At 41.9% G+C, this 72,089-nt stretch overlaps 2 protein-coding genes across 4 annotated transcripts; one reads left to right on the plus strand and one right to left on the minus strand.

The window, feature by feature from the left end:
• The first annotated feature begins 27,247 nt into the window (after positions 1-27,247).
• On the plus strand, positions 27,248-55,276 carry LOC147434979 (SPFH/Band 7/PHB domain-containing membrane-associated protein family). The gene is made up of 9 exons (XM_086491345.1): positions 27,248-27,417; positions 27,596-27,707; positions 27,844-27,911; positions 27,994-28,053; positions 28,139-28,297; positions 54,089-54,235; positions 54,319-54,533; positions 54,631-54,739; positions 54,827-55,276. The coding sequence occupies exons 1-9, from the start codon at positions 27,316-27,318 to the stop codon at positions 54,887-54,889; spliced, it is 1,035 nt and encodes a 344-aa protein (XP_086347471.1). The 5' UTR covers positions 27,248-27,315; the 3' UTR covers positions 54,890-55,276.
• Positions 55,277-58,124: 2,848 nt separating this feature from the next.
• LOC147434980 (remorin-like) lies at positions 58,125-67,226 on the minus strand. Of its 3 annotated transcripts, none has more exons than XM_086491347.1 (7): positions 67,091-67,226; positions 66,682-66,906; positions 60,348-60,389; positions 60,180-60,266; positions 59,011-59,098; positions 58,625-58,706; positions 58,125-58,545 (listed from the first exon to the last, which is right to left on the minus strand). In XM_086491347.1, the coding sequence occupies exons 2-7, from the start codon at positions 66,875-66,877 to the stop codon at positions 58,354-58,356; spliced, it is 687 nt and encodes a 228-aa protein (XP_086347473.1). In that variant the 5' UTR covers positions 66,878-66,906; positions 67,091-67,226; the 3' UTR covers positions 58,125-58,353. The 3 variants fall into 3 exon arrangements, with proteins under 3 accessions (XP_086347473.1, XP_086347472.1, XP_086347475.1); XM_086491346.1 differs by having other exon boundaries at positions 66,983-67,098; XM_086491349.1 differs by lacking the exons at positions 60,180-60,266; positions 60,348-60,389 and having other exon boundaries at positions 66,983-67,098.
• Between the last annotated feature and the right edge of the window lie 4,863 nt (positions 67,227-72,089).

Here is a 72,089-nt window from a genome sequence, read left to right on the forward strand (position 1 = left end):
GTAACTCTTGGATGAGGGGGTTGCGGTCCTAGCACTGGAGGTGGCAACGGTGTGGTTTGGACCACATTTTGGGTTCTAGGGACCATGTGTTGTAATGGCAACTGTTGCTCCATGGGTGGGGTAGGCATCAATGCAGGAACTCGAGGTGAGTCTACCCAAGCTATAAGCAGTCTATTTTCCATGATGCGTTTAAGCATTAGGCAATCCTTTGCTTGATGGCCATACCTACCACACGCGTTACAAGTCCCGTTAAACTTTACTCTGAAAGTAGGGCATTCACTCGTAGTATGTGGGCCCAAGCAAATTGAGCACCATTGTTGCTCCCTTCTTGGATACATATGAGTGTTTTGTGGAGCACGATTACCCCTAAGGCTTTCTTGGATGGCCTTTGTGAGATCTGTCAAAGTCATCTCAGATATCGTTTGCTCTTTCACGATTGGCTTTATCTTCATTGGCTCATGCCCTGACGCTTGCGAGCTACTAGACTTCGGCTCGGCAGACACTCTTTCTCCTGCAATCATTAAATTATCCTCCAATTGGATTGCATTCATGGTGACTGCTTCCCAAGTAGTGATACCTCTAATGACTAGGCCATTATAAATACTTTCATGTCGTAGTCCCCTAATGAATCTATCGAGCAATTGGTTGTTGTTGAATCGCTTGTTTGGATTGCATCGAGAATTCAAATTCTTTAGGCGACTAATGAAGTCTCTCACGGATTCACCTTCTTCTCGTTGGGCTTTCTGGAGCTGAGAGGCTACACCCCAAAGTACTCCCTCTCGTATGTATTCTTTTAAGAACAGTCTCCTAAGAGTAGAGTAGATCGTTTTCTCTTCTACTCTTAAGGTTCTATACCAATCTCCAGCCTTTCCGCTTAGGGTCAAACTCAAATCCTTACACTTATGTAGCTCATTGTGCTCTTCCAAGGAATCGCACACATGTTCAAAGACTTCCATATGCTTTCTAGCATCTCCGTCTCCACTGAATTTCTATGTGAGCTTAGCTACTTGAACTGCCTTGCTCCTAGGCTCTCTATCAGGTGCACTACGCATGTTTTCCGCAATAGAGCGACCGATAGTTTGAGCAAATGCTGCCAAATCTCCTATTTGAGCAGGTATAATGGGTGTATGTGCTCCTGGAACCACATGTGAGATGGGAGTTGGCCTTGGCCTTGGCATACGCGCGGCTCTTGGGTCCCATATTTCGTATGGTGGTGTACGAGACGGTGGTCCAAAGTTTACAGGCGTGGCCCTAGGCATAGGGGGTGCCTGATATGGCATGTTATTATTAAATGGCATGGCTCCACTTGTATAAGAGCTTGGATAATTCCATTGTGGATTGTAAGCTCTTGGAATAATCGGAGGTGTAGGAGCTATATGAGGCTGAGGTACGACAGGTGCACATGATTGATACATACATGTAGGTATAGTTGGGGGCATTGTGCTACTATGCATCGGCGCAGTGTTAACAAATGAACTCCATGGTGTACTTCTTGTCATGCTCACCACTGGGATATGCATGGTAGCCGTAGTGTCATTAAGAGAAAGATGAGCTAGATCTGGGAAGGTAAAGCTGCCACTTGTGGGCTCAGATTGTACTGAGGCTCCTGGCGAAACAACATATGGAGGATCAATGGGGCTCACTGAGGGAGTCTCCATTTGTGATAGGGTTGGTTGGTTGGCCTTTCCCGTATCCAAGAATCTCATTAGGCCTGTTGAAGGCATGTTGATCCCTATGTTCTGTCTTTCTAACTCGACAATCCTATGGAGGACATCACAGACTTTCTGTCGTTGCTCATCTATGCTAGTAGCACCCGATGTGGATTGTAGAACATCTAACCAACCCACATGATAGGTGTGTCCTATGTACCGATCAGTTAAAGCTTCTGCTTGTAGGTCATACTCCCAATTTTCGTTTAGGAATATCCCATCTAGGCCTGGCGTGCTGGAGGTTTCCCTCGAAGTGGAAGCATTATTGCTCCCCATCGCTTGCCCCTCCGTGACTGCTACCTTGGGAGCACTCGGTTGCTCGGCTGGCATGATTTTTGTCATAGGATCCTTTGCTTTCAGGGCTCGACTTTGTTCTAGCCTTCGTAGGTTCTCAATTTCCCTCTCCCTTGTTGCTTGCATATAGCGTTCGATCTCTTGTACTTCGGCAAGACTCCTACCATCGGGTAGTAAAACCTCAGAGGGAGATAGTCCTAAAGGATCAGGAGGTGCAGTGGATGGAACATTCACATGCACACTCTCAAGAAGCATAGGGTCTATTTTAGGCATGAATGACGAATTTACTTCCCCACTCCCTTCATTTATTTCATTAACCGCATGTTCGGAGCGAGTAGCTCTACTAAGGGTCTCTTTTAAGCGGCTAAACACGTTGGACCCGGGCCGTGGGCCCATGGCATGCATGTTTTGACTTGAACTATCAGGGTTTGGTGTAGGATACCCTTCCATGACTTCATAGTCAGAGGAAGAATCACTAGACACAATATGAGGATCTTGGGTCGCGCTACCTTGAGTCCCGGTCGAAGGTCCAGAACCTAGGGTGGAGGAATAATGGGTGCCCGCGTAAATGGAGGCACTACCAATATGGTCGTGCTCTAACACTCGTCCAGAGCGTAGGTTCATATGACTTGGATCCCCTAGAAGTGTCAGTGAGTGCCCGTGAAGGCTACTCACCTAGTATTTTTGGGTGTTTTGCAACCCAAGTCTTTTCTTATTTATTTATTTTTTGATTTTTTGGTCCTTTTTTTCTGACCTAGCTATAGAATAGAATGTATGATAGCTCAAAACGAGCGTCTCAGTCAGAGGGACGTGTCGTGCTTTACAGCCCTCCGTTTGGTCACTTTATGCCCTCGGAATCCCTGAAACCGTCAATTTCTAGTAGGGAACTAGGCCCAAATTAGAAAGTCTAAGGGTGCAAGTGGGAAGAGAAGGGAGGAGAGTGGAGGACTTGCCCCACATGCTCTCATTCCCTCTTGAGGGGGTAGGGTATATATATAAGAGTGAGTCTAGTATATATCATAGGACTGAGGCCTAGGCCTGGGCCTGGGCCTGGGCCTGGGCCTGGGCCTGGGCTTGGGCTTGGGCTTGGGGAAATGATCCCGATCAAACTTTTAGTGTAGCCCCCCAGTCACTCACGCTTAAATATTTTCGGTTTTCGGTTTTTTTTTTTTAATTTTAATTTTTTTAAAAAATGTTTTATAAGTCACTGCGGCCGCGCCGCGCACGCGCGCGCACACACTTAACCTACACCTAGCTTATCTACTTACAACTAATAGAGATACTGCCACACACACTCTAACACTATTTACACAGTACTACAGTAGCTAACAGATCTACAAAACTAACCTTACAGAACTAACATTCCATAGCTAATACCTTAATTCTAACAGTACATTACAAAAAATTGTAACTCCTTCTTTACAGAAAACAAAAAAGATAGTACAGTGTAACAAAAATCTTCTCCACACAACCACACCTTCCTTCTTCACAAATGCTTCAATTGAAATTGCATCACAAGAAAGCGTAAAGTGCTTAACCGAGCTTAGTGTAGGGCATTTCCCCGGCAGCGGCGCCAAAAATGTGCGCTCCTTGCCGCACTGTCAAAGCAAGGGACTTGCCGATACACCGTGTGCGAGCCACAAATGGCTCTAAGCACACAACAAGCCTAAACTAGCAAGCTCAAGATAGCAAAGGGTGTGTCACTCACCGCTCTACGCTCGCCTTCGTGGTGGATTCCTCGCCGTGATGAACAGGAAGCTGCAGTCGTGCCGCGCTCAACCGCTTCGCCGCCGTCGTGCCTTCGTAATGATCGATCGCACACACACTCCCCCTCTCTCTCTCTCTCTCACATACACACACACACACAAGGAGGTGAAGAAGAAGAAGATGGAGATGGAGATGGAGATGGAGCAAGAGCACTCTTCTATTCCACAAATGAGAGAATGAGTGAATTTTAGGTTTAGTTGGCTTTTATATGAGCTCACCCCATTCACACTTGGGCGCCCATGCTTAGCCAACTAATCCCTTGAATGTCCCAGTTAGAGTGCGCCTCTCATCGGCGATCACTCTTACCCTTTTCCTATTGGTCCGACAAGCCCGGTACCTGACTCTACCAAATACATAATACACGTCCGTCGTAGGTGATGGGGTGTCTGTGAGCCGTGAGGGTTAACACATTCCTACCATTCTAGTATGCAACATGCATTAACCGAAGGGTCCTATTTCTTTTAGTAAGCTGGATCAGGCCACCAGCCATGTAATCTGCCAAAGTTTGTACATCGGCACGCAACCAAAAACACAAGTAATACCACTGACCTGCTAAGTGGTCAGGAAGCTAAACCTGACTCGCAGCTCACTAGCCATACCTTTACCCCTTATATCCACCTTGTTAGTTGTTACCCTACAACAAGTGACTGTCAAGCTAATACATTTACCACAAAATCATGTCTACCTACTCCAGCACACATTATTTAACCGAAACCCTCTGAAAAAACCTTGGTTAACAACGTATAGGAGACCCTGCAAAACATCCACCATACTCCAAAGAATGTTTGCCCTTATTAATGTCTAGTGAACCCTTCCAACAAGTCTATGTAGTTTCCAAGCTAGAGTAAGCAGGAACAAATGTAATCAGATACTAGATTATATATGCACTCATCCATACATGCTTTAGTAGGAAACCATCAAAAGCATACCATAGTGTACCATATCATAAACCAGGAGTCCTATTTCATTCAAAATGCCAGACTAGGCCGTTCATCGAGGGTCGTGCCAAGATTTGCACATTCAGTCTGTTCTAAGTTAGCCCTACCAGGTAAGGAAAGTATCTAGGAGAACAAGGAGGGTTACAAAATCATGTTAAGTGTAGGTAGCTAAATTAGAACTATAACCAACAGTCATACCATTATATTATCCAAAATTAGCCAGTTAATAGATTTGCAGCAATGATCCGTACCAAGAAGTCTAACCGTATAGCCCACCCTGTTTCACATTCATCACGAGGCTATCAAGTGCCCTGCCAATATATGTACAACCATTTAATCTCAACTGGGCTATACCAACAAAGTACATATATTCAAGATATCCCTAGCCAGATGAGGATCTGCCATCCTTTAGGTTTTAAAGGACAACAATGAACTTGTAATGCAAGCAAGCCCTTTTCCATTTTAAGTTAGAAAAAGTTAACATCCACTTGAGATTATACATGCAAAATGTGAGATTAAACTCTACATTCATTCTCTCATATTTACGTAAAAAAGCCAACCATGGCAAGTCCCCATTATACATTCAATAAACAAATTCATCTTTTTACATCAGGCTAGAATCGTCCACCTGAGAAGAAGCCAATGTTTGCACCTCCATTGATGTTTGCTTATCCTTCCCCTTTGCCATATCGTTACACACAAAGAGTATTGAAACCAACAATTCACTTGTTGCAACAAAGCACAAATGCCCACCAAAAACAAAAGAACGCACAAAAACCTGCTAAGTGAGGGTAGCCCTCACCTTTAAGTAGAGTGTAAGCACAACTCATAGACGTATCTCCGACAATCACATGCAACTCTTCGCAATCACGATCAAACACAAGTGGAGAGGTAATCATTGTTATAGCCTTTTAAGAGACCCATGCGACTTGCCTGATGCAACAATGTGTGTAGATTTGTTAGCTAGCACATATCGTCAATACACAAGAATGTTGTTAAAAGTAAGTAAGTCAGAGCAGCTCGTCAAAACACACATATATTAAGACTATCACTAAAATTGGGTAGGCAAAAAATGGCTTTAAACACAACCTCCCCAAATTACCATTTACAAAGATATTCATACTTTAAACCCATGGTTAAATCTCATTGGCCTTATAAAATCAAAACTAGACTATATTCAATATTGTGTCTTTCTGTGGTCAACACAATGGGGCACGGGCAAGCCGAAATCGCTAGCTTTTTGGCCAAGTGCAGGTGTGTGCAAAGTGAGAGTTGCATTGCACTCTATCATACTTAAATCAAGGATGGAGCCTCCTTTAAACGTCAGTCCAGCTAGAGATAGAAAATTGCCAAAACAAATGAGCAATATAGGTTAGGGATATGGATAGTGTTTCCATGCATTTTGGAGGTGTTGTGCCTTTTAAATCTCTAGCTTTTAAATATTTCTTTAGCATATTAGTGTATTTTTTGATTGGTAGCACACACTTTCATTTGTTAAAAAAGAGCCAAATACCCTAAAAATAAGTAAAATGTTAAGTAGCAACCTTGACTACGTAGGGGATAGATTGGATGTATTGGATTAGGATTCAAAGTTTGCATGAGAGAGAGAGAGAGAGAGAGAGAGAGAGAGAGAGAGAGAGAGAGAGAGAGAGAGAGAGAGAGAGAGGTTTTTGAAGAATATCAACGAGGGCTATATTGAGTAGATCAACAAGTAGAGTGAGAAGGTTTTTTAGATTCAAAAAAGAAAAGAATTAGAGAAGAATCTAATCTAAATTAAATTAAAAAAAGAGCACATGTAGAGAGAGGGAAACCTTTGTCAAAACCAAAAAAGGGATGAGGCTAGATAGATAGATAGAATAGAGAGATAAAAAGAATTGTGTCTGCCAAGTCTTGAACTCAATAGCAGCAGGCAACACAAAGTGGGCTTAAAGATCTATCTGTTGAGTCTTTAATTATTCCAAATTGGGTCTAGAGGCAACCACATTTATATGGGATTGGATAAATAGACATGCCTCTACTTCTTCTTTAACTTAGAGAATCAAAGAGGAACGGATAGATAGATAGCCGTATTTTCCTAAAGTTACCTTTAATCTACCAAACTCGGCTCTAGATAGGTATAGATTATAAGAAGAAGAAAGGGAAGTAGCAATAAGAAAATCAAAATAGGAATAAGCTTTCTACGATAGATAGAGAGATAGCCATAGCTTCAATTATGAGTTCATCAAAGACTTGCGCGATAAATCTACCAACATACTTGGGTGCCTTAACTAAGAAGCGGCTAAGATTAATGAGCTTGGTTGCCAAACTTGGGTGCCCTACTTAAGAACCGGCTAAGGTTAATCCAGTTTTCTTTCTTACTCGCACACACATACATGAGAGAGAGGAGGAGGAGGATCTATGACAAGTTGTTGGTGAACTCATAATTGTGTAGACCTATTGCAAAGACACACATACACACACTATCGTGATGTCGCCCTATCTACACACCAACTCCTTTTCCTTTTCAAATTTACAACATTTTTTTAATTCTTTGGCATTTTAGTATACTTTTGGAAGAGTAGCTGACACAAAATGTGGTATGGTGGTAAGGGGGGAGGGGGTGATCCATGGTACATGAGGGACAGGGGGATCAAACACACAAAAATAGATAAAATGCCCATCAAATAGACGTTGTTAGTTTGCCACATAGAGAGAGAGAGAGAGAGAGAGAGTCATGTAATGCTCATAGGCCCGCAAGTGGTGAATGGTGCGAGGTGTCAGAGGGTGGTGCTATCCACGTGTGTCATCGTCGATCAAGCAAGGAGTCCATGCGAGCCATTACAAAATTTACTTGAGTTGGGTTCAAAAAATAGATTTAAGAGAAGTGTGTTGAGCTCCATCTCAATACTTGATTGTATTGACATAGCACAACTTAGAGTGTTATATAGGTAGATTCCCAAGCCTTTTTGGTAGTAAAGTAATGTAGCCTTTAGGATTTTCATGTTGAAGAACTTTTTTTTTGAAAAATCTCTCCTTGGTGATGCCTGGTCACTAAGTGCCACGGGGTATTTGATGAAGTGGGAGAGATGTGATTGACGGTTAGGGCCAAGCTCGTGAATCTCGAGTCGAGTGGACGATTGAAAAAAAGCCACGGTCAACGCCGGCCATTTGAATTGAACCCCTGATTTGCCCATTGAGAGTGCATAGGTTTTGATGGCATCCAAGGCAAAACAAACCCTTATATGGTAGACACAAACGCGAAAAGGTAAACTTGGACCAGATATGACGGTGCATGTGAATTTTGAGCCTGCCTTCGCGTCGTTGATCCCACGGCTTGGTCTTCATTAAAGACCTCGTGGTCTTTAGTGTTGAGGTTGGTGATGTGCTCATTTGTACTCTCTCTTTCTCTCTCTCTCTCTCTCTCTCTCTCTCTCTCTCTCTCATATTGGAATATGTAGCCACCACCTTCCTCTCCCTCCCTCTCTCTCTCTCTCTCTCTCTCTCTCTCTCTCTCTCTCTCTCTCTCACTTTTTTCTCTCACCAATGTATCATGACATAAGAAGACTTTGGAAACTCTCACATTATGCATTGAACTTTTTTCTCTTCTTCTTGTTCTCTCTCTCTCTCTCTCTCTCTCTCTCTCTCTCTCTCTCTCTCAATTACTTTTTTGGACTACATAAGTAGTCCTTAGTAAAGGGTTGGATTTTGGGTGCATCTATGGACCATTGGATATAGCTTGCGAATTAATGCCACATGGCAAGCTAATGATAATAAACTTTTTTTAGCTTTCTAAAATAAGCCTTAGAGGAGAGTTGGGTTAGGCATGCTTTCAATGTTTTTAGTGATGGTTGAGACTTACCTTTAATGTTATTTTAGTTTTAAAATAGTGAATGGATCTTTTTATTTCATCTTTCATTTCACTATGTCAGGCTCTCAACAGGAGAAATCATCTTGGCTTATGTGCCAACACAAGACAACCTTGCATATCTTTTCACAAAGACATTGTCTCGTGAGAAGTTCAAAGCTTTCCGCAAAGCTTTGGGATTACTCCCCTTTGTGGACTACTCATGTCCCGAGGGCATGGCACTTCCCTTTACTCATGTGCTAGCTCTTATTCACCGCATCACTCTAGGGGGGATTTGTTACCATCATATACATGTGGTAGTGATGTGTGTGAACACACTTAGGATCGCCGGGGCATTTTTTTCCTCTTTAGGAGGTTTTTCCCCCGTGCATTGTATGTACGCCCATTCATTCTAGGGCTATCTATTTTTCCATTGCACACTAAGTAATACACTCTCTGTTGTGTGCCTTGAGCTTCCTTCGTCTTCACCAAGCTGTGTGCGTTTCCCTGCAACCCTGATTCCAACACCAATCCCATCAGTCAAACCTCTATTGATGTCATAAATTCAGCCCATCATTAGTTTTGTTGGAATTAGGGTTGCAGAGAAACACACACAGCTTGGAGAAGACGAAGGAAGCTCAAGGCACACAATAGAGAGTGTGTTACTTAGTATGCAATGGAAAGATAGGTAGCCCTAGAGTGAAGGGCGTATATACAATGCACGGGGGAAAAAACCTCCTAAAGAGGGAAAAAATGCCCCGGCGGTCCTAGTGTGTTCACACACATCACTACCGCATGTATATGGTAACAAATCCCCCCTGGAGTGATGCGGTGAACGAGAGTTGGCACATGAGTAAAGGGAAGTGCCATGCCCTGAGGACAGGATCAGTCCACAAAGGGGAGTAAGCCCAAAGCTTTGCGGAAAGCTTCAAGCTTCTCACGAGACAATGCCTTTGTGAAAAGATCTGCAAGGTTGTCCTGTGTTGGCACATAAGCCAAGCTGATCTCTCCTGCTGAGAGCCTCTCCCTGACATAGTGGTAATGCACCTCAATGTGCTTTGTGCGAGCATGAAAAACTGGGTTCCTCGCAACTGCCAATGCGCTCTGACTGTCAGTGTAGATAGTGTTGGCAGTGTCCTGTCCAACACCCAAGTCAGCCATAAGGCGTCTGAGCCATACACACTCAACCGTAGCTGTGAAGACTGCCCTGTACTCAGCCTCACAACTCGAAGTGGCCACAGTAGGTTGCTTCTTGCTCAACCATGATATACATGAACTGCCAAGCATGAAACAAAAACCACTTGTGGACACTCGCGTGTCAAAACAACCAGCCCAATCTGAGTCCGAAAAAGCATGTAAGTCTGGCGGCAATGATCCCCCCTTGGGATAAAACAAGCCAAGATGTAAAGTGCCACTAAGGTAGCGGAAAATCCTCTTGACAGCCTGCCAATGCTTAGACCCTGGGCTATGCATAAATCTGCTGACCTGCGAGATTGCAAACTGAATATCTAGCCTCGTGTTGCATACATAAATGAGGCAGCCAACATCAGTTTGGTAAAGAGTGACATCAGCAGGATCGCCAGCATCATGTAGACTCAACTTCAAACCTGTTTCCATGGGAGTGGCAATAGGTTTGCAATCCTCAAGTCCAAACTTACATAGCAATGTCTCTATGTAACTTTTCTGACACAAGGCAATACCACCATCACACTGCTTAAACTGTATACCCAAGTAATGATGCAACAGCCCCAAATCTTTCATCTTGAAAGTAGCATTCAAATCAGCCTTAAATTCAGCAATATGTCTCTCATTTGGTCCAGTGATCAGCAAATCATCAACATAAAGAACCACAATGAGAAATACATCATCCTCACGCTTTACATACAATGTGCTTTCTGTTGGACTGTTACGAAAGCCTCGTTTAACCAAATGAGTGTCAGCTTTCTCATACCAAGCACGAGGATATTGCTTCAACCCATACAAAGCCTTCTTACATTTGCACACTTTGTCCTCTTGTCCTTTTATGACAAAACCGCGAGGCTGCGTTACATAAACTTCCTCAAATATGTCACCATTCAAGAAAGCAGTAACAATGTCTGATTGATGTACATCCCAACCAAAATGAGCTGCCAATGCACATAGAAAACGCACAGTAGTCATACGACAAGTGGGAGCAAAAGTCTCTTCATAATCTATGCCTTTTTGTTGTGCATAACCCTTTGCAACAAGTCGAGCCTTATGGCGATCGATCTCACCATCCGGCTTGCGTTTCAACTTGTAAACCCACTTCGTACCAATGGCCTTTTTGCCAGGAGGCAAATCACATAAAGTCCATGTGTCATTCTCTATAAGTGCATCATATTCTGATTTCATGGCAGCAATCCAATTTTCTGAATTCTGTGCTTCATCAAAAGACAGAGGCTCCTCAACATCATGTAAACTAGACACAGCCAAAGCATAACAATCTGATGCATAAGATGCATGGCGAGAGCCTGAACGAGTACGACCAGATAAAGGTGCATCCAATTTACTGTCACGCAAAGTGTGCACCAGCCATTTTGGCATACCTCTAGCCTGCTCATTTTCAGCCCTTTCCTCATCATGTACATCTGCATCAGTAATAGGCTGTTCTAAAACATTTTCAGAAACCCCCATAGGCTGTACATTTGCCTCATTGGAACTTACATTCGTATTTCCACCACTGAAAAGAGGCAACAAAGTGTCATAAATGTCCTGTGAGCTTACATTACTTTCTCTAGTACATGACAGCAAGGGCTGAACAGAGTCTTCCACAAACACTACATCCCGTGAAACCAGAATACGTTTTGTTTGCGGATGATACAACCTGTAACCTTTGCTTTCAGCACTATAACCAACAAAAATACATTTGACAGCCTTATCATCCAATTTTCTGCGCTGCACTTGTGGCACCAAAGCATATGCCAAACAGCCAAAAACACGCATGTGCTCAATAGAAGGTTTTCTATCATGCCTTGCTTCATATGGAGTAATAGACTGCAAAGCTTTCGTAGGACACCTGTTAAGTACATAAGTGGCACACATGATGGCCTCAAGCCAAAAAGAATGCGGCAAAGCTTGACTTTTGACCATACATCGTGCCATTTCCGTTAGTGACCTGTTTTTCCTCTCAGCAACACCATTTTGCTGAGGTGTATAAGGCACTGTACATTGGTGTTTTATCCCACGACTAGCCAGAAATGCATTAAATTCAAGAGACGTATACTCCCCCCCTCGATCGGAACGGAGGGTGCCCATAGTACATTTTGAGACATTTTCAGCCATAGCCAAAAAAAAATTGAAGCACATAAAAACTTCGGACTTCGCTTTAAGCGGAAATACCCATGCATGCCTGGAGTAATCATCAATGAAAGTCACGAAGTACAGGTAATTGCCCAAGGACGGAGTTTGCATGGGCCCACAAACATCACTATGCACAAGCTGCAACCTGCATGTGGCCCTAACTGAACCATCCTTTGGAAACTTAGAACGCTGCATTTTACCCAGAATACAGCCTTCACAAACATGTTTGACAGGTGCTTCAAGAGGCGGCAAAGAAGCAACCATATCAGATTTCTGTAAACGCAGCAAACTGGCAAAATTCAGATGACCAAAACGTGCATGCCAAAGTTTTGCATATGAAATAGCCCTTGAATCTACAACAGCATTTGCAAAATTTTGTCCACACTTGTCATACAAAGTGAGCTTATACAGCCCACGGCACAAAATCCCAGATGCAACAATTTCATCACCAAAACTGAGATCATGAACTGTACATCTGTCATCCACAAATTTGACTACAAGTCCAAGTCTAGCAAGTGCGGATACAGACAAGAGATTCTTCTTGATCCCAGGTACATAAAGTGCATCAACAAGTGTGAAGGAACTGCCATTAGCAGCAGTGAGCACAATCTTTCCAACTCCCTGAACTGGATAAGAGGCGTTGTTGGCACAAGTGACTGAATTCCCATGAGGGACAGACTCGAGAGAGGTAAACAATTCACGATGTGAGGTAATGTGCTTTGTAGCACCACTGTCGAAATACCACACATGTGAATCTGCAGCAACTAACAAGCATGCATCATGGACAGCAGGATTGTAAGTGCACTCAGCGCTAAAAGCCCATTCTGCATCAACATCAGCATCACAATCTCCTTTCACAGAAGACTCAACAATGGCTGCATTTGTAGTGGAACCAGCATTTGCAGTGGAACCACCCTCTTTCTTCTTAGCCTCTTTGGCCTTCAACTTAGGACACGACTTGATCAAGTGATCATTGGCTTTACAATAATGGCAACGCATCTTCTTTTTGCCCTTATCACCAGAATTGCCAGACGAAGTGCTGCTAGCAAAAGCATTAGGAACAAAATTTTTGCCACTCGCAGCAGAACCATAAGAAGTGGCTGCATTACTGTTACCACCCTTTTTTTGAGAAGCAATAAAAGCATGTTCAACTGCACGTTGCCTAGTCCTGTTTTTTCTAGAAAGTGACTCTTGCAATAGCAATGTGCATAATGCATCAAACTTGACAACTTCAGGATTTCCTTGGGTTGTCAGTCTCCAAGTACTAGCAAAAGTCTGGTAGGAATCTGGTAAGGCATCAAGAACAGTCTGCACAAGGGAACTGTCCGAAATGACTTCACCTGCAGAAATGAGTTGCTCATTGATATCCTTGACACTAGCAAGGAAAGTGTCCATATCATCTTCCTCATGCATAATCTTCGACTCTAGCTCTTTACGCAGCAAAGCAATTTTAGCCTCATTGCGGCTTGCATAAAGACCTGCTAGAATATCCCAAGCCTGTTTTGCAGATTTTGCTGAACGGATGTGAGGAATAATGGTGCGCTTCACAGACAACGCAATCAATGCATGAGCCTGCGCATCCTTAACATCCCAACGAGCTTGTTCTGCCGTAGGCAAAACAACTCTAACAGCTGCAATCCTTGCAGCAAGACCTGCAACATCCTCAATATCGCCTACATCTTCAGAACCAGGACGTACATCAATGCCCTGCACAATGTTCCAGACACCTTTTGACACAAGAACATGTTGCATCATATAAGCCCACATAGGGTAGTTGTCCCCATCCAACCTGTCCTCAGCAGCAAACATCTTGAACATATCTGTGTTGTTGTTGTCAGCCATGGTAAATGCTGCACCTGATGTGAAAACTGCCCGAAAATAGGAGAAATGGAGCGGGAACAACTTGTGCTATATAGCACAAACCGTAGAAGACTATAAGGCACCTGTTATGCAGAAAACGGCACTGACAGAAAATCTGCACAAAATGACGAAATAGCCTGTGCAGTACTGCCCGTAGTGGAAACGGAGGCCGAAATGAGCCCAAATCAAAATTCTGAGCAGACCGAGCTCTTCGAGTTCGCCCAAAATATTTGTCGACCTGCGAACGCTCGCCAAAGCTCACTAAAATCGGAGAAAGTGAGCAGGCGTGTGCTGGAGCAGCTGGCGACTAAGCCCGGGAGGACGTGACCTGCTCTGATACCAATTGTTGGAATTAGGGTTGCAGAGAAACACACACAGCTTGGAGAAGACGAAGGAAGCTCAAGGCACACAATAGAGAGTGTGTTACTTAGTGTGCAATGGAAAGATAGGTAGCCCTAGAGTGATGGGCGTATATACAATGCACGGGGGAAAAAACCTCCTAAAGAGGGAAAAAATGCCCCGGCGGTCCTAGTGTGTTCACACACATCACTACCACATGTATATGGTAACAAGTTTTTCCATAGCTACCCCTATATACCAGAACCATACCTTATATCTAACCTTATTTGCAGTTATCAAATAGCAATCAAGTGTCAAGCTTATATATTCAATAAAACCATCTCAACCCACTCATGTAGGCCATGCATAAACACGGAACAGAATCCCTCTAAAGACCTTTGGTAAAAGAGTAACGGAGACCCAACAATAACTCATGCATACCCTCAGATATGATAGAACTTATCAATGTATAATGAAACCATTTACCATGACAACAAGCACATTCATACTCCATGTTTAGAGTAAAAAAGACCAACTTTGGGAGTACCATATCAGATGCGAGAATCCAGTCAACCATAGTACTTATAGTAGGAAACCATTCCTACCATTCTAGTATGCAACATGCATTAACCGAAGGGTCCTATTTCTTTTAGTAAGCTAGATCAAGCCACCAGCCATGTAATCTGCCAAAGATTGTACATCCGACAAGCAACCAGAAACACAAGTAATACCACTGAAACCTACTAAGTGGTCAGGAAGCTAAACCTGACCCGCAGCTCCACTAGCCATACGTTTACCCCTTATATCCACCTTGTTAGTTGTTACCCTACAACAACCAAGTGTCAAGCTGATACATTCACCACAAAATCATGTCTACCTACTCTGGCCCACATTATTTAACCGAAACCCTCTCAAAAAACCCTTGGTTAACAAAGTATAGGAGACCCTGCAAAACATCCACCATACTCCAAAGAATGTTTGCCCTTATTAATGTCTAGTGAACCCTTCCAGCAAGTCTATGTAGTTTCCAAGCTAGAGTAAGCAGGAACAAACGTAATCATCTACTAGATTATATATGCACTCATCCATACATGCTTTAGTAGGAAACCATCAAAGGCATACCATAGTGTACCATATCATAAACCAGGAGTCCTATTTCATTCAAAATGCCAGACTAGGCCGTTCATCGGGGGTCGTGCCAAGATTTGCACATTCAGTCTGTTCTAAGTCAGCCCTACCTGGTAAGGAAAGTATCTAGGAGAACAAGGAGGGTTACAAAATCATGTTAAGTGCAGGTAGCTAAATTAGAACTATAACCAACAATCATACCATTATATTATCCAAAATTAGCCAGTTAATAGATTTGCAGCAATGATCCGTACCAAGAAGTCTAACCGTATAGCCCACCCTGTTTCACATTCATCACGAGGCTATCAAGTGCCCTGCCAATATATGTACAACCATTTAATCTCAACTGGGCTATACCAACAAAGTACATATATTCAAGATATCCCTATCCAAATGAGGCTCTGCCATCCTTTAGGTTTTAAAGGACCCTTTTCCATTTTAAGTTAGAAAAGGTTCAGATCCACTTGAGATTATACATGCAAAATGTGAGATTAAACCCTACATTCATTCTCTCATATTTAAGTAAAAAATCCAACCATGGCAAGTCCCCATTATAAATTCAATAAACAAATTCATCTTTTTACATTAGACTAGAATCTCCCACCTGAGAAGAAGCCAATGTTTGCACCTCCATTGATGTTTGCTTATCCTTCCCCTTTGCCATATCATTACACACACAGAGTATTGAAACCAACAATTCACTTGTTGCAGCAAAGCATAAATGCCCACCAAAAACAAAAGAACGCACAAAAACCTGCTAAGTGAGGGTAGCCCTCACCTTTAAGTAGAGTGTAAGCACAACTCATAGACATATCTCCGCCAATCACATGCAACTCTTTGCAATCACGATCCAACATTGTGCACTCTCCACTTGTAGGTGGCTAGCCGATCATTGTTATAGCCTTTAAGAGACCCATGCGACATGCCTGATGCAACAATGTGCTTAGATTTGTTAGCTAGCACATGTCGTCCATACACAAGAATGTTGTTAAAAGTAGGTAAGTCAAAGCAGCTCGTCAAAACACGCATATATTAAGACTATCACTAAAATTGGGTAGGCAAAAAATGGCTTTAAACAAAACCTCCCCAAATTACCATTTACAAAGATATTCATAGTTTAAACCCATGGTTAAATCTCATTGGCCTTATAAAATCAAAACTAGACTATATTCAATAGTGTGTCTTTTTGTGGTCAACACCATGGGGCCTGGGCAAGCCGAAATCGCTAACTTTTTGGCCAAGTGTAGGTGCGTGCAAAGTGAGAGTTGCATTGCACTCAATCATACTTAAATCAAGGATGAAGCCTCCTTTAAACGTCAGTCCATCTAGGGATAGAAAATTGCCAAAACAAATGAGCAGTATAGGTTTAGGGATATGGATAGTGTTTCCATGCATTTTGGAGGTCTTGTGCCTTTTAAATTTCTAGCTTTTAAATATTTCTTTAGCATATTAGTGTATATTTTGATTGGTAGCACACACTTTCATTTGTTAAAAAAGAGCCAAATACCCTAAAAATGAGTAAATTGTTAAGTAGCAACCTTGACTACGTAAGGGATATATTGGATGTAGTGGATCAAAATTCAAAGCTTGCATGAGAGAGAGAGAGAGAGAGAGAGGTTTTTGAAGAATATCAATGAGGGCTATATTGAGTAGATCAACATGTAGAGTGAGAAGGTTTTTTAGATTCAAAAAAGAAAAGAATTAGAGAAGAATCTAATCTAAATTAAATAAAAAAAAGAGCACATGTAGAGAGAAAGAAACTTTTGTCAAAACCAAAAAAAAAAGCATGAGGCTAGATAGATAGATAGAATAGAGAGAGATAAAGAATCGTGTCTGCCAAGTCTTGAACTCAATAGCAGGCAACCCAAAGTGGGCTTAAAGATCTAGCTGTCGAGTCTTTAATTATTCCAAATTGGGTCTAGAGGTAACCACATTTATAAGGGATTTGATAAATAGACATGCCTCTACTTCTTCTTTAACTTAGGGAGTCAAAGAGTGATGGATAGATAGATAGCCATATTTTCCTAAAGTTTCCTTTAATCTACCAAACTCGGCACTAGATAGATATAGATTATAAGAAAAAGAAAGGGAAGTAGCAATGCCGATTCTATCTATAAGAAAATCAAACATAGGAATAACTTTCTATGATAGATAGAGAGATAGCCATAGCTTCAATTATGAGTTCATCAAAGAGTTGCCATAGATCTACCAACAGACTTAGGTGCCTTAACTAAGAAGCAGCTAAGATTAATGAGCTTGGTTGCCAAACTTGGGTGCCCTACTTAAGAACCGGCTAAGGTTAATCCAATTTTCTTTCTTACTCGCACACACATACATGAGAGAGAGGAGGAGGAGGATCTATGACAAGTTGTTGGTGAACTCATAATTGTGTAGACCTATTGCAAAGACACACACACACACACACTATCGTGATGTCGCCCTATCTACACGTCAACTCCTTTTCCTTTTCAAGTTTACAACATTTTATTAATTCTTTGGCATTTTAGTATACTTTTGGAAGAATACCTGACACAAAATGTGGTCTTGTGGTAAGGGGGGAGCAGGTGATTCATGGTACATGAGGGACAGGGGGATCAAACACACAAAAATAGATAAAATTTCCATCAAATAGACGTTGTTAGCTTGCCACATAAAGAGAGAGAGAGAGAGAGAGAGAGAGAGAGAGAGAGAGAGAGAGAGAGAGAGAGAGAGAGAGAGAGAGAGAGTCATTTAATGCTCATAGGCCTGCAAGTGGTGAATGGTGTGAGGTGTCAGAGGGTGGTGCTATCCACGTGTGTCATCAGAGAGAGAGGGTCATTTAATGCTCGTAGGCCTGCAAGTGGTGAATGGTGTGAGGTGTCAGAGGGTGGTGCTATCCACGTGTGTCATCATCGATCAAGCAAGGAGTCCATGCCCATTACAAAATTTACTTGAGTTGGGCTCAAAAAATATATTTAAGAGAAGTGTGTCGAGCTCCATCTCAATATCTTGATCCTATTGAAATAGCACTACTTAGAGTGTTATATAGGTAGATTCCAAAGCCTTTTTGGTACTAAAGTAATGTAGCCTTTAGGATTTTCATGTTGAAGAACATTTTATTTTTGAAAAATCTCTCCTTGGTGATGCCTAGTCACTAAGTGCCACGGGGTATTTAATGAAGTGGGAGAGATGTGATCGACGGTTTGGGCCAAGCGCGTGAATCTCGAGGCGAGTGGAGGATTGAAAAAAAGCCACGGCCAATGCTGGCCATTTGAATTGAACCCTTGATTTGCCCATTGAGAGGTGTATTCTCTAACCACGTGGGTGTGTAGGTTTTGATGGCATCCAAGGCAAAACAAACCCTTATATGGTAGATACAAACACAAAAATCTAAACTTGGACCAGATCTGGCGGTGCATGATGTTTTTGAATTTTGAGCCTGCCTGCGCGTCGTTGATCCCACGGCTTGGTGTTCATTAAAGACCTCCTGGTCTTTAGTGTTGAGGTTGGTGATGTGCTCATTTGTACTCTCTCTCTCTCTCTCTTATTGGAATATGTAGCCACCACCTTCCTCTCTCTCTCTCTCTCTCTCTCTCTCACACACACACACACACACACACACACACACACACAATTACTTTTTTCGCTCACCAATGTATCATGACATAAGAAGACTTTGGAAACTCACATATTATGCATTAAACTTTTTTCTCTTCTTCTTCTTCTTCTTCTTCTTCTTCTCTGTCTCTCTTTCAATTACTTTTTTGGACTACATAAGTAGTCCTTAATAAAGGGTTGGATTTTGGGTGCATCTATGGACCACTGGATATAGCTTGCGAATCAATGCCACATGGCAAGCTAATGATAATAACTTTTTCTAGCTTTCTAAAAGAAGCCTCATAGGAGAGTTGGGTTAGGCATACTTTCAATGTTTTTAGTGATGATAAAGACTTACCTTAAATGTTATTTTAGTTTTAAAATAGTAAATGGGTCTTTTTATTTCATCTTTCATTTCACATCTTGACATGTATTGACTTTTCTTGCATGCTATTGTTTTAGAATGTTAAAGTGAAACTTCACCTTGCATAATTCTAGTAAATTCTATAGATACACACACACACACACACACATATATCGACGAGTTCTTTTTATTGGCATTCAAAAGGCCATAGGAGAGTGGGTGGAGAATTGGTGCACTTTCTGGATCGTTGATTAAGAATCACGGATTGGCGACACATCTCAGATGAGCTTGTTCTATAATGTATATGGGTCTTTCCATCATTGTAACTCGATCCCTTCTTTTAATGCTCAATTGACTTCCTTGTTTTATAAAGGTTATATTTTCTTTTTATAATGTAAATGGGTCTTTCCATCATTGTAATTTGATCCCTTTATTTAATGCTCACTCGATTTTTTCTTTTTTAAATCTTTGTTTAGTTTATAAGTGTTATAAAGGTTTTATTTTCCTTTTATAATGTAAGTGTCTCTTTTCATCATTGTAATTTGGTCCCTTTATTTAATGTTTAGTTGACTTTAAAAATTTTATTTGTTTAGTTTATAAATGGGTGTCTTCATTTAAGGATCTAATGACTTTCTTGTCAACTTTTTGATTTAAAACATACTTTTTTCCTTGTAAATTTTATTTTCATTTACATACAATTTTTGAAAAATTATAAATTGTCTTTAAATGAAATAATTTTTTCACCACTAAGATTTTTTTTGTAACTTTTGTTTTGTTTTTTTTTTTGGCAAATGTCACCTTATTACTTTAGTGCATGTATTATTAATAGGGATTAGCTTTAGAATTTTTTCACAACTAAGAGATATGTAAATGTCACTTTGTTACTTTAGTGCATGTATTATTATTAGGGATTAGGTTTAGACATTTTCAATATTCATTTCTATCCTAAAGATATTATGGATTTCTTTCATTTAATAGCATGCCTCATTTTATTGTGTAATTTGTTTTATTGATATATTTATACAAGAATTAGATTAATTCCTAAACTCTCACCAATATTTTATATGCTTTATTTTTTCATGAGGTCAATTAATATAGCACTCATACATAAGGGCATAAGGAAAAGGGAAGGTTTTTGGTGCAATTTCTTTACCATTGAATTGAATCGTTGGATGTTCTCCTTGTGGCTTTTGAACGTTTTTGGATTTTATTGTGTGCATACCGGGAGTGCCCCCCCACTCTCTCACTTCGTTGGAGTCGAGGTAGCTCTCTCTCTCTCTCTCTCTCTCTCTCTCTCTCTCTCTCTCTCTCTCTATACGCCGTCGTAAATCTTTACCTTGTTTCACATTTCATTTCACAACCTCACATGGCTTGAATTTTTGTTGGAATCAAGGTTGCAGGAAAACACACACAGCTTGGAGAAGACGAAGGAAGCTCAAGGCACACAACAGAGAATGTATTACTTAGTGTGCAATGGAAAGATAGATAGCCCTAGAATGATAGGCGTATATACAATGCACAGGGGGAAAAAATACTCCTAGTGAGGGAAAAAATACCCCAGCGGTCCTAAGTGTGTTCACACACATCACTACCACATGTATATGGTAACAAATCCCTCCTGCAGTGATGCGATGAATGAGAGTTGGAACATCAGTAAAGGGAAGTGCCATGCCCTGAGGACATGATCAGTCCACAAAGGGGAGTAAGCCCAAAGCTTTGCAGAAAGCTTTGAACTTCTCATGAGACAATGCCTTTGTGAAAAGATCTGTAAGGTTGTCCTGTATTGGCACATAAGCCAAGCTGATCTCTCCTGTTGAGAGCCTCTCCCTGACATAGTGGTAATGCACCTCAATGTGCTTTGTGCGAGCATGAAAAATTGGGTTCCTCGCAACTGCCAATGCGCTTTGACTGTCAGTGTAGAGAGTGTTGGCAATGTCCTGTCCAACACCCAAATCATCCATAAGTCGTCTAAGCCATACACACTCGGCAATGTCCTGTCCAACACCCAAATCATCCATAAGTCGTCTAAGCCATACACACTCAACTGTAGCTATGAAGACTGCCTTGTACTCAGCCTCACAACTAGAAGAGGCCATAGTAGGTTGCTTCTTGCTCAACCATGATATACATGAACTGCCAAGCATGAAACAAAAACCACTTGTGGGCACTTGTACTCAGCCTCACAACTAGAAGAGGCCATAGTAGGTTGCTTCTTGCTCAACCATGATATACATGAACTGCCAAGCATGAAACAAAAACCACTTGTGGGCACTTGTACTCAGCCTCACAACTAGAAGAGGCCATAGTAGGTTGCTTCTTGCTCAACCATGATATACATGAACTGCCAAGCATGAAACAAAAACCACTTGTGGGCACTTGTACTCAGCCTCACAACTAGAAGAGGCCATAGTAGGTTGCTTCTTGCTCAACCATGATATACATGAACTGCCAAGCATGAAACAAAAACCACTTGTGGGCACTTGCATGTCAAAACAACCAGCCCAATCTGAGTCCAAAAAACCATGTAAGTCTGGCGACAATGATCCCCCCTTGGGATAGAACAAGCCAAGATGTAAAGTGCCACTCAAGTAGTGAAAAATCCTCTTGACTGCCTGCTAATGCTTAGACCCTGGGCTATGCATAAATCTGCTCACCTGTGAGACTGCAAACTGAATATCCGGCCTCGTGTTGCATACATAAATGAGGTAGTCAACAGTAGTATGGTAAAGAGTGACATTAGAAGGATCACCAGCATCATGTAGACTCAACTTCAAACCTGTTTCCATGGGAGTGGCAATAGATTTGCAATCCTCAAGTCCAAACTTACATAGCAATGTCTCTATGTAACTTTTTTGACACAAGGTAATACCACCATCACACTGCTTAAACTGTATGCCCAAGTAATGATGCATCATCTTGAAAGTAGCATTCAAATCAGCCTTAAATTCAGCAATATGTGCCTGATTGGGACCGGTGATCAACAAATCATCCACATAAAGAACAACAATGAGAAGTACATCGCCCCCACTCTTGACATACACTGTGCTTTCTGTTGGATTGTTACAAAAGGCTCGTTTGACCAAATGAGTGTCAGCTTTCTCATACCAAGCACGAGGAGATTACTTCAACCCATACAAAGCCTTCTTACATCTGCACACTTTGTCCCCTTGTCCTTTCTTGACAAAACCACGCGGCTGCGTTACATAAACGTCCTCAAATATGTCACCATTCAAGAAAGCAATAACAATGTCTCATTGATGTACATCCCAACCCAAATGAGCTGCCAATGCACATAGAAAACACACAGTAGTCATACGACAAGTGGGAGCAAAAGTCTTTTCATAATCTATGCCTTTTTGTTGTGCATAACCCTTTGCAACAAGTCAAGCCTTATAGCGATCACTCTCACCATCTGGCTTACGTTTCAACTTGTAAACCCACTTTGTACCAATGGCCTTTTTGCCAAGAGGCAAATCACATAAAGTCCATGTGTCATTGTCTATAAGTGCATCATATTCTGATTGCATGGCAGCCATCCAATTTTCTGAACTCTGTGCTTCATAAAAAGACAGGTTCCTCAACATCATGTAAGCTAAACACAACCAAAGCATAACAATCTAATGCATAAGATGCATGGAGAGAGCCTGAACGAGTACGACTAGACAAAGGTGCATCCAATTTACTATCACACAATGTATACACAAGCCATTTTGGCATACCTCTAGCCTGCTCATTTTCAACCCTTTCCTCATCAAGTATATCATGTACATCTACATCAGTAAACAGGCTAATCTGTAACATTTTCAAAAACCTCCATAGGTTGTACATTTGCCTCATTGGAATTTACATTCGAACTTCCACCACTGAAAAGAGGCAACAAAGTGTCATAAATGTCCTGTGAGTTGACATTATTGTCTCTAGTACATGATAGCAAGGGCTGAACAGAATCTTCCACAAACACAATATCCCGTGAGACCAAGATACGCTTTGTTTGCCGATGATACAACCTATAACCTTTGCTTTCAGCACTATAACCAACAAAAATACATTTGATAACCTTATCATCCAATTTTTTGCGCTATGTTTGTGGCGCCAAAGCATATGCCAAACAACCAAAAACACGCATGTGCTCAATAGAAGGCTTTCTATCACGCCATGCTTCATATGGAGTCATAGACTGCAAGCTTTTATAGGACAACTGTTGAGTACATAAGTGACACACATGATAGCCTCGAGCCAAAACGAATGTGGTAAAGCTTGACTCTTGACCATACATCTTGCCATTTCTGTAAGAGACCTATTTTTCCTCTCAGCAACACCATTTTGTTGAGGCGTATAAGGCACTGTACGTTGGTGTTTTATCCCACGACTAGCCATAAAAGCATTAAATTCATGAGACATATACTCCTCCCCTCGATTGGAACGAAGAGTGTCCATAGTACATTTCGAGACATTTTAAGCCATAGCCAAAAATTGTTTGAATCACATAAAAACTTCGGACTTCGCTTTAAGCAGAATGCATGCCTGGAATAATCATCAATGAAAGTCATAAAGTAAAGTAAATTTCCCAAGGATGTAGTTTGCATGGGCCCACAAACATCACTATGCACAAGCTGCAGTGTGCATGTGGCCCTAATTGAACCATCCTTTGGAAACTTAGAATGTTGCACCTTACCCAAAATACAGCCTTCACAAACATGTTTGACAAGTGCTTCAAGAGGCGGTAAAGAAGCAACCATATCAGATATCTGCAAACACAGCAAACTAGCAAAATTCAGATGACCAAAACATGCATGCCAAAGTTTTGCATATGAAATAGCCTTTGAATCCAAAATTGCATTTGCAAAATTCTGCCCACACTTGTCATACAAAGTGAGCTTATATAGCCCACGACATAAAATGCCAGATGCAACAATTTCATCACTGAAACTGAGATCATGTATTGTACATTTGTCATCCACAAATTTGACTACAAGACCAAGTCTAGCAAGTGCAGATACAAACAAAAGATTCTTCTTGATCCCAGGTACATAAAATGCATCAACAAGTGTGAAAGAACTGCCATTTACAGAAGTAAACACCCCGAACCGGATAAGAGGCATTGTTGGCACAAGTTATTGAATTCCCATGAGAGACAAACTCAAGAGATGTGAATAAATCACAATGTGAGGTAATGTGCTTTGTAGCACCACCCTCAAAATACCACACATGTGAATCTGCAGCAACAACTGACATGTGTGCATCATGGATAACAAGATTATAGTTACACTCAAGGCCCATTCTGCATCAACATCATGATCACAGTCTCCTTTCACAAAAGACTCAACAATAACTGCATTTGTAGTGGAACCCATATTTGCAGTGGAACCACCCTCTTTCTTCTTAGCCTCCTTGGCCTTCAACTTAGGACACTGCTTGATATTAAGTGATCATTAGCTTTACAATAATGGCAACGCATCTTCTTTTTGCCCTTATCACCAGAATTTCCAGACGAATTGCTGCCAGTAGAAGCATTAGGAATATGTGATTTTCCACTCGTAGAAGAACCATAAGAAGTGGTTGCATTATTGTTACCACCCTTTCTTTGAGCAGCAATAAAAGCCTATTCAATTGCACGTTGTCTAGTCTTGTTTTTTTTTGGAAAGTGACTCTTGCAACAACAATGTGCATAATGCATCAAACTTGAGAACTTCATGATTTCCTTGGGTCATGAGTCTCCAAGTACTAGCAAAAGTCTCGTAAGAGTCTGGCAAGGCATCAAGAACAGTCTGCACAAGGGAACTGTCTGAAATGACTTCACCTGCAGAAATAAGTTGCTCATTGATATCCTTGACACCATCAACGAAAGTGTCCATATCATCTTCCTCATGCATAATCTTTGACTCCAGCTCTTTACGTAGCAAAGCAATTTTTGCCTCATTGCGACTTGCATAAAGACCATCCAAAATATCACAAGCTTGTTTTGCAGATTTCGTTGAATGAATGTGGGGAGTAATGGTGCACTTCACAGACAACCCAATCAATGCATATACCTGCGCATCCTTTACACCCCAACGAGCTTGTTCTGCCATAGACAAAACAACTCTAAGAGCAACAATCCTTGCAACAAGACCTGCAACATCCTCAACATCACCTACATCCTCAGAACCAAGACGTACATCAATGCCCTGTACAATATTCCAGACGTCCTTTGACACAAGAACGTGTTGCATCATGTAAGCCCACATAGGGTAATTGTCCGCATCCAATCTATCCTCAGTAGCAAACATCTTGAACACATCTATGTTGTTGTCAGCCATGGTAAATGCTGCACTTGATTTGAAAACTGTCCAAAAAGAGGAGAAATGAAGCGGGAACAACATGCGCTATGAAGCACAAACCGTAGAAGACTGTAAGGACCTGTTATGCAGAAAACAACACTGACAAAAATTTTGCACAAAATGACAAAATAGCCCGTGCAGTACTACCTATAGTGGACATGGAGGCCAAAATGAGCCCGAATCAGAAATCTGAGCAGACTGCGCTCTACGAGCACACTCGAAATTTTTGTCGACCTACAGACACTCACCAAAGCTCATTGAAATCGGAGAAAGTGAGCAAGCGTGTGTTGGAGCTGCTGGCGACTAAGCCCGGGAGGATGCAACCTGCTCTGATACCAATTGTTGGAATTAGGATTGCAGGAAAACACACACATCTTGGAGAAGATGAAGGAAGCTCAAGGCACACAACAGAGAGTGTATTACTTAGTGTGCAATGGAAAGATAGATAGCCCTAGGATGATGGGCGTATATACAATGCACGGGGGAAAAAACCTCCTAGTGAGGGGAAAAATACCCCGACGGTCCTAAGTATGTTCACACATCACTACCACATGTATATGGTAACACTTTTCTTGCATTCTAGAAATTAGTTTTAGTCAATATTTGACAAAGTCTCTTTTATTAAGCGGCTATCAGTAGAATTTCCTCCTCACAAAGAAGCTAACCGGAAATACTAGCTTAAATTTGCAAGATTTTTGAACTATTTTCTCACATATTTCACTATTTTTCTTCCCTTTACTATGGTTGGCAACTGGCTAGTCTCAATTTTCAACCGGCTCAAGGCTAAGCTGAGGCAATCCTTTTCCGAACACTAATTCCAGTTAAACTCAACCTAATGACTTTATCACTTTCTTATTTTTTTTAGAAAGCCATCGTGACCCTTTCACTTGCTATTATTTCTTTTAGATCCTTGTGAAAGGGTGTTGACATCTGTGTACCTCTCTCTTTAAAGAGGGGCATTGAGTATTGTGTCAAACATTATTTTTTATGCTTTTGAAATATAATGTAACTAAATAGTTCATTGTTATATTTTTTTCCAAAAAACATATGGAAAAAAACATAATTTTTTATTGTAATACCACATGCTTTAAAATACTACTGTCACTTTCTATTTTTCTCTCTCACAAAGAAGCTTCTTGTTATGTAAGTCTTCTCAATAGCCTTATGTAGGCCATAGTTAATTTTTACCCCGTTCTCTCCCCATGTATCATGACATAAGAAGACTTTGGAACTCACACATTATGCATTAAACTTCCCACATCGCGCTACCAAACACAAAAGTCTGTTTGCCCCAATAAAGGAGACCATATTCGCCTATCAAAGGAGAGCCTCTTCCTTACGCACAATTTGCACCATAGTAACAATCCAACCGAAGCTTTAGTTCACGATCCCTTCCATGCAAGACATGGCATTAGAGAAGAGCCGCTTTGTTTATGCATAGTATGCCTTTTGCAAGTTCTAGCGTATAAACACCATACATTACTGGAGTGTTTGAGCTTAGAAGAGGAATAATTTTAGAAGTTTTAATGCCAGAAGACTCTGTCTATCAATCTCCATTTCTCACCGAAGCGGAGTGAGACAATCAGACCGGTAAGCCAATTTGGATAACTAGTAATCCTATATGTATGATGTACAAGGTATGCACTTAGTCTTATCTATATGCATTTGGATACATCATACACACGAAAGAACAAGTCAAGTAGTAATCCAATATGTATGTATGTATGTACAACTTAGTCTTATCTATTTGCATTTGCATACATCATACACACGAAAGAAGTCAAGTCAAGTAAGTAAAATTCGACGAAAAGACGACGCAGGTGGGAGAGGGAGACGCGGAAAGGAACACACACACGCGTACACCAACACCTTCATAATGCGCCCTCCTAACGAAGGACAAGGGCGTGCCCCTCCTGCTCCTCCCATGGCTGCTCCCATCGCTGCTTATCTGCCTATTATCCTCATTGTTGCTGTGGGGGTAAGCTCCTTTGCCTCAATTTGTGCATCAGCTCAACTGCATCCCAAAATTCTCGTGCGTCTAACACGAGCTATCAAGAAAATGCTTGGCTACAAATCGTCTGCTGGACATTGTCTGTTCTAGACCTGCGTCATTGCTCTGAACTCTCAGCCTGATTGCCAGTGCTTTTGGTTTGTAGATCATCATTCCTTTGGTGGTTGCTAATTTGAACGTGCTGCATCAAGTCCCAGAGGGCCACGTTGGCGTTTACTGGCGGGGTGGTGCCCTTTTGAAGACTATTTCAGATCCAGGTTTGCATGCACTCAGGCAATCAGAGACTTTTTTTTTTTTCAAGTATGCCATGCGTGCACACACACTCACTAAAGGAGTAAGAGAGCTGTTAACGCAGCTGCAAGTTGATCTTTCCTTGACATTTCTTATGACTAGGCTTTCATTTGATGCTACCTTATATAACACGGTTCGAGCCAATTCAAGTGACAATTCAGACTGATGAGGTATCTTGTGTTTTGCGTTTTTAATTTTGACTGTCATCAGAGATGGATATCTAATTGTGGTTATGATGACATGCTGGCACAGGTTAAAAACATTCCTTGTGGCACAAAAGGAGGTGTAATGATATATTTTGAGAAAATTGAGGTTGTGAACATATTATGGAGTCAAGGAAGACTTTGAATTTGTGTTTTTCATTAAGTTTTAAAACTTCTATGCTTGTTGAATACAGGTTGTCAATCGATTGAGGAAGGACTATGTGTATGATACGATTATAAACTACGGTGTGACTTATGACAAGACTTGGGTGTATGACAAGATTCATCATGAGATTAATCAGTTCTGTAGTGCGCATAGTTTGCAGGAAGTGTATATAGACAAGTTTGATCAGGTAAGAAAGTCTTTTTATTGAATTAGCTCGTGAATTTATTACTTGTTGAAGGCATTTAAATGTGGAACGATGGCAAGGAAAAGAGAAGCAAAGGATATGCATCATTAAGAGGGAGAATCACTGGAACCTAGAAATTGACTAAAAAGGAATATAACACAATTATAATCACATTCAGATCACTATCTCCATTGGGATCTTAGACGTGAACCGTGATCTATGATTGCTCACGGTAGCAGACGAGATCATCACCCAATTCACCTTTTCCTGCTGCACGTTTGACATGGTATCAGGTCCACGACGAGTTCTCCTGTCGGATTGGTTATCTGTGCGAGTCTTTCGTGCTGAAATTTTGCGATGAAAAGAGACGGTTTGCTGTTTTTCAGTTGTATGTTATCTATTTGGTTCATAGTTACTTAGAATGGGAAATCGGAACAGGAAACATGGAACAATAGTGGCCCATGGGCATGAAATGCCATTTCCTATTACGGATACTCACGTTTGAAACACGGAACGGGAAGTTGGAACGGGAACGGGGAATGAAGACCTAAAAATGACCATTCCTTGTAACTATGATTTAGGGCTGATTTTGGTGTAGTGGATTTGAGAATTCTCTTCACCCGTTCTGACCTAGCCTCGTCACATGCCCAAGTTCTCTGATGATTCTGATTTTAGCTTGGTCCAGGGTGAAGAAGTACAACGAGATGAGGTTCATGATGGAGTACATGTCCATGAGGAGCGGGGAGATTGGTCCAACTCTACTCTAGCGTAGGTGATCAACCAATCAAGATACCTACCCTTTCTACCTTTCCCTCCGATCTCGAGAACTATACCATTTGGAAAGCAACTAGTTCCACGGCTTCGGCTAAGGATCAGAGGGCTCGACACTCGTTATGGTTTTATAGATGTTGACAAGGTCAATGTCTGTTTTTGAGGTTTCGAGTTCACCATTGTTTGTCACATGGATTTGCATATTGTCACTTGGAATGTCAATGAATTGCATCACAGACAGAATTTGCTTTATAGAGATTTGCGCTCTTATGTAGATTGAGATGTGGATATACTTCTTATGTAGGAGCACAAGTTATGTATTAACAATATCATAGATGTGGCAAGTGGTTACTTGGGGATTCTCATACATTTTGGGAAAGCATGATTGGATAGCAGTATCCTAAGAGTGTATGCGTTTTTGTGGGACCCGGTTGGTGCCATTGTGTACGTGACCTTGGTACATTGGTCCATGGTGGACGATGTGGATTTTGCATACGTTGACAGCTCTAGGAGTTTCCAGGAGATGAGCTTGTGGATGAGCACAAGGTTGACACCGGAGAGACTTTTAGTCAGAAACTTATAAGTCTTATTGCAAATTGGATTTTATATTGCAATCTTTATTGTCACCAGAGAGATGGCTTATAAGTCATTATTCAGAGTAAGTCTCTTATTTCAAAAGTTTTTGTGTACAAGCTTGAGAAGGATAGGTACATGGCATTGCTAGTAGAAAAGTCAGCCTTGAACTTTGACTTCTTATGGTTAAAAAGTAAGAATTTAGATGTAGTCAAAGGAAGAAAGAGATTCACTAGCATTGTAGATGACATTGACATCATATCTTGGTTGGATTTTCTTTTGGACAATTTATATATAACCGTCGGTGACTCTCTTTTCAAGCAAACAATTGGTATCCCTATGGGCACCAATTGTGCAGTTTTTCTTGCTAATGGAGCGCCTTGTCCTTGCTAACACTTGCCCAATATTTTTGCACAAATTATGCAATGTAAGATGCTTTGTCCATGATCTTTTTGTTCCTGACGTTCTTTCTTTTCAAAATTTTATGTACTTGAATTCGACATCTGCAGGTGGAGGAATTTATCCTATCCTAAGGAGTTTTGTGAACTTAACTGTAACAGACTTGGACACTCCAAGTCGAGAATCTACCACGACACCACAAATAATCACTTCAAATAGTTCACAATTGATTCGACACTGGCCCGACATAGTTCCGTGCCTAGAGATATTGGCCCCAAAGACTGGGGCCCCTTTGGGTATTTCTTTTTTGTTTTAATCTGTGTTCAAAGTACAAGAGTATAGGCAGGCGCTCACACTCAGACTCTGCGTCAAGATGCCCTGAGTTATGAGGCCTTGCCTACATATTTAAAGAATTTACAAGGGATGCTAAAAGCAGCGCCCAAAAGCTGAAAATCAAAAGCCTTTAGAAATAAAGCAAAGGCTCTTTCTCTCTCTTGCTTGTAAAATAAATTAGGAGTTTCCCTCTCTCAAGCTCGCTTGAGTCCCAAAATAAAGTAAAAGCAAAAGCTTCTCTCTCTTTCTCATCTCTTGCGTAGAATAAAGCAATGCCAAAATTAGCGCCCAACCTTTCCGTAAAACGCGGGGGATCGTACGGTTGCCACGTGGCACATCCTCCACAATCCGCGGGCGTCCGCACTGCAGAGAGTATATGTGTGTGTTGTGGCACGCCACGTCACTAGTTTGTGACATACCCCCCTCTTGAAAGCATTGTAATGGCCCTCGATTACGCTTGCAAAACAGACAGAGGCCATAAACTGTCTTAGCAGACACTGACTGTTAGTACCGACGCACTAGGAACACACATCTAGCACATGTACCAATCGACAGTCACATCACACGACATCACATGACAAATCACATTCAACATTCATTCGGATCTTAGACCATGATTTTTCGGCAATCCAGTTAGCAATCGCATCTAGATCTACTCAAGACCTCATAGATGCCCGATTGACTAACCCCTATTGCAACCATCTCTATTCGAGATCATTCAGACCAAAATGTTGCAGTCATTTCGTCTGTCAGTTCCTGCACTTAAAAACAAGTCAAGAACAAATCAGTTCCATATTCCGGAATTTTATTTCATAAAGTCATACAGCAGAATAGTGTCAGCTCTCAGTATCCTTGAAGCTCAAAGAGACATTGGTGACTCTAGTATCAAAATCGAGTCATCTGTTGACAAAGGAGCGGAGTAACTCCCCTCTTGTGCAAACCCATTGCACCATATCTCCGGCCAAGTTGGATTCGGGGTTCCATTTGGGGTAGACTATGCTAAACCAAAAGCTTCAAGGTAAAGTTCACAATCTGAGGAGTATCTGCTAGGTCCTACTCCTCCATCCACTTCACATCCAATGCAGGATAGTTCTTGAATTTAACCAAGAACCGCCTTCTAACTTTACCCTTATTCTTTCTGTCCTTATGTGCCAAAATCTGTTCAGGAACAAGGATCTCCTCGTTTTCTTCCACTTCGGGTTGCTCAGCAGGCTCCCCATCTTCGGACACATCACCTTTAAAAGGCTTCAAGAGACTCACATGAAATGCATTGTGAATCCTCCAAGTGTCGGGCAGTTTCAATCGGAAGGAGACATCATTGGTCTTTTCGGAGATCCGGAAAGGTCCATAGTATCGCATACTAAGCTTTGGAAAAAGCCTCTTTCCCTTCTTCTTTCTTAGGCCTGCCTTGTCAAAATGTAAGAGCACCCAATCGTCCTCCTTGAATTTCAAATCACGACAATGGCGATCCGCTGTCTTTTTCTGTCTTTCCTGAGATTTTTGCAAAGCCTCGCGGACCTTGGCAAAAGCTGTGTCCAAGTCGCGCGTGTACTCATCGCCTTCAAAAATCTTATCTTTCGTGCTTAAGAAGGATGAAACCTTCGCAGCACCTTCAATAATCTCAAATGATGCCTTCTCCGTTGAAGAGTGTATCGTGTTATTGTAGGCAAATTCCACCAAAGGTAGATACTTTTCCCATTGAGTCTTCTGATCGAAGATATAAGACTTCAATAAGTCTAAAACCACTGAATTGGCAATCTTAGATTGCCCGTCAGTCTGCGGGTGGAAAGATGACGAGAACTGCAACCGCGTGCCAATGTTCTCCCAAATTGCCTTCCAAAACAAACTCGTAAATCTGGGGTCCCTATCGGAGACAATCGTCTAGGGCATGCCATGTAATCTATAGATCTGGGCCACAAACAGTCTCGCCAAGTGATCCGGCTTGACTGTTTTCTTCATTGGAATGAAATGAGCCTGCTTGCTAAATTTGTCAATAACAGTCTAGATACCATCGTGACCACTCTGTGTTCTCGGGAGATCAAAAATGAAATCCATTGCAATACTTTCCCAGGGGCGGGTGGGTATGGGCAAAGGTTGTAACAATCCCTGTGCTTTATGCCTGTCAAACTTGACCTTCTGGCATACCAAGCACCTGCGCACAAACTTGTTCACATCCTTCTTGAGTCTCAGTCAAAAGAAATCTCTCTCTACCCCTTTCATGTTGGTAGCAATGCCGCGGTGACCCGTAAAAGGCGAACAATGGCATTCAGTCATAACCTTTTCCCTCAACGGCTGTGTAATGCACAACATGGTTTTCCTCATCAAGTAGTAGCCATCCCGAATGGAATATCCCGCTACTGTCTCCCCATCCCGTATCCGTGTGAAACGTCTGCAAAATCCGTATCTGTGGCATACTGGTCGACCATATCCTCGAAGCTCTTGTGGTGTGTCGCGGAAATAGCCAGAACCAACGGCTTCTGAGACAAAGCATCTGCCACCAAATTCTTTTGTCCTTGCACATGGACAATCTGGAAGTGAAACTGTGACAAGATGTTCGCCCACCGCATCTGCTTTTCCAATAGCTGCTTCTGTGACAAGAAGTAGCGTAAACTCTGATGGTCTGTACAGTAAAATCCGCTCCAAGTAGGTAGTGTCGCCACTGAGTAAGAGCACGGATAACCGCCAAAAGCTCTTTCTCATAAATCTGTGCTCTCAATTCCGGCCTTGAGAACAATCGGCTCTCGTAAGCAATGACATGGCCTTCTTGGATTAAGACCGCACCCAGACTACGACCACAAGCATCACAATATACTTCAAATGACTTCCGCAAGTCCGGCAAAGTCAAAACTGGTCCCGTAGTCAATTTCTCTTTCAAAGTCTGAAGGGCAGTCACCATTGTGGGTCCCCACGAGAAAGGGACTCCTTTCTGTGTCAAGATATGCGAAGAGGAAGCAACCTCTGCAAACTTTCGAATGAATTGCCTGTAGTACGAACACAATCCCAAGAAGCTTCTAACTTCATGGACATTCTTCAAATCAGGCCAATCACAGATAGTCTTTATCGTGGCTGGATCCTTTCACTCCAGTCGTTGACACAATGTCTCCCAAAAAGTGTCTCTGGTAGGAAAAATTCACTTTTCTTTGCATTAATCACTAACTTGTGATCTCGTAATGCCTGAAAGACTTGAAGCAGATGTTCTCTATGTTCTGTCTCATTCTTGGAGAAAACAATGATGTCGTCAAAGAAAGTGCCAACAAATAGCCTGTACTCTCGAAAATTCCTGGCCATCATCCGGTTAAATGTTGCAGGACATTGGTTAGGCCAAAAGGCATCACAAAAAACTCAAATAACCCAAAAGTAGTCCGAAAGGCTGTCGTGTAGACGTCTCTTGGCGCGATTCGGATCTGATGATATCCACTTTTCAAGTCGATCCTGCTAAAGCACGAGGATCCGTGAAGTCCGTCAAGTATATCATCAATTCTAGGAATCGGAAATCTGTTCTTGATGGTGATTTTGTTGAGAGCTCTATAATTGATGCACATTCTCCAAGATCCGTCTTTCTTCAAAACCAACAACACTGGAGAGCAATACGGTGAAGTACTAGGCTTGATAAGAGCCTTTTCCAAGAGGTCTTTCACTCGGTTCATAATCTCCTCGTTCTGGGCTCGGCTCACACGGTAAGGTGGCCGGTTCGGTGGCGTGCTTCCAAGTATATGATCAGTAGTATGATCTTCAGAACGAGCAGGTGGTAACTCGCCTGGCAGGCCCTCTGAGAAGCAATCGGCATGAGCGTGGAGAAAATCTTGGCGTTCTTTATCAAGTTCAAACATATTTGTCCTATCCTCATCACTCAACTCTTTCAAAAAGATCGAGTAAACAAACAGACCGGATTTCATTAACTTTGAAATGGCCGAAGTCGATACAATAGGGAGAGACTCGCCCTTAAGTTTAATATCAAGTACATTGGTTTTGCACTTCTCTGTGGTCAATGTCGCTTTCCTCGCCCGATAGTCGATCACGGTGTTGTTCTTGTGGTACCAGGGAATTCCCAAGAGGACATCACAACCTTCCAAAGGCATTATGTAAAAGTCCTCATGCCCCAAATACCCCTGACAATGCAACCGAAGTTTGCCAATGACAGGTGTAATGGCTACGTCTCTGTCGGGTGCCGCTAGAACTGCCTCTGCATGTGGTCCCAGCCGATCGGGAGTGATGTCGAGCCACGCCGCCAATTCCGGTGAAATTAAGTTGGCCTTGGCTCCTCCATCAAAGAAGATTAGGGCTTCTTGGTCTTTCACTTTGCCCCAAGCTCGACAAAGTTCTGTACTCTCGTCCAACTTGCTGGGATCGGTACCCACGCAATCTGGAACCAATCCTGTTTTTATCTTGCCTTTTCTTCCACGTTCCTCAGCTGTTCTCGAACTCTCAGGCCTCTCATCGTCCTTGTCGGTCTGTGCCTTTTCAGGGCACTTTGCGGAGATATGTCCAGTTTCCCCGCTTCCAAAGCACTTCCCTTCCTTGATATAGCGAGCTCTCTCCTGAGGAGTGAGTTTAACATCTTTCTTTTTTGGATTGCTCTTCCTCTTTCTACTTTCATTTGTCGAAGTCTGTTCGGCTCTTTGTGTCATGATCTCATCGGTGGGGTAGGTCAAACTGCCAGAGTGAATGGCAAAACCCCGTTTCGCATGACTCATCAACTCCTGAATAGAAGCTGACTTTTGTTCTAAGCAGTGATCTCGGATCTCTGTAGGAAGACCCAAGGTAAACCGCTCAATCTGTTCCTTGAACGAGGTCTTCTTAAAGGAAGAGGTGGGTAGAAAAGAGCTCTAGAATCTCTCGCAATAAGCGTCCATTGTATCCTTCTTGGTCATTCGAAGATGGTTCCAAGCAGTTCGTATATCGCGTTCATACTCTCGAATCAACCAAGAAGAAATAAAAAGCCTCTTGAAGTTCAGCCATTTAACTGGCGCAGTCTTGTTTAATAGAAATGTGGACCACCAAGTTTGAGCATTCCCCTTAAAGTAAGAGGCAGCTCTCTGAATCTTAGAGTGCTCTGAGTAACACCCTCCCGCAAAGCGATGGCAAACTGCTGTACAAAAGACAAAGCCTTCGAAGCATCTCTATAACCAGAAAACGTGTCAAATTTAATTGACTGTCCACCTGCCTTAAACTCTCGGACTTTCTTGCTTTTGTCTTCCAGAAAGTCATACTGGTTGGCTTTATAAAAATTCTTCTTCTTTGCATAAAAGTTGTTGTCATCAGAGTCGGAACTGTGTGAAGACGAGTCCTCTGTAGAACTGTCACTGATGGGGCGAGATTTAGACTTCTTTGCCTTTTTCTTGCCCTTTTCGAAGCGTTGCTTTTTGCTTCGCTTTTTGCATTTTCTGTCTTCTTCGCTCGAGTCAGATGAGCTAGAAGAACTGTTAGAAGAAGAAGAAGAAGAAGAAGAAGAAGAAGAAGAACTGGGTACTTCTTCAAATCGAACACGCTTCTTTTGCTTTCTTGCCTTTTCAAAAGTAGACTAACGAACCAAATAACCGGGGAAGTCAGTGCCTTTCTTTTGCTTTCTGTCGTGCTTTTTAGCTTTGTTCTACGCGTCAAAAAGCTGAGCCATTTGTGCATCAACCACCTCTCTAATTCTTTCTCTGTATACTTCCTGGGGGTAGGAGGTTTCTTGAGAGCGGGTTTGGGGGGTGGTTTTGTGGTCTGCATGTGCACCTCATCGAAAGAGGTCTCGCTCATATATTTTGTAATTTTTGGATTCTTCGCAAAATTGAGCATCATCTTTGTTGCGTCGCAGATCAATCGTTGACGCTCCATCTCTCGTTGCTCCGTCGGAGTAGGCCGAGGCGGGCCGTACTCCTTCTGTGAATCCTCGTTTTGATCCCTACCCGTATCTCCGGATGTAGAGGGAGTTGACTGATCTTTGCCCGAAGCCATAGGTATCGAGGAAAAAAAAAGATCGGATTTCCCGTAGAAGAGAAATCGGTTGTGCTCTGATACCAATGTAACGGACTTGGACACTTCAAGTCGAGAATCTACCACGACACCACAAATAATCACTTCAAACAGTTCACAGTTCACAATTGATTCGACACTGGCTTGGTGGAGTTCCGTGCCTAGAGATATTGGTCCCATAGATTGGCGCCCCTTTCAATATTTTTTTTTTGTATTAATCTGTGTTCAAAGTACAAGAGTGCAAGGAGGCGCTCACACTCAGACTCTGCATCTAGATGCCCTGCGTTATGAGGCCCTGCCTACATATTTAAGGATTTACAAGGGATGCTAAAAGCAGAGTTCAAAAGTTGAAAATCAAAAGCCTTTAGAAATAAAGCAAAGGCTCTTTCTCTCTCTTGCTTGTAAAATAAAGCAGAAGGAGTTTCCCTCTCTCAAGCTCTCTTGAGCCCCAAAATAAAGCAAAAGCAAAAGCTTCTCTCTCTTTCTCATCTCTTGCCTAGAATAAAGCAACGTCAAAATCAGCGCCCAGCTTTTCCGTAAAACGCGGGGGACCGTACGGCTGCCACGTGGCACATCCTCCGCAAATCGCGGGCGTCCGTATTGCAGCCAGCCACGTCACCATTTGTGTATTGGGCAGCCACGTCATTATTGGCGAGCAGAGTGTATGTGTGTGTGTTGTGGCATGCCACGTCACCAGTTTGTAACATAACTGTACCACAAATAGTGATTGTTGTGTCTTTTTAGACCTTAAGATTTTTCAGACTCCCTTGGGATTAGAAGTAGATATCTATGATAAGCGCCTTGAACGAGAATATGCCAATTTAAATATCATCCGTATGCCTCACATTTCTTCAAACATTTCTCTTTTAGGTAAGGACGATGTCATTTGCTCTCAATTATTTAGATTTTCTTATCTTTGTTCTTGTAAATCTGCTTTTGTTGTTCGATCATGCCATCTTATTTCTTTACTCGTTGAGAAAGGATACTCATTCAAAAGAATCATGAAAACGTTCGTTCATTTTTGCATCGTAGTAAGTTTATTTTTATTGTTTCTTCCTTTGGAATGTTCAAGATAATCAGTAGTAAATTCAATAAAAGTGGGGAGCTTAGAAGCCCACTTACTGTTTGACTTAGTAACACACTATTTTGTTGTAAATTCCCAAGAGAACATCACAACCTTCCAAAGGCATTATGTAAAAGTCCTCATGTCCCAAATACCTTTGACAATGCAACCGAAGTTTGCCAATGATAGGTGTAATGGCTACGTCCCTGCGGGTGCCGCTAGAACCACCTTTGCAAGTGGTTCCATCCGATTGGGAGTGATCTCGAGCCGCGCTGCCAATTCCGATGAAAATGGGGGAGGGGGGGCTCCCAAATAGCCATCAGGGAGAGGGGGCGCTAGGAAGAGAGAGAGGGTGAGAGTGAGAGTGAGAGAGAGTTAGTTTGCATTGGTAAGTGTGCCACTTGGCACACTTACTTTAAAAACTTAAAAACCATTCAACTTTTGACTTTAAAAACTTCTAGCTCATTAATTAAAAATGTGCAACTAACTAACAACTGCTACCAATGATTCTTTTATGAGAACACCAAAGGTTTGTCGGCGCAATGCCGCACCGGCACTGCACCGGCACTGCACCTGTTCACACTTGTCCGGCCGCCCTCCCGGGCACGGACCGTTAAATTTAATTTAACGAAACTTACCCTAAGGCTTTATTAGCTTTATTTCGCTTAGGGTCACTGTTCTAAGGACCCCATCTCATTCATGTGCTTGTACTGACGCGCGTATTTTTCCTGAGCCTAAAATCTGAGGCTACTGCTTACCCCTTTCTGAAGACCCGATTTCCCAATCACTAGGGCTTCAGGGTAATTTCTGCTAAGGTCCCTCTGAGGTGTTCTAGCCCACATTTAGGCTCACCTGAGGCCTTAGAACTGCTAGGTCTATTCTGGTGTGCACACAACTAATTAGATAATTCTTTTCTCGTAAATAAATTAATTATTTACAAAGTCTGACTTAGTTACATCCCTCTTGGTTCTAAACAGTTGACCTCAACTGTAGAGCGTCAACATAACTGTGCAAGATGTCAGGGTAGTCCTTGAGATCGGACTCAGTCATCCACTTTGCATCTAAAGGAGTGTAATTCTTGAACTTGACTAAATACTTTCGATGTAGACTCCCCGACTTGAGTTGTCTCTCCGAGTGGTGTATTATCTATTCAGGTTGAAGGATTTCCTCAGTCTCTTCGACTTCTGGAGGATCTTCTTGTACTGGCGCCACTGGAGGAGGTCCAACTTATGGTCGGAGGAGACTGACATGAAAAGCATTGTGGATGCGCCAGTGAGAAGGCAAATCCAATCTGAAAGTCACATCATTGACTTTATCTGTAATTTTGAAAGGGCCGTAGAATCTATGGGAAAGTTTGACAACTTTCCCTTTGCCGACCCGCTTTTTCAATCTAGCTTTCTCAAACCGAAGCAGGACATATTGTCCTTTTTCAAGATTGAGATTCCTTCTGTGCTTGTCTGCTTTTCTCTTCTGTTGCTCTTGAGTACGAAGAATTGCTTGCTTTACTTGTTGATGGGCGATATCAATATTGCGCACAAATTCATCTGCGGCGAAGATGTTTTCTTTGGTCACCATAATAGGAAGTAAGAGTGGCTTCCCGTAAATAATTTCGAAGGGGGCTTTACCAGTTGAGGAATGTATGGTATTATTATATGCAAACTCAACTATTGGTAAGTACTGTTCCCATTCGGATTGTCGTTCCGAAACATAGCACTTGAGGAGATCTAAAACAGTGGCATTAGCGATTTCGCTTTGACCATCTGTTTGAGGATGATAAGCTGATGAAAAATCAAGCTTAGTTCCCAAGTTTTCAAACAATGCCTGCCAAAATAGACTAGTCATGCGGGGATCTCTATCGCTGACAATAGTCTTTGGCAATCCATGGTGTTTAAAAATCTGAGCTAGAAATATTCTAGCCATGTGATCAGCTTTGATCGTCTTTTTTACTGGAAGAAAATGTGCTTGCTTACTGAACCTGTCTACTATAGTCCAGATTGCATCATTTCCATTCTTGGATCTAGGAAGATCCGTAATAAAATCCATGGCAATACTTTCCCATGGCGTGTTAGGCACAGGGAGTGGCTGAAGTTTGCCATAAACTTTATGTCTGTCATATTTCACTTTTTGGCATACTAAACACTCACGTACATGTTTTTCAATGTCCGCACGGAGTGTTGGCCAAAAGAAATACCTTTCGAGAGCACTAGTGGTGGAAGCAATTCCCCGATGCCCGGCATAAGGAGAATTATGTGCTTCATCCATCACCTTTTGTCGTAAAGGCTGAGCTATGCATATTGCTTGTTGACGATAGAGTGTATTATCCCTGATAGAATAAGGTGGCTTTGAGTGACCAGCTTGAAGATCTGCCCAAATTGTGGCGAAGTCTGGATCTTGAGGATACATCTCGCTGAGAGATTCTAGTTCCTCATGATAAATTGTTGTTAGTGCATTGATCTTTGGACGCCTGGAGAGAGCATCTGCAACTGCATTCTTTGTTCCAGAAGTGTGTAAAATCTGAAAATGAAACATTGAAAGAAAGTTGGCCCATCTCATCTGCTTTTCTGATAACTTTCTCTGTGTGAGAAAGTAGTGAAGACTTTGATGATCTGTCTTGATAATAAAATCAGCTCCTAATAGATAGTGTTTCCAAATGGAAAGAGCATGAATTACTGCCATTAGCTCTTTTTCGTATATGGAGGCATGCAACTCTGCATCTTTAAGGCGCCGACTTTCATAGGCTATCGCGTGACCCTCTTGGTTCAAAACTGCTCCTACACAATCTCCAGATGCATCGCAGTATACCTCGAAAGGTTTGCGAAGATCAGGGACGGTAAGAACGGGTCCGTGACTGAGTAGATACTTAAGCTTTTCGAAAGCTTGTTTTTGTCCAGACCCCCAATGGAATGGAATCCGCTTCTTTGTCAGGTCATGGAGGGGACCTGCTATCGCGGCAAAAGCTCGAATGAAACGCCGATAATAAGAACAGAGGCCAAGGAAACTTCGTACATCATGTACTGTAGTTGGCGTAGGCCATTCTACAACTACTTGAATCTTTTCAGGGTCCATTCTCACCTGGTTGTGAGATACTATATGGCCCAAATAGTGGATTTCTTTTAAAAAGAACTCACTCTTCTTAGCATTCACTAATAATTTGTGTTTGCGTAATTCTTCAAACACTAAGGCGAGATGCTTATAGTGTTCGTCTTCCGTCTCTGAGAAGATTAAGACGTCATCAAAGAAAACGCCTGTAAAACTTCTATATGAGTGGAAGATTCTATCCATCATTCTGTTGAATGTAGCTGATGCATTAGTGAGTCCAAAAGGCATCACTAAGAATTCATACAACCCGAAGGTTGTTCTAAATGAAGTCGTATGCACATCCTGAGGAGCTATGCGGATTTGATGATAACCGCTCTTCAAGTCTATACGACTAAAGACACTTGCTCCTTGTAACTTGTCAAGAATGTCGTCAATCCGAGGGATTGGAAATCGATTCTTGATTGTGATCTTGTTTAGAGATCTATAGTCTATGCACATGCGGAATGTGCCATCCTTTTTCTGTACTAGCAAGACAGGTGAACAATATGGAGAAGTACTAGGCCTTATTAAGCCCTTCTCCAAAAGTTCGTTAACCTGCTTGAGAATTTCCTCTTGCTGCATTAGACTAACTCGATAAGGGGGCTGATTTGGAGGAGAACTTCCTGGGATCAAATCAATGGTATGATCCTCAGGTCGCGAAGGTGGGAGTTCATTTGGAAGTTCATCTGCAAAACAATCTTTATATCTTTCTATTAACTTAAGTCTTTTTTGCTCTAAAGAGGAAGAAAGTTGTGAAACAGACACATCTCTCTCTCTTGCAAAAATCAAGTACGCTGAAACACACTTTTTCATTTCTTTCTTGATGGCAATGTGGTTGGCGATAGGAATACGCCAATCACCTGCATCTGCAAGTACAAGATACTCCTTTCCTTTATGAGCAAAAGATAAGGTTTTCTGAACATAGTCAGGAATGGGATGCATCTTGTAGTGCCAAGGCATTCCCAAGATAACATCGCATCCTTCAAGTGAAGCTAGTAAGAAAGACTCTTGATCCTTGTAGTCGTCGACCTTTAGATTCAACTTCCCTATGATTGGAGTAGAGTTTGAGTTCTGCCCTTTGAAAGCTGATTGCGCTTGAATAGAGACTCCAAAACGATTGGGCTGCAAGTTCAGGTCGTCAGCTAGCTTGGTAGAGATGAAGTTGTCTGTACTACCAGGGTCAAACAAAATAAGAGCCCGCTGGTTGTTGATACTACCCCATGCTTTGAGAAGAGCTCTTTCTTTTCCATCCTTGGTTGTATTTCCCTGTACATCTGGGACTGCATTGGAGGAGGGTGGTTGTGGAGGTTTGGTTGGACAGTCACCCTTCATATGACCAACTTGTCCGCACTTGAAGCATCTTCCTTCACTAATGTAGGTTCGCAACTCAGCAGGAGAGAGATATCTCCCTTTCTTGGGCTGATTTGGCTTTGCTTCTGCTTCGGAGGCGGTTCTTTTCTTCTTTTGAGAAGAAGTAGAAGAGGTAGGTTGCTCATGGAGAGCCTTCTGCTTGGCATGGTAAGTGCTTTGCTCCATCTTCCTTGGAGTACCCTTGTCATGTATTCCATCAGCTATGCGGGCTGATTCCATAAGTATCTGCAAGTTACCTCGAGGGTAAAGCTTCATAGCCTTTTGCAAGGCTTCATGCAAACCTGCTTCAAACTTGCGCATCTTCTCCGAATCGTCAATCTTCTTGAATGGAGTGACTTTCAAGAGAACGTCCCAAAATCTATCCACATAGCGTGGAACAGTTTCGTTCTCTGACTGTGAAAGTTGATCCCATTCTTTCTTTACCTCTTCCTCATAGTTTGGAGGAAGGAACTGTGCGTAGAACTCCTTCTTGAAAGCGGTCCAATCTTGGGGTTTGCGATCTTCCAGGATAAGGGTTAACCACCAATTGCTGGCGGTGCCTTTCAGGTACAAACTAACATGGCGAAGCTTGGATCTTTCTTTAAAATTCCCTTCAGCAAATGCAACTTCAAATTGGCGGATGAAAGCCAAAGCTTTGTCATTATCACGCCGTCCATTGTTGGTGTCGAATTTCACATCTTTATCTCCCGACTTGAATGTTTTCTGCCTGTGGTGCTTCTTCTTATGGTGCTCCTTCTTTCGATGCTTAGACTCCTTGGGGACAGGAGTCCTTTCCCTTGAATGTACTTCTTGCTGCGACGGATCGTCGAGAAACATGTCTTCCGGAGAAACTATGTCTTCCAGATGCTTCATGAAAGAGAACTGAGGGGAATCAGGGGGATCCTGCTCTTGAACTTTTGGATTAAACCGCACATGACGTTCTGGAGATTTCTTCTGCCTCTCGTGCATGCGGGAAGTTCCAATCAAAGGATCTTTTCTTGGTTGTGGCGCCTTTGGGTTCTGCGGGATTTCTCCCGACCCCATCGGCATTTTCTCCTTCCCTTTTTCAAGAGTATGGAGAATCTTTTGGACTTCTGGATGGGAGAGAGCTTTCTGCAACTCTTCCACCTGCTGTTGAAGGAGAGAGAACTCTATCTCGCGTCCTTCCATTTCTGCAGTCTGCCAAGAGTCGTCAATCCCTTCAGGAAGAGAGAGAGGACCTTGCTCTGATACCACTGTCACAAAAATACGGAAGCGTAAACTGACGTTTAATTGCACTTCAAATACTCAAGAGAATTAGAGGGAGCGAGAAAACTTGACAAATACTCAAGAGAATTAGAGGGAGCGAGAAAACTTGACACTTCATTGGGGACCAGAAGATGGGCTGGTCCCCCCCCATAAAGAGAATATCTTTATTACTAAGGGAGAATCTTTACAAGCACAGGAACGGGGCATACGCCCGTCCTCTATTCTTTCTTCTGTTCTGTTCTGACTACTGACTGAGAAAGTGTTTCCACTTTCTTTCTGCTTAGGGGATTTCCCATCTTCTGCGAGACTGGTTGGAAGCTCTCGAAAAGAGAGTCTATCTTCCAAAACAGCTCATCGGAAGCTCTCACAGAGGAGAGTCCATCTTCCGTTATGTATTGCCTTCATGCTTATTCATTCATGTATCGAACACAAAAGAGAAAACAAGCAAAATGCACACGCACATGCTTGCTGTAATTTTCTGTACATAACCTGAAATTCTTACCTGTGCACACCCCTATGCCGAAACAGAGGTCTTCTTCGCGATGGAATCGCGCCAAACTTGGTGTAGACTTAGGATAAGGAAAGAGAAGAGAATTTCTATGGCTGATTTGCTGAAAACAGCCCTAATCGAGGTGATTAGGGGCTGAAAACAGAGAATTACAGCAGCCGCACTCTGCTAAGAGAGCGTCTACGGCAGCTTCTCGCGATGAAACTTCACCAGAAGGTGTCTATGACTGTGAGATCCGTTGTTTTTGACAATGGGAGCACAAGGCTACCACATATGTCGCTAGGGGCTGCTCTCAAGCTTCAATGGAGGGCTCCACCGCGTAGAGCACGCTCACATTAGGGGGGGTAGGTGCACTGCCAATTCCGATGAAAATGGGGGAGGGGGGGCTCCTAAATAGCCATCAGGGAGAGGGGGCGCTAGGAAGAGAGAGAGGGTGAGAGTGAGAGTGAGAGAGAGTTAGTTTGCATTGGTAAGTGTGCCACTTGGCACACTTACTTTAAAAACTTAAAAACCATTCAACTTTTGACTTTAAAAACTTTTAGCTCATTAATTAAAAATGTGCAACTAACTAACAACTGCTACCAATGATTCTTTTATGAGAACACCAAAGGTTTGTCGGCGCAATGCCGCACCGGCACTGCACCGCCTTTACCTGTTCACACTTGTCCGGCCGCCCGCCCGGGCACGGACCGTTAAATTTAATTTAACGAAACTTACCCTAAGGCTTTATTAGCTTTATTTCGCTTAGGGTCACTGTTCTAAGGACCCCATCTCATTCATGTGCTTGTACTGACGCGCGTATTTTTCCTGAGCCTAAAATCTGAGGCTACTGCTTACCCCTTTCTGAAGACCCGATTTCCCAATCATTAGGGCTTCAGGGTAATTTCTGCTAAGGTCCCTCTGAGGTGTTCTAGCCCGCATTTAGGCTCACCTGAGGCCTTAGAACTGCTAGGTCTATTCTGGTGTGCACACAACTAATTAGATAATTCTTTTCTCGTAAATAAATTAATTATTTACAAAGTCTGACTTAGTTACACTCTCTCTCTCTCTTTTCACATGTGTAGAAAAAGCAAAGAGGCTTTCTCTCTTCAATTTGGGTCGCCCAAAAGCTGCCAGCTTTTTTTGGGCAAATAGCGCCGCAAAACGCGGAGATTGCCATGTCAGCATGTACGGATTAGGGTTTGCAGAAATTTAGGGTTAGGGGTTCTGCAATTAGGGTTTTCTAGCAGAAATTAGGGTTTCTGCGAGGGTTTTCTGGCAAAAATTAGGTTTCTTTGGCAGCCACGTCATCACTTTGTGACACCGATCACTCTCATGTCTGTAGTGTATAAGATATTTGCTTGCATGATAAGTATGCACTTGAAAACCTTTACGCCCAATCTCATCCATGCTTCACTTTGTGCAGGATCGATGTATATTGGATATCATCTTTACATTCTATGAAGCAAGTAAGTGGGCTCGTCAGATATAACAACCAATAGCTTTCATGCTTCTCGATTTTGAGAGAAGGCTTATGATAGAGTAGATAGGGGTTTCTTGGAGGGCACTATACAGAGGATGGGTTCCCCTTTGCAGTGGACCTGAGGTGTATTTGCATACAAGGCTAGAAGATCTTGGTACTCAAGATTTGGGTTATCGTGTATCCAATGTTGGGTTAAAGGCCCAAATGGCCCCCTTTGTGTATAGTTTTAAAGGTTATTAACCTTTGGCCAAGTTCACATTGAACGTGGCCACTAACTTTAAATTGGTCCTATACATTTTAATAAAGGGAATGTGAGTCAATTTTCACTTACTCACTTATTTCCCCATATTGTGTAGCGCTCCTGCTCTCTCTCCCTCTTCGTTCTGCTAGCACCCACCTCTCTGCTTGCACTCGCCCCTCTCCAAGGTACACACCTTGCACATTTCCTCGTGCTCTTTCACTTGCACACACTGCTTCCCGCTCATCAATTGGTATCAGAGCCCAATTAGGGTTTGCTCCCAAACCTGCAAACGCTAATTATCAGCCAAGGAGGTCAACTTTCACGCGAGATTTTGCAATTTCATCGCCAAAGGACTCGTCCCCGGACACTAGAGAGCCCCCGGCAAGTCAAATTGGCCTAAAACAGACTGAAATTAGGTCAAAATCAGCAAATTACAGGTTTTTTCCAAAATTGCTCCTGTGACCATTTGGAGCTGTAGTGCACACTTCTGTAAGGCTATACTCCGGTTTTTTGTGCATTTTGCCCAAAAAATTCAGCGTATTACCCCTCTTATTTGTGCAACTATGGCCTCATCTTCTTCGGATGTGAAGAATCTCTTCAAGATTAGGAGGTTCGATGGAACAGGTTTCGACCTTTGGAAAGACAGGATCTAGGGAATCCTATTTCTTAAGGATTGTGAAGGGACACTTGAACAAGTAAAGCCACAGAATATGACGGATGAAGCATGGGTTAGCCTGCACAGGAAGGCTGTTACATACATTAAAATGGCCATGACCGATGAGACAATCATTGATGTGAAAGGTCTCACAAGTGCTTTTGATGTGTGGGAGAAGTTAAAGGGAATGTATGAGAATACAACGTCCGTCAACCAAGTGCATTTGATGCGAAAACTTGTTGGCATGCAATTAGATGAGTCCAAGAGGGTTGCAGAGCACTTGTCGTTGTTCGCAGGTACTTTGTCGCAGTTACAGGATTCAGGCTTGCCTCCTTTTGATGATAAGCTGAAAGCTATCTTCTTGCTTATGACCTTACCTGAGTCATGGGAAACATTGGCGGTTTCATTGTCCAATAACCCCAATTTGACCTTTGATGGTGTTAGGGGTTCTATCTTGAATGAGGAAATCAGGAGGAAAGCAAGTGGAGAGGGAGGCAGCTCTGCCAACATGGTTAGAGGCAGGACAGAGAAGAAGAATGTCTATGCACAAAGGAGTAAGAGTAAGAGTAAGGGAAGGGGAAATGCAAGCAAAGACAAGGGTGATGTGACTTGCTATCAGTGTGGCAGGAAAGGTCACAAGAAACCCGACTGCAGGTACTATAAAGCCGAGTTAGAACGGAAAAAGAATGGCGGAGACAAAAAGAAAGAGAAGAAGGAAGTCAAGACAGATGCACATGATAGCTCAAAGGACAAAGAGAAGGCCAATGTGGCCTGTAGTGTTGTGATTGAGGAGCTATCAGATGTAGAGGACATCTTGTGTGCCACTTTGTCAGATGATGATGCTTATGACTTTGATGCCTCTCTTAATGTTCATTCACAGGACATGCAGATCACCAAGAGTGATCTTATTGATGCTTTGTTGACCATCAATGATGCATTATCCCAGACTTGGATAGTTGATTCCGGTGCTTCATTTCATGTGACTCCTATCAAGGAGTGTTTCTCTACTTTTGATGCAGGCAAGCACGGCCATGTATACCTTGGAAACAATCATGCATGTTCCATTGAGGGTATTGGCACTGTGCATCTCTCCATAGATGGCACAAATGAGCTTGTCTTGCATGATGTTAGATATGTGCCGGGAATCGAGAAAAGTTTGCTTTCTATTGGTCAGATGGATATGCATGGTTACAACATCTTGTTTGAGAGAGGATCATGGAAAATGACTAAAGGCTCAAGGCTGATTGTAAGGGGCACAAAGAAAGGGACACTGTACTGCATGCATAGTAAGGCCGTGTTGGGCAAGTTTATTGCATTGGCTGAAATAACTCTCACATGGAGTTGTGGCACAAGAGGCTTGGCCATATGAGCCAAAAGGGCCTTTGTAAGCTTTGTACTTTGAACAAGCTTGATGCTAAAGGCACAAAGCTTGACTTTTGTAATGAATGTCAATATGGCAAGCAAGTAAAGCGTTCTTATTACTCTGGTGTCTCTCGTAAATCTTGTGTGCTTGATCTTGTACATTCTGATGTATGTAGCATGCCTACTAAGTCTATGGGAGGTGCATGCTATTTTGTCTCCTTTGTTGATGATCATTCTAGGAAAATTTGGGTTTATTTGTTCAAGTCTAAGGATGAAGCCTTTGCTGCGTTTAAGAAATTTCATGCATTTGTGATCACCCAAACAGGTAGAAAACTAAAATGCTTGCGTACGGACAATGGGGGGAGTTCACAAGTGCTGAATTTAACAAGTTTTGTGAAAATTTGGGCATTAAGAGGGAGCTTACTGTGCCATACAGCCCCTCTTCTAATGGTGTGGCTGAAAGATTCAATAGGACACTTTGTGAGAGGATGAGATGCATGCTGTCCACAACTAATCTCTCTCATGGATTTTGGGGAGAAGCTTTGAAAACTGCAGTCCATATATGCAATCGATCCTCTCACATGTCTTTGAAAGGTGACATCCCTGAAGAGGTTTGGTTTGGCAAGCCTACTTCATATGATCACTTACGCATTTTTGGTGCGAGGCTTTTGTGCATGTTAGACCTGAGTTGAGGAGTAAACTAGATGCCAAGTCCATTAAAGGCCTCTTCATGGGATATGGTGAAGAAGGCGAAATGGGTTACAGGATTGGTTACCTCAGCTCAAAAGGGTTATATGCAGCCGGGATGTTTTTTTTAATGAGGCTAGGTTGCTTCAAAACAATTGTGCATCAAAGCATGACCATAAAAGGGTCAAATTTCAGCATGACCAGCCACCTGATAGGCCTATTTAGTATTTTTGACCCTCAGGATGCACCACATATGGCTGAAAATGTAGATGATCTAGTGGTGTTTGAGCCAGATGATGTTGGGCAGCAAATTGAGCTCTTGAAGGGCATTTGCAGCCACAAAACAATGCTGAAAATGGTGCTGAAAATGATGTACAACAGCCCATTGTTGATGATTTTATCATGCCACCTGATGTAAACCCATTGCCGGATAATGTGGATCATTGGGTGAGGCGGTCTACTCGTCAAAGACGGCCTGTGAGTAGATATGATCTCTCTTTGCGTTACATCATGTTGACAGATGAGGGAGAGCCTCTTACGTATAAAGAGGCAAAGACATGTTAGCACTGCGACAAGTGGGAGCTTGCTATGCAGGAAGAGATTAAAGCTTTGCATGCTAATCATACTTGGGATTTGGTGGAATTGCCCAAAGGAAAGAAGGCTATTCCTAGCATATGGGTGTATAAAATCAAGATTGTTGATGCAAAACCCAAGTATAAGGCAAGGCTAGTTGCAAAGGGATATGTTCAAACCAAGGGCATAGACTTTCAGGAAGTGTTCTCTCCTGTTGTGAAGATGACCACTTTGCGTGTATTGTTTGCCATAGTGGCTGCTCTTGATTTGGAAATGGACCAAATGGATGTACATACCGCTTTCTTGCATGGTGATGTGGAAGAAGAGCTTTACATGAAGCAACCCGAGGGTTTTGTTATTCCTGGCAAGGAACATTTGGTATGTATGCTCAATAGAAGCTTGTATGGGTTGAAACAATCATGTAGACAGTGGTACAAGAATTTTGATCGCTTCATGCTTAAACATGGTTACAAAAGAAGACGTGCAGACCATTGTTTGTATACCAAACGTGATGAGGATGGCAGCCCTATCATTCTTGTGCTCTATGTTGATGATATGTTGATAGCTGCAAAGAAAAGAAGCACTTTTGATGCTCTTAAAGGGCAGCTGAAATCTGCATTTTCAATGAAAGACCTTGGGGCAGCTGAACATATACTTGGAGTGCATGTTAGAAGGCAAAGAGACCAGTGCCTATTGTACTTGTTGCAAGAAAAGTACATTGAAAAGGTGCTGGACAGATTTAACATGGCTGAAGCAAAGCCTCTTGGCGTGCCATTACAGCCATATGTCAAGATCTCCAAGGATGATTGTCCCAAGTCAAAGGAAGAAGCCAATGACATGCAAGGTGTGCCTTATGCTTCAGCTTGTGGTTCACTTATGTATGCTATGGTTGCTACTAGGCCTGACATAGCCTATGCAGTGGGAGTTGTGAGCCGGTTTATGGCTAATCCAAGCAGGTTGCATTGGGATGCAATGAAGTCCATTATGAGGTACTTAAAAGGGACTAAAAACAAATGCCTCTGCTATGGTAAAGGACCATTGGAGTTGAAGGGATTTTGTGACTCTGACATGGCTGGTGATGTGGATACACGGAAATCCACAAGTGGCTATGTGTTTACTCTTGCGGGAGGTGCTCTTTCATGGTGTTCTAGATTGCAAAAGATTGTTGCATTGTCTACTACAGAGGTTGAATATATCTTTTTTATATACCGTTTGGAAGTTCCACAAGAACCCTATAAAGCCTAGATTTATAGCTGCTTCTTGTAACACCTCTTTGACCGAGGTTTCCAAATGGCTTAGTTATTGCTAAAGGAAGCAGACGTACCTACCGATTCAAGTTGGATTTTAAATGATTCAGTAGGTGTGATTTCCGTTTTAAAGTTTTTGAACTCTTCAAGAAGCCTTAAGGAGAAATCTTCTCCTTTATGTCTCCAAACTTTTGAACGCTATACACGAAGCTAAATTTGGAGGACCTTAAATTTAGAGTCAAGTCTCTTATTTCAAAAGTTTATGCGTACAAGCTTGAGAAGGATAGGTACAAGGCATTGCTAGTAGAAAAGTCAGCCTTGAACTTTGACTTCTTATGGCTGAAAAGTAAGAATGTAGATGTAGACAAAGCAAGAAAGAGATTTACCAGGATTGTAGATGACATTGACATCATATCTTGGTTAGATTTTCTTTTGGACAATTTATATATAACCATCGGCGACTCTCTTTTCAAGCAAACGATTGGTATCCCTATGGGCACCAATTGTGCTGTTTTTCTTGCCAATTTCTATCTTTTTACTTATGAGTTTGATTTTATGGAGCGTCTTGTCCTCGCTAACACTTGCCCAATATTTTTGCACAAGTTATGCAATGTAAGACGCTTTGTAGATGATCTTTTTGTCCCCGACGTTCCTTCTTTTCAAGATTTTATGTACTTGAATTCGAGTTCTGTAGGCGGAGGAATTTATCCCAAGGAGTTTTGTGAACTTAACTGTACCACAAATAGTGATTGTTGTGTCTTTTTAGACCTTAAGATTTTTCAGACTCCCTTGGGATTAGAAGTAGATATCTATGATAAGCGCCTTGAACCAAAATATGCCAACCTAAAATTCATCCGTATGCCTCACATTTCTTCGAACATTTCTCTTTTAGCTAAGTACGGTGTCATTTGCTCTCAACTATTTAGATTTTCTCGTCTTTGTTCTAGTAAATCTGCTTTTGTTGTTCAATCTTGCCATCTTATTTCTTTACTAGTTGAAGAAGGATACTCATTCAAAAGAATCATGAAAAACGTTCGTTCATTTTTGCATCGTAGTAAGTTTATTTTTAATGTTTCTTCCTTTGGAATGTTCAAGATAATTAGTAGTAAATTCAATAGAAGTGGGGAGCTAAAAAGCCCACTTATTGTTTGACTTAATAACACCTTATGTTGTTGTTTTGATCTTTAGCGCTTCTAGTATTTTTACTATAGCTTGACAAATTGCTAGCCTTTATCATGGCTAAGTATGCCCATCACCTCCGGAGGGTGATAGAAACTCAGCTCGTTGGTTTTGTAGAGTACGTTCAAAGCATGAATGACCCCTATATAAACCTGCACCTACTCTTGGGCACTGACGACGTGAGTAGGGATGTCATAGCTGTTGTCCAAGCTATGCATGATAAAGGTGATAATCTTAATTTTCCTGTTTGGACAAGCAGCGAAGTTGAGATCACATATTGTCAAGTTTGGTTCTTTGCTCTTCGTAGGTTTGTAGAAGTATTCATTTTTCGATTTTGTATTTAGCTTACCTGAGGACTTAAGAATGTGTTCCGTTAGAAGTTGTTGTGAGAAGTTTGATTTTTAGGATTAAGTTTTTAAGATGTCTCATCCTTTTTTGCTTAAAGTTGAGTACCTGCTTTAAGCCAAGTAAGTTGCGTCAACTTATTTTACACATACCTTTTCTAAAAATAATGTTTTGTTTTATCTAGTTTTGTTTCGTAGAAACAAAGTGATTTAGTTTGTTCTGTTTGTTTGTTTTTGTTTTTCTTTTCTTTTCTTGGTTCCTTGCTTTTATAGTTTTATGAGTGCTTTATTCCCTCTTAAAATTCGTGAGTTCAGACTATTCTGAACTTATGAAGGTATATCTCTCTCTCTCTCTCTCTCTCTCTCTCTCTCAGTCTCAGCACCTTCATTCACAGTGTCATTCACTTTGTTTGTGATCATTGCACTCTCTCACTAAAGGAACGGAAGGCTCTCCCTTCTGTAAGTATAAGGAACCCTTGAGCACAGTTCGGAGCACTCAACTAGAGCAAAGTTCAACATTCACTTCCGCTGCACCTTACACCACTGGAGGGCTGTGATGTGTTATGGGTATCCCATGGTGCTCTAGTTGGAAACACTATCTGCTAGGGGCTGATTTTGTTGTCCAAACAGATCATCAACCTTGCGATATTTTCTCACACAAACGAAGTTGTCTGAGAAACACATGCGATGGGCAAACATCTTGTCAATGTTCCATTTTCAAATTGTGCATCTACAAGGGAAAAAGAGCGTGGTGGCTGATGGGTTGTCATGAAAGCCCCAAATTTCAGCAGTGTCAATTCCGTACCATCGTGAACTAGACGAAATGAAGACACATTATGCTGAAGATTCAGATTTTGCAAGGATTATGATCAGCTTGTTGATTGGCAACATCATGAGCACTATATACTTAAGAATGACTTCTTACGATGCATGGAATGTTATGCGTTACTGAACAGTTAAGGCCAAAGGTTTTGATGGAAAGTCACACTCCACCATATGCTGGGCATCAAGGAATTGATGCGACAGTGAAAGGGGTTGAGGTATTTTTCTATTGGCCAGCTTTGCTCCTTGGCTCTAATCAGCCTAGAGATCATAGATACCAAGGGCCTCTCCATACTTCTCCACCCATTCTTACCCACAGAGAAACCTCAAACCTGAACCTCATAGAGCATAGCTAAACCTACCAAGGGATCAAAGAGCGAGATCTTTTTTCGGGGTTCCTGGGACTGAACATGCGAACACATCCTCTCCAATCCTCCCAAGGCCGCATACGCTCTGCTCTCTTCAAAGAAAACTTTGGCCCAATGAAGACTACCCCAAGATAAGTGTATGCATCTGTCTACTCCACAATCTCTTGACCATAAACGAATGTAGGTGTTGATCTCCCGATCCACTGCGGTGTGGTGTTAAACACCATAACCTTGATTTTACCAAGGTTTATAGACAATCCACAATTTTCCGCAAAGCCATGTAAGGCATCCAAATGTCTTTGCATGCCCTTCGGTTTGTCAGAGATCAACTCAAAAACATCAGCATATAACAACAATGGAATCCATGTCCATGCCAGCTGGGCACCTCTGTCACCCTCTTTGTCAATGTAATCCGAAACCTCATCTATATACATACCAAATAGAGTAGGAGACAATGGATAGCCTTGTTGCACTCCAAAAGTGGAGTGAATGAATCAGAAATCCCCTCTGAAGTGCGTACATGTCCCGCATCAATCTAGCTCTGGGCACCATGTCAAATGCTTTGCAGAAATCCAGCAAAGCTACAATAAATCCGTCTCCCATGTGCCCTACAGGCTACCCTCAACGATGGCTCTGAGTGTCAGAATATGGTCAAGAGTGGAAAAGCCTCTCCAGAAAGCAGCCTATCCTGCTGCGCGTATGCCCTCACTCTCTTCCCATTTGCTTAACTGCTGCTGAAGGATAGATGCGTACAACCATGCCAATGTGTGTCCAATCATAGTAGTTTCCAGGCTCCATAGGATCATCTGCCTTGAAGATAGGCATAATAGTAGACAGTCTCCAAGTCTCGGGTAGATCCTCACATATGAAAGATTGAACAAAACTTCAAGAACCTCTGCCAACATATATCTAGCATGTATGAAGTGCTCTGCTACTAGACCATCCTGATCATATGCCCTCCTGGTAGGCTGGTCCTCATCATGTCAATGGCCATCTTTACCATCTCAGTGGTAAAGAAGGCACTCGTAGATGGGAAGGGGTGTCTATCCAGGGACAGTATATAAGGATGCTGCATACTGACCCCACACATCCGGGGAAGTAATCACGGGGGCGGGGGGGGGGGGGGGGGGGGGGGGGTCTACTCAAGTACATTTAAGTCTCGCTCCATCTGAGCTAGGAACGCTCGCTTCTTCCATTGCACAAGGTGTCAGAAGGCTATCTGAGACTGTCTATGATTGATGACCCCTAAGAGAAGATCCCTCTGAATCTGTGTTCTCATCTCTCTACACTACTTGTCATACCAACTGTTCTGAGGCATGCTCCCAGAACGGTGTCTCTGATCAGGCTGAGTGTGTGGATATGCCTCTGCTGCTGCATCATGCAATGTCTCAATCAGTAAACTGGTCCACTGAGAGTCCTGGCCTGGCTGCTATACATAGATGACTATAGGGCTGGAGGGGGTTGGGGATTTGTGAGCATTGTCAACTATTGATATTCAGTCACCCTAGAAGCAGCTTGTGGATTCTTTCTATGCTAAGCACGTTTCTCAATTCATAATGTTCAATTTGTGCAGATAGATGAAATTATGAAGGAAGCTATTCAACGTGATTGTACACGATATGCACCTGGAATTGAGATAATTGGTGTGAGAGTAACAAAACCCTCAATTCCAAGGACCATTGCTCGCAATTATGAACAGATGGAAGAGGAGAGAACGAAGGTATAATTGCGCCAATTCTAATACGAATTGAATGCCAAGCATGAACTCTACTAATACAGGCTGTCATGTAATACTGTTTGAAGGTCCTTATTGCTGCAGAAATGCAAAAGGTGGTGGAAAAAGAAGCCGAAACTCAGAAGAAAAAAGCTGTGACAGAGGCTGAAAAAGATGCACAAGTAAGCATGATTTATATGCATCAGAAAGTCACGGAAAAGGAGAGTATAAAACGTCAGCAGGAAATTGAGAACGAAATATATCTAGCAAGAGAGAAAAGTCTTGCAGATGCGAATTTTTACAGGTCAGGGCGGGCAAACTATGCTTATAAAATCTGGACAACTTTCAGGTCAAGGTTTTTGAATGATGTACAATCATGTATTTCGACTGTTATCTGGCAGGGTCTTGAAGGAAGCGGAAGCAAACCAGCTAAAACTTACTCCACAATTCTTAGAGTTGAAGTTTATTGAAGCAATTGCCAACAACACAAAGATGTATTTTGGTGACAAGGTATGCATCTGAATATGCAATCTCAAATATTATGACTGTTTGAAGAAGGTTGCAAATGACATGGGACTTCCTCTTTCATGTCAGCAGATACCAGGCATGGTTATGGACCAAAGACTTCTTGGGAACTTCCTCGCTAGAGAGGATGCCTGAAAATCAAAGTAGAGGTCCTTCATCAATGATGCACAAGAAACTGCACTATTGAGAGTGATTTAGGTCTTGGGGGACAGGATTTTTTGGTCCCCATAACAAATGCAGGGCTCCAGTTCACACGGAAACCTCTATGCAGACAACAAGCTTGAACCTGTTTTACCGAATCTTTCAAGAGGCATGTTATTGAAGGCATCCCGGAAGAATTAAACTCATACGCAATTGGGAAGGATACGATTGGGAAAGGATAGACTGAACATTTCTTTTTCAGTGCACAGGATTCAAAAAATGGCAGCTGTTGTTTTCTTGGAATGATAAACAAACCTGTTCAAATTTTGAAGAAACCCGATACGAGTTTAGAGTGTAATATATTTGCTATGCTTTAGTTGAGCTCTTTTTTTTGTTGTACGCTCATGGATCACATGCATGTGTCACTCTTTGCGCTAGGTGGTATGTTATCTTCTTTTAGCTGCACTCTTGAAGCTTAACATTACTTAAGAAGAAGATGATGAACGTTCTGTCATACGCCTAATGAGATATTCAAATCGAGTCTTTTCTTTGTGTAATTTCAGATTGTTTAGGTGCACTGGTGCCTTTTCCTCTTTTATTTTGTTTTCATGAATGGAAGACAGCTAAAACATAAGCCTTGCTTGTTGACGTCCTGTCATTAGTGAAGTGTTGTTGCTGTTGGTTTGTTGAGGATTTTTTCCTATTTTTGATTGAGGTGTTTCGTGACAGTTAGTGACGACGTGTAAGCAAGTCCTTGTGTTTTGATTAATCTCTGGTGAGAGTATATCAGAACAGAAAAAGGGTTTTCAATGAGCTCCAAGCTCTTTCTTTAACTTTGCACAAGACTAGAATGTATGTTGAATTGGAGTTTACAAGAGAGTGCTTAGTAGTCTCAAAGGTCAAGAGTGGATTTTTTTGGGCTGTGCCAACTCTTTAACCACTTTCCTCTCGAGGAATCAAACAGTTCTTTCCTTGTACCGACAAGTTTGAAATCGACCAGGTCCACTTGGGGTTGCCGCCCTCTTTTTGTCATAGGATCCTAGTCGACTACTGTCGAAATGCATTTGGATTTGAATGTAGAAGGTAGTGTCATGCCAATTTGTGCCGCTTGCTACAATTTGGAAAGTGGCAGCGAAAGGAATTGATGTTAATTAATTAACGTGAAAAGTGGCAGCGAAAGGAATTGATGTTAATTAATTAATGTGAAAAGTGTCTGGTTTTTAAGAAGTGATGTATGCATGCAGCCAAAGTCAACTTGAACAGATTTCTGATATACAGTAGTTTCTGATTGTCGAAAGAGTAGAGCCTTCTTAAAAGTTTCTCCAGACTTCGGCCTCCAAAGGATGGTAATAAAACTTTCTTTGTTTATACCAGATTTAGGGCCACGCTGTACTAGCCTTGCAAAGATTGCATACTCTTTTCTTTATGTAATTGCGACCTGCACACAAGATTACATCACCTCATGGACCATCTTATACCCGGGAAAAAAAAGAAGACGGTATTAAAGAAAAAGACTCTACACAAGAAAGGCTTCCAGGTCTTGGATACAATCATAAAAGCCTGCTTCTTAGGCTTATGTCTAGAGCTCTCCACTGGCCAGTGGCGCACTCCAATGAAGCTCAACAAGATAACAAGCAAGCCCCAGAACCTGATTGTGGATTAACTACACCTATCAGATACCCTGTACTTTGGCAATCCTAAGATGTGCACCTTACCTTATGCATTGGTGCCTCAAAAATGACAATTTTCCTCTCTAGGAAGTCCTTCCTTATAGGGAGCATGACACTGTTTATGCTCCCATTCTCTTTGAATTATTGCCCATTCTCTACTGGTATTGATTCTCTGCTGGTTCCGGACACGAGAAAAGGTATCCAACATGCTCTACTTGGATCCAAAAGAATTTTAGCCATGTCTATTGGTAGTCCAAAGGAACCAAGATATTTCTAGTTGGCAATGAATAGGCTCAAATAATGATGATGCTACTACCTTTAGTATACAAGGAGTCCTAATTTGCAACCGTTTGTAAGAGCTTAGCTCGATATTGTCTCTTCAATCAACATGAGGTGGATTAACAAAAGGGAACGCCCCCAGAGTTGAATGATTCCTCCAAATGAGATAACTCTCTCGAGGATCGAGACTGTCAAGAGGGAGATGAAGGCTTCCCTTGTCTCCCACTTCTCACATTGCCTTTTTCGTGTCTTATTGTTCTCTCAAGAAGTTAGCAAGTTGAAGGCACATATGCATATGGGTGGCACCTCCATAAGAGCAAAGGGGGAAAGAACATCACCTTCTTCCCCACCTTGCATGGAAAATATAGCCAAACAAATTAAAGTTCAAAATGTTATGAAACAATTTGATGAAGCTGGAGTTCAGGGAGTAGTCAAAGTTCAAAGTTCTGCCATGTTTCCATAAATTTCTAAGCCATTTTGCTATGTACTTACAAAATTTGAACATAGTGGTGGACTAATTTGCAAGCTCATGGTTCGTAGCCAAAAACTGTGAAGGAGTACAAATTGCAACGGCATGTCAAGTCAGAGACACTGTTTTCTCAGCATGTTGTCGTTGCAAAGGTAGGTAGACAAGGTTTTGCAATTGCATCCCGAAGGGACTGTCTTCAAAACAATACTTTTTTTTTATAGAAACAGCAATTTAATACGTCAACAGAATGCATTATAGAGCTTAATCACCATGCCATGTAAACATCCAAGGTATTTTCTAATTATTATTAAGCTTGCCTAGAAGCAAGGTGTGAGGACAAGGGTTCTGAGCAAGGGACTATTGAGTCCGCATGGCATGGGCAAGAGGAAGCCACATAAAAAGCTCATAACCCCTAATCAAGACCCTTGTCCTCACATAAGGTGATCCATGCACGTGAAATGGACCTGTACTTCTTGGAGAGAGAGAGAGAGAGAGAGAAATGAAACATTATATTAACGTCTTCAAAAGGCCAAAACGAGCTATGAGACCAATCTGTTACAAAATAGTGAATCTGATACCATGTCTGGGTACAAAAGAACTAGAACAAAAACACTACTGCTACAGGTTGGAACTGTGTGGATGTGACAGCTGATGCAATAGGTTCCCAGTAAACAATGACAGAATGAGAGAGAGAGAGATTAAAGAGACATCTTCTATGATAAACGGTCCATTTCCTTTCATTTTCAAATTTGGGATAATGTAGACATTATGCCTCTGTTAAACATAAAAGTACACTGCACCAAATGAAAGGTTTCCTTCAAAAGCTTACAATAATTAATTCAAATAAACAAGCCGATAAAACCGTTCTCATCCTCACCTGTTTCCTGCCACTTTAAATGCATACTACAGTTAAATTTCAAGCTCACACAGCTGACTGTACAACACTTCTCATTACCATAAAGGTCATCATCATTAAGCTTCTTTCAAGCTTAGGCATTATGTATAAAAACCAAGAGAGAGAGAGAGAGAATGCAGAAAATCTAGCACCAAAAGAAACCCCGGGGTCGTGCACCAGACGCCCTGCATTTAGCTGCTGTTTCCTCTGCTTTTAAGACCTGCTTTCCATGGTGGGCTTCAGCAAGGGCTCTTTTCTCCTCTGCTATCTTCTGTACCAGAGCTACCTTATTTCTTGCTTTCTCGATGCAAGCAGCTCTATCATTTTCCAGTCTCTCCTGTTGTAATAAAGAGTAAACATCTTACAAAAAGCCTCTTGTAGTTTTCCATTCATTGCCCCTAACGATGATGACTCACCTCCGATGTTCTCAGACGTGCCTCAGCCCTTGCTTTCTTGCCCAACTCCCATGCCTCCAATTTGGCCATCTTTTTGCTGAACCTACAACTCACATATGAAATATTTGACTCACTTCACCTAACAAATTCAAAAAACTGAGTTGAATGCAAAAGGATGGCATCACCATTATTGGTCCACTCATGTATAATGGAAACTAGATGCCACAACAATTGCAAACCATTTATAGTACCCAACTGTCTTTAAATGCAGTAAAGATCTTTCACATGCAGCATGTGCAAAAGATAGACCCAAAGTACTAAGTATGAATGATAGAAACAATGCACTGACTATGAGCATGTAAAATTCATCCTCGCCTTCAATAAGCGGAGCTGCCTAAACCACCTACCGGTTGAAAGACTTCTTTTTCTTGTTTTCTTCCCATGCTTTGATCAGCAAAAGGACTTTGTCCTTGTTCAACTTAGCCATGACCAAATCTGCCCATTGAAAAAGTTCTCGTGTAAGTGTTTGATCCTCATAAAGGAAACAAGAATATGCAAAGATGATTCTAAAAGGTGTGTGTGTGTGTTTGGGGGGACAGGTATGTGCATTTACCGAGCTAAAAACGCTGAGCTTACTTTTCCATCCCCTATACTTTAACCATTCCTTTGGGAAATGTAAATAATCACTAGTCACATCCAAACATAGTCATTCAACCACTTAAATCGAAGATAAAATGCATTTTAAACACATTTCTTGAGTCAAAAGCTACAAATATATATATATATATATATATATATATATATATATATATATATATATATATATATATATATATATATATATATATATATATATATATATATATATATATATATATATATATATATATATATATATATATATATATATATATATATGTTAAAATGACCAAATATGTTTCTTGGCTTCATGTAGGCTACTTTCATAGATTTTTCCTATTATAATAGGTCCATGTCATTTTTTGTGTTTAACTCTACCAATAGAATGTGGTTGGTAACTTTCATATACTTCTCCAATATGGTGGATAAAGGACATATTGTGTAGCAAAAATAAGCTTCCTTCTCCAAATATGAGACTTGGAGAAAAGAGAAAATATAAGAATATTTCATGAAGAAATATGCCTTTTTCTAGATCAAGATTGTGAGACAAAATACCTAAATACGTTACTTCTTAGGGAAATAGCATTTTTCACACATGTAATTTTACAAAATTCTGTCCAATTGGACACCTTATTTAGGACCCTAGCTCGCTAGCTCAAGGGTTTTAGCTCTTAAAATGGCAATCCCCATGTGTGTGTGTGTGTGTGTGTGTGTGTGTGATGCTATTTTGAATAAATCACTTGGACACAAAAGAACACCATGTTCAAAAAACATAACAAGAAAGTATATGCACAGAAGCATTTCTGTATTCAAAGCATTATTGTACAATTTAGTCAAAATGAATATTCATTCAAAGTATCCTATACATCGTGACAAGAAGTAGGTCTATAGATGAAGAGTGTGTGTGTGCGTGTGTTAGAGTGAGAGAGAGAGAGACCTTTGTTTAATGAGCTTCCTGCCATGGAGGCACTACGAGGGGAAAGTTCAATATCCGATAGAGACTGACACTTCTGCGTTGTCATAACTATGAACAACATGCTATTATTCAATAAAAGCCAATCACATCTATGACAAATGGTACCTTGATCGAGAGTAATAAGTCTACCTGTTAAAGACCTTGGAGTGGCTGCTCCGGACATGGTCTCTTCTGGAAAGGAAAATTTGTCGTATTAGCAAATGTCGATTAGACTTGATAAAGCACAGGAGACGCTTTTAGGCATTATGAAGGAGATTTAGGATCATCAACTCTGCTTGTCGAAGCGGTAACAGAAGATGCACAGAAATTGCACAATACAAACATAGCACGTACAATCTCTCAACAAAAACAGCCTATGCTCACTCACATACATGGGCATCCGACAACCATGCAAGCAGTGCCACAATGTGCAAGAGGTGGTAACAGCCTTTCCAAGGCATTATCTACCCACTTGCAGGTGCACCACGACTGCAACATTGCATATGTGCTAATTGCTTAATCTTGCCCTAGGGGACTCACAATTCTACCAAAATTGGTGGTCCCTTGGGAATATACTATAAGTACACACTCAAATACTCAAGGAAAAAAACTTTATGAGTTATGATTAGTGCAAAAGCCAAAGCTCTAACACCAATTTCAACAGCAGCAGATGACAGACAACAATGCCTCCATATGTCCTTATATATCGGCAACCCTGGAAATCACAATAGAAAAAAAGAGGATGAAGAAAAAACTCCAGCTGATTGAGGAGGTGTGCTAACAACAACTTCTTATCCTTGCCTTACTGGCTAGCTGTACCAATCATTGCCCATAGGTTAACAGCCAACACGAAGCTCATCTGTCCAAACAGAGCAATCTCGTTAGCCCCAATCAAAACTGACGCTGTCTCTACAATGTAATCCTCTCACAGACTCAAACATGGATCTTAAACTCCAACGAGGCCTCCTTCCTCTACGTTTTGGTAGCAGGGAGAGCACCCTCCATCTTCTTAAAGAACATCCCCCAAAGCCATTAAAAAGAGGCATCTAGCAGTTCCGGAGCAGAAACAGTTGTGACTGCACCCTCAACCTTCAGATCAAGAGATTTTCAGCCCCTCGTACCTTGCCAAGGAGAGCCAGTACAGGTCTTGTCTTCAGTAGCCCCAAGGCAGGCCAGTCCTTAAATCTCAGATTTCAGCCCACGAACTAGTTCACATGCATTTGGTGTTTCCTTAGATGCCCTTTGATATCATTTTCTGATTGTTAACATTCGGAAATGTCTAAGAGACACGGACAATGGTCGCAAACAAGGAAACCAACTTTCCTAACAATGAGGAACCATGAAGATTCCTGCGACAGATTTTAGACAGAGTACAATCCTTAAGTTCCTCTAATAATAGAGGATGGATCTACAGTGTATACACACACACACTGTTTTTTTTTTTTTTTTTTGTAACTTTGTTACCTGTGGGAAACCTCAATGAGAGAGAAACCCACCAAAAAGGGAAGAGTTTACAAGCGATCAAGGCAATGCATCAAGTGTACGCATGCCTAAGCAGAGCTCTAGAAGCGGACGAAGAACATCTCTGAATTGTCCAAAGATATATCACCACTGTCAAAGGAGAACTGTAACGCTTGTCTCACGGAGATCTTGAATGTAGCAAACATATCCAATTGAGGATGACGAAACATCGATTGATTTCTGAAGTTCCATATACCCCAAAGCAACTAGAAGCGTACCCAGGTGAAGAAGATCTTATGAGATCTTAGAGGAGCAAGAAGCACTCCAAACAGCCAAAATTGTTTTCCAAAATATTGTGAGGGAAAACGTAATCTCAGGGGTCGAGTAACTTTGTAAACAAAATCTCTAGCATCCTGACAATGCCAAAGCAACCGACACGAGGGCACCACGTGCCAACAGAAAAGAACACATTGGAACAAACTTTAAGCACTTCAAAACAACTAAACTGCAAGAGATGCACGACACACAAGACACGGAGTGGTGGAGTTCCACCCCAAGAGCATTGGCCCCAAACGATGGCGCCCCTTTCGATAATTCTTTATATTGCTTCAACAATTTACAACACCACTGACTCTGCTCTGCATCTGCTCCCGCAAGAATGCGAGAGAGAGAGCCTATCCTCCATATTTGAAGGAGTGTGGCCATTCCAAAAGCAATACATGAAAAGCTACAAGTCTGAAAGCATTTGATCCCCCAAAAGCTGTCAGTGTAAAAGACGGAAATCCGTACAACTACCATGTCAGCAGCCAGCAACGCAAATTGTGGAGGTCTGTACAATCTGCTATGTCATCAACAACGTAATTTCCGAGTCATCCGTACTGCTGCCATGTCACCAGTTTTTATGCCAAGCCTTCTGTGTGTGTGTGTGTGTGTGGTTGCTTTATTTTTAGGCCCCATCGGACGGGGTCCCATAAGTTTCCTAGGGGTTAGGATTTTTAACCCTAGCCCTTCTTTAAAAATTGGTCTATTCGGCGAGGATCTGTAAGTTGGTAAAGACTTCTTCTTCTTTTGCTTCTGTTAGGGTTTAGGCCCCTCGGCCGAGATCTGCAGGTTGGCTAGGGTTAGGTTTAGGGTTTTGCCGAGTGGCTAGCTCGGCCTCTAGTTCTCCACCTTCTGAGTTTGCCGAGTGGCTAGTTCGGCCTCTAGTTCTCCACCCTGTGAATCATAGTCCAAATCCATCTGCTTGAGGAAGTTGAGATGGATGAAACTCTCAGTAGCTCCCGGATCAAAGAAAATTAGGGCTTTCAAGCCGTTGATTTTGCCATAAGCTCAACACAATATTTGAAGTTTCGAGATTAATGCCATAAATATTCTCTGAGGATGTCTTGGCTCTTTGAGAACAAGTATTGTATGTATGCCCTATACAAAAACATTCAAAGCATCGACCTTCTTGTAATAGGGTTTTTCGTTGACGTTGTGTCAAACGAGGCCTTTGAGGTTGACTTTCATGAGATTCCCATGGGTTTATTCGTTGTTGCCAAGAGTTTTGATTGTTTGCCGAAGTTTCTTCTATAATAAACTCTAGTATACTTTCATAAGCTTGTAGCCGATTGTAGCATGGTCCATAAGCTCTTGCATTGTCGATTAAGGGTGATGGCAGTTCAATGGTATATCGCTCGCATTGGTCCTCCAAGGGAATCAACTTGAAGAAAGACACCGGAAGGTAGACATCGAGAAACCTTTGGTTGTAGTCTTCTATGGTCTCTATAGCAAGTATTTTCAAGTCTCGACTTCAAACAAAGAGGTCATGTAACTTCGTGCAAAAATAGTCTTGAAAGCTTGCCAAGTCCTTGGAGCATGCGGTTGCATCACGATTGAACTCCACCACTGCATAGCATTATCTTTGAGAAATTCCACAGCTCAAGAAATCTTTGATTCTTCTATATAGTTCCCAAAGCAGAGATGTTGTCGAATTATTGTAGGAACTGCAAGGCTTTCGTCCGATCTTTCATTCTAGAAAAAGTGAAAATTTTTACCGTCGTGCCGCCATCCTTGAAATCCTTTGGTTGGTTAGGCGCATACCCCAGATATGGACAGTAAGGATATGCATACCGGCTCCAACCATTATACCCAGGTGGTGGTGGTGATGGGGGAGGTGGTGGTAACGGTGGTGGTAGGGGCGGTTACACTGGATCAAGGTCAAATGGCTGCACCATGTTCTTAAAGACTCTCCCAAATTGAACAAAAGGCTGAGACGGTTGCCGATTAGAGGCTCTTGTACTTTTTGGTGCCCAAGAAGAGGGTAGTAGTTGGGGCATCGAAGGGTGTTACATGTAGTTCAGGAACTATCGAAAGCTTTGCAGCATCGAGAGATTCTGTTGAGGATGCCGCAAAAGTATGTCGTGAAGCTTGACGAGAAGAAACTACAAGTACTCTGTAGGATCCAAAAACGCCATGATGCTCTGTCCGTTCTTGGTAGGACCGGTATGCTTTCAAAAAAGCACACAACTAGAGCTTTGATACCACTGTAACTACTAACGAGAGGGCACCACGTGCCAACGGAAAAGAACAGACGGAACAAACGGAGTGGCGGAGTTCCACTCTAAGAGAGCACTAGACCCAAACGATGGTGCCCCCTTCGATACTTCTTTATATTGCTTCAACAAGTTACAGTACGGGTGGTCTGCTCTGCATCTGCTCCTGCAAGAATGCCACAGAGAGAGCCCCCACCCTTCATATTTAAAGGCCCATGGCCATTCCAATAGCGGTACATGAAAAGCTACAAGTCCAAAAGCATCTGATACCAAAAGCTCTCTGCCACGTCATCAACCAACGCAATTTCCGAGTCGTTCGTTTTGCTGTCACGTCATCAGTAAGTTGGTAAAGACTTCTTCTTCTGCTGCTTTTGCTAGATTGGTGAAAAGAGGGATACCATCCCCTGGATTACGTGCCATAAGGGCTTAGAATGCAATCCAAGACCAGCAAAGTATTTGGAAAGGAAAGCACCTGGCCTTGATCATTGACCACGTCCTCACTTGATCTCACATTCTTCTGAGAAATAAAGTAAGCTCTACGAGGTCATTTTTCAACAAAGGCTTCGGAAAAGAAAGTGCTCCAAGGTATACTTTCAAGTCTCAAAGAGTTGTAATTCTCCTTTTTGAGCATCCTTCTTTGTATTGTTGTTGCTTTTCTTCTTACCCTTCTTCTTCTTATTGTTGTTGTTGGAAGAACAAGCCAAGGCTTCGGAGCTTGGTTTCTTTCCCGTATTGAGCCGCTCCTCCTAGTCCAACACCATTGGAACAATCTTGTCCCAAGAAATAGTATTCAACCAACCATTGGTAATCAGCGAAGAATAAAAATTGGCATACTAGACCAAAAGTTGGATGGCCATATCCTCTGAACTAATAAGATTTTCCATATGAAGTATCTCATGTTGAAGTGTGTCAATGCTCGATTCTGATCTTTCATAATCCTCAAAAGTACACCATCTATCATCAGTCACATCCAATTAGGACGTAAAGTTGATTTGGGATCGGCTTTCTTCTCTATATGATTGAGTCTCTCCAATGAAGCGGATAGTTTTAGCGGTGCAGTTGAGGACCCCGGATGCGAAGAACTCACTCATGAGGGATCACATCAACAAGATACACGAGCTCTTATAACTTTGCTCTCGAAGGATCCTTTGGCTTTTGAAAGTTTCTCGAAACAAAGCCTCCAAGCTCGTAAGAATCAATGGCCGCCATCATGGTCGCTTTCCAAATGGCATAGTTATCGCCATTCAATTGCTGATCCGAATAAAAGGTAGGGACGGTATGGTTGAACACCTACGCCGGAGTAGAATTGGAACTAATCTCCCCACTAGTGGTTCTCCACCACCGTGCGCTACCTCAAGTCATACTTCTTCATCACGGACCAAGTTCATGTCAATCATCACTCCACTCCATCATGTGAGAGAACTTGGGCATGCGACGAGGCTAGGTCAAGGTAGAGGAAGGGAAACCTTCAAATTTGCCCACTACAACCAAAATCTGCCCCAAACCTTTTGTTGTGAAAATTTCAGCACCAAAAACTCACACAGATTGGCAAGAGCACGGCATGGCTTTGATACCATGTCAAAGGTGCAACAAAAAAGGGTGAATCAGGTGGCCATTTTGTCTACGACCGCGAGCAAACCTCCTCTCGAATCGGGCAACCAATGGATCTCGGATCTAATGTAATAGATCTCCTCGTAGACGAACTCCTATCGCTACAGCCCACCAAACAGACACAAGTGCGAACACCGCCACGGAATCTGCCATGTAGGGTATCCAACGGAGGAGAAGGGGAGCGCTAGAGAGAGGAAGAGAGATCGCTAGGAATTAGAGAGAGAGAGAGAGAGAGAGAGAGAGAGAGAGAGAGAGAGTAGCCTAAAACGTTGGTAACTTTGCACTAAACACATGCCACCGCTCGGGGGGAGGAGGCATATATAGACAAAACCCAAATTTGCCTTGCCCACTGCAAAACCCCACAACCATAAAATGGCCTAATAAATGTGTGAACTCATTGAAAGCGACCTAAGACACACATTTAGCAGCACAATGCAGAACACTCGATACTTGGGCAACACTGTGAAATGCACCGTCGAGAAAAGGTAGGTCTACCTCAAATACGGCTGAGCACAACCACAAATCAGCCTTCACTCCCTAAACGGGTCCTAGAAGATACTGGAGCCACCACCGGACAAGAATCTGAACTCTATCAAGAACTAGATACAACGAAGGCCATTCCCATAATACTTTACCTTCAAAGGCCATTCTAATAATACTTTATCTTCAAAGAAAGGCCTAAGAGAATAGCAGGTACCATTCAAAGATGATCATTAGAACCAATGGAAAAGAAAGCATGTATGAACTATAGAGAAATGATTGAGATGCACGTCACAAAAGAAATCCTGGAAACAAAATATATTACCAAACGGAAGAGCAAGCAGCTCTTTGGACACTTCTGCAACATACAGAGGGGTTAGCAAAGGCACGTCACTTACTTGATTGTGGCACTGATACCAGCGCTCTTGAATGTTCTGGGGTACGTCCATCTTGAGAAGATATACTTCTTCGAACCAGAGAATGTACTGAACTATTTCCTTTTCCATCCATCTTCTCAAAATAATTCACCATATCTTCCACTCTAGCTGAAGAAAGGGGTACGTCCACTGGAATTCCTTGTTCCAAAGAATCCATCTACTTTGATGCCGTGTTATATACCCAACCTGCATTCACAATGAATAGAATGAAGAGACCAGAATACACGGGACATTCAAACATGCCGTTCACGCTCACACAAACCTTTACAAGGATTGAAGAGCGAAGACTGAAATGAGAAAGGAAGAAGAAGGCAAGCAAGAGACAGGAAGACAGACAAGAGAGTTTTAGTTGCAATGGGCAATGGCGTACCTACAGGGAAAGGTGGTAGAGTTTGTTTGCGCGAATAGGTACGCCGTAGCATCGTTGCTGGTAGAGAAGTCTGCTGCTTCTGCTCATGGCACGGACAGAAGGGTTCTGCCCACGGTGCCCACCTCCCCATCGCGTGCACTTCAAGCTCGTGAGCCATAATGCAGGAGATGGTATTCATTTCTCGCTCCCTTTGAAAGGAGGGAACCTAGTGGAAATTTCAGTTCTAAAAAAGACAAGGTGAAGCTTCACTTTGGCAAACTAAAATAACAGAATCCAAGGAAGGCCAAGCCATATCAAGTTTTGAAATTTTACAAGGTGACGAGAGTTTTGCTGAAATTAAGAGGGGAAGAGATTTATGGGGAGTATGTTAAAATCAATGCCTACAATCACATGTTATTTTTGTTCTATTTTAATATAAAATCATATTGTTCATTATATACACACAATCACAAATTTCTTATATATTACAAAGGATCCCAATTCAACAATGTTCAAGAAAGGTGTGCCTGAGCTTAGCCTTGAGCCGGGTTTTAATCTAGATTAGCTCGTTACAAAGGATGGCAAAGGAGAAAAAATTCGATAAAATATACTAGGCTATAGTTCAAACATCTTGTAAATCTGAAAATTTCTAATAGTATTTCTAGTTGGCATCTAAATAAGGAGGAAACTTGTCGCTTAGACAAAAAGACTTTTTCAAACATTGCACTTCAACAACAAAAAATTGCGCACATTGGCATTGTAAAACAAAATAGAATGAAAAGGAAATCGAATAAAAACAACAAAATAAAAGGACCCATTGATAAGATAAAACAAAAGAACATTTAATTGAGTGCATAAGAAAAGGTAGGTCTACAAGACTAGAAAATAATAAAATAATTCAATGAAATAGATCTTCATGAGGCCCTTAATGAAAGCACTCTTTCACAAATAAATATATTTAAAAAATATTCATTGAATCAATACTTCACATCAGGATTCAGACTCACACGATCAAACTCCTGTGAATGCACTCCTTGACTTCTTGTTCTTTAAGGCCTTTTTGAGCAGGTAAAAAAAACCCATTTAATATACTAAATCCAAAAGGACATTTAACGTAAGTCCCAACATCACTGAAAACGTTGAAAGTATGCCTAACTCAACTGCTCTCTAGGGCTACTTTTAGAAAGCCAAAAAAAGGGAGAAACCTTTTTCTACAAAAAACTACATTTTGGGAGGGTTCTCACACTAGGTGGGAGGTGGAACAAGTAAAGATGGATGAGTGGGATCAACCCTGGGGGGGGGGGGGTCACTATGTATAAATTGTGTATATCACGTACGTTTATAAAAATCTTTATCTGTAAATTTTTGACAGATAAAATACACCCTTTTCCTATTCAATCTATAATTTTTTTTCCCAATTCCATTTTACAGTACCCTTCTATGTGTGAAAATGTAAGAAAAAGTTAAATTTTATAATCCCTTCTACTGCACTCACGTGATAGTCACATAATTATTAAGCGAACCCCCCCGAGGATCAACCTCAAAGAAGTAGGACACCTTTCTTGTGATGCAGGGCTCTCGGTGTTGTCAGAATTTCATTCTAAGGTCATCTCGGCCACCGTTCGGCTTCGACAAAGGTCTGCGCATGCCATTTTCGACTACGTGGTCTCGACAGGTGCAGATCCGACTCTGCAAATTTGGGGTTTTCGGCCTACGACTGCAGGTGCTGAGGATATCGACACTCCCAGAGTGTTGATTTGTGGCTGTCTACACATCGAAGGACGGCTCACAGTTCTTGGAGGCGTGTCACATACGACACGGGCGCATCTACACACAGACTATAGACATCCACTAGTTCATCAGGTAGCTTGTGTTTGCTGCTTGATATTCCAGATTTCATCCTGACATTGCAGATACTTCCACATGGGATGTATTGTCAGAGATGATGTATGTCTGTTGAGGGTTTGCTGGCTGTGAGTCACGCAGCAAACAACCGCCGCAGCGGTTACAGCATACAGTGGGAAATTTGTGGATGTATGACTTTGTGGGAAGTCTATGTATTGTCAGATTTACTGCAGCCTTTGTTGAGGGTCGAGTGAGGTTTTATTGAGCTGGGGGATTCTCGAATGTTGAGATCCTTTCGGTGATACAAGTCTTGGAGCGATCACTCGAGCACCCTTAGATAGGCAGCTAGGATGTATTGACTGTGAGTTAGACAGTTGGGATTGCATGTTTGCTTTACTACCGTTGAGGCATTGTCGCAGTCTATGCTTGCAATACAGTGACAGGACAGTCAGAGATAGTACAGGTGCAGGACAGGTTTACCCACAGCTTACAGTGTCAGAGAGACAGTGTTTTTTGAGCTGTTTTTTGGTCTGTTTTTTGAGTACACCAGAGCCATTTTACAAAGGAGACTCTGCCGAAATTTATACAGAATCTGAAGCTTTCTTGGTTCATTTGACAGGTTGATATTGGTTCAGAGGTCAGTTTACAGGGGAAACTCTACCGAATTTTTCCCAGGAAAGTAAACTACTGTGAAGCGTAGCTATTGCTGGATCACATGACACTGCTCTTTACAATATCAAGAAGCTGGATGGAACCAATTTCCCATTGTGGAAGCAGCAGATTTGGCACGTGTTGGTACAAAAGAAGCAGATAAAACCTATAAAGCTCAAGGGGATAAAACCAGAAGATATGGACGAAGATGAATGGAGCGAAATGGATGAATTGGCACTTTCTACCATTATGCTGACTTTGGCAGAAAGCGTTTACTTCAATGTAGCAGACGAGATGTCGGCTTATCAAGCATGGTTAAAGCTGAGTGATCTTTATGAGAAGCAGAGTGCAGCTTCACAGGTATACTGGCTTAAGAAGCTTGTTGACTTGAAGATGAAAGAAGGGACACCTATGTCCAATCATCTGAATGAATTCAACACAATCTACAGTCAGTTGTTAGCTCAAGGTGTCAAGTTTGATGAACCTGTTAGAGCTATGTTCCTGTTGATCACATTGCCGGAAAGTTGGGACACTTTTCGCACAACTTTGAGTAATTCTGCACCTCTAGATGGTTTGAACATAGCAGGTGTAGAAGGAAGTCTGCTTACTGAAGAAACCGATAGAAAGACAATGGACAAAGGCAAAGGAACAGCCTTAGTTGTCAGGGGAAGGACCAAAGAAAAGTACAAAGCTGGAAAGAGGAATCAGTCTCGTAGCAAGTCGCGCAGTGCTAAAGGCAAGAGTGACATAGAATGCTACCATTGTGGCAAGAAGGGTCACATGAAAAGAGACTGCAGAGAATGGAAAGCAGAAAAAGGCAAAGAGAAAGCTGAAGACCATGGTGAGAAGAACAAGTCCTCAGTGAAGATTCAAGAAATAAATGTGACAAACACTGTTGCAGAGGATGACAATCTAGTGTCAGGAGACATCTACTTCTTGAAGAATACAATGGACTCAGCTCTTCTTACAACATCTGATGGAAATGCACTGAGTGACTGTATTATAGACTCAGGGGCATCACTTCATGTGTCTCCAAACAAGGAGTGGTTTACTTCTTATGTTACCACTAAAGATCATGTTCGGCTAGGCAATGGGCAGACATGTGAGATCTTAGGTGTTGGAGATGTTCAATTGAAGTTTCAGAATGGCTCTTCTTTCACGCTGAAGAATGTGAGACATGTTCCCGCAATTACAAAGAGCTTGATCAGCACAGGTTTACTTGATGATGCTGGCTACGTCACCACTTTTGGACAGAACATGTGGAAGATATCCAAGGGTTCTATGACAGTAGCACATGGAGTAAAGTCTGGAGGACTTTACATGATTTATGTATCAAATGTCTCTAAAAATGTAATCAATGTAACCGACCAGCCGAACGTTTCTTTGTGGCATAGCCGGTTAGGACATATGTCCAAGAAGGGAATGGAAATCTTGTCTCGTTCTGGTTATTTGCCTGGCTTTTCATTTAATGATTTTGAATTCTGTGAACATTGTCTGTATGGTAAGAAAACACAGCAGCCACATAAGCATAGAAGCAGTAGAAAAGATACACAATTGGCACTTGTTTATAGTGATTTGTGTGGACCTATGCCTAACCTATCTCTAGGGGGAGCTTCTTACTTTATGACATTTATAGATGATTACTCGAGGAAAGTATGGGTTTACTTTCTCAAGCACAAGGATGAAGCGTTTAGTGTTTTCAAAACGTTTGTGACACTTGTGGAGAATCAGAGTGGCAAGAAGCTTAAATGCTTACGCACTGACAATGGTGGAGAGTATGTTTCAAAGGCCTTTCAGGACTTTTGTGAGTCAAAAGGTATAAAACGTGAACTTACTGCTCCTTACAATCCTCCTCAAAATGGTGTTGCTGAGAGGATGAATAGGACCATACAAGAGAAGGTCAGAAGTATGTTGTCTAATGCACAGCTGCCAAATGGGTTTTGGGCTGAAGCTGTATCAAAAGCTGTTCATCTTGTAAATAGATCTCCTAGCAAGGTTTTGCAGAAGGATTCAGTGCCAGAGATGGTATGGTCAGGCAAAATGCCCTCATACAAGCATCTCAGAGTCTTTGGCTGTGAGGCATATACTCACGTTCCGAAGGAATTTAGGAACAAACTTGAGCCAAAGAGTAGAAAGTGCATCTTTCTAGGCTATGGTAATTCTGGTGAGATGGGGTACAGACTTTGGGATCCCGAATCCAGAAAGGTTGTCCGCAGCAATGATGTTCACTTTAATGAATCCAAATATCATTCTAAACCAGAGAGGGTTGAGGAGATTAGAAGAGTTGTCTTCCAAGAAGATGGACCTGCACGTGCAAGACAAAATGTCAGGGCTCAAGAGGAGCAAGGACAGGATAGAGTGGAACCACAGGTTGTGGCTGAGCCTGAGCCACCTATTGTGCGTAGATCTGGATGTGTCACGCGACCTCCTGATAGGTTTGTTCCATCTATGAACTATGTCATGTTGACTGATTGCAATGAGCCTTCATGTTACAAGGAAGCAGTGCAAATGAAGGACTCCGGGA

The sequence above is a fragment of the Adiantum capillus-veneris genome, chromosome 19 (assembly GCF_014529385.1).
Source record: "Adiantum capillus-veneris isolate H3 chromosome 19, ASM1452938v2, whole genome shotgun sequence".
Lineage (NCBI taxonomy): Eukaryota > Viridiplantae > Streptophyta > Polypodiopsida > Polypodiales > Pteridaceae > Adiantum > Adiantum capillus-veneris.

Excerpts from the sequence above, each read along its gene's own strand:
- LOC147434979 (XM_086491345.1), top strand. The coding sequence starts at position 27,316 with ATGCGCCCTCCTAACGAAGGACAAGGGCGTGCCCCTCCTGCTCCTCCC. Across the intron at positions 27,912-27,993 it reads TGACAATTCAGACTGATGAG|GTTAAAAACATTCCTTGTGG; the intron begins GTATCTTGTGTT and ends ATGCTGGCACAG. Across the intron at positions 54,236-54,318 it reads TGGAAGAGGAGAGAACGAAG|GTCCTTATTGCTGCAGAAAT; the intron begins GTATAATTGCGC and ends TACTGTTTGAAG.
- LOC147434980 (XM_086491347.1), bottom strand. The coding sequence starts at position 66,877 with ATGGATTCTTTGGAACAAGGAATTCCAGTGGACGTACCCCTTTCTTCA. Across the intron at positions 58,707-59,010 it reads AAAAAGAAGTCTTTCAACCG|GTTCAGCAAAAAGATGGCCA; the intron begins GTAGGTGGTTTA and ends TGTGAGTTGTAG. Across the intron at positions 58,546-58,624 it reads CACGTCTGAGAACATCGGAG|GAGAGACTGGAAAATGATAG; the intron begins GTGAGTCATCAT and ends TTATTACAACAG.